Below are 72,089 nucleotides of genomic sequence, written 5' to 3' on the forward strand. Positions count from 1 at the left end.
CTGTACACTAACAGCAGTGAAGAAAAACATGATAGTGTGGTTCCCACTGAGAAATGTGGCACATGTGTTTCTAAGGTATTAATTGCTATAGTTTTTCAATATTGTCTAACAAGGTGTGAACTGCTGCAGCCTAAGGGACAAGGATGGATAACATTGCATTTATTGACAGTACTGTAGTGCTCCACTTTCCTCTTTGTTCATCTTATCGCACTCACTGTTGCCTGCCTTTCAGAGTTAGTGTGTGATTGGATGATTGCACATTTTATTTCTTCTTTTATCTCTTATGATATATTAAATGGCATTCATTCTCTTTTACGGACGACCTGTGAGTGGAACAAACTGCTAGAACGTTTGGTAAGCACAAATGGTCGAGAACAGTTTCTTTCTCTTGTTTGAGAGTGTCTTCCTTAGTAGGGGATTGTTTGTCTCGTCTGCTCGCAGTGCTTCTAATTCGGGCTTGATGTTCATGCCAAAGACAGAAGCACGATTGTAATTGCATCAAAATGTCTTAGTGCTGTGACATGTAATACCGTTCCAAATTGTAATAGTGTTTATGACATTGTATTGCAACACCTGATTTTGCAGTATGCATTTTATGCCCTTATGGTAGTGTTGTACACATTACACTACAAGTGTTACCCACTCTTATCTAGGCCCTGTAAGGGGCTGATAGCATGTTCAAATAGATAAATAAATATTAAATATGCACTAGCACTGTCAAGCCTTTCACACAGCTAGACCTCTCTAGCTATCATTAATCTTTCTCTCAACAGCATGCACATGTCTTCACATACTGATATAGTCTCCTTGTAATACATTTTTTTCGAAGATGCAAGTTGTGTGAACGATGGGTGAGCTATGCTGTGTACATAACATAACATGGCAGTCAGTGTGCAAGAGGGTGTTACCATAGGATAGTGGCCGTACATAACACAGCAATTAGTTTCTGACCGCAGACGCCCACTGTCAAAACACTGGCGGAAGGAAGCGCGGCAGCAGCAGCGAGCGAAGTGACCTTTGTGCTGTCTATTGCTTCAACGCAAACTGAACGACAAGAACACCACACGCCCAAAGATATGGGCTGCTTGCAGATCACTTTCACGATAAGGTGCGTGCGACCGTGCAAAGTACGCAGTTGGTGCCGAAGTAGAACACCCCCCCCCCCTCCCTCCCTGTGCGCACGTGATTGAGCCACGATTGTCGGTTCCCCAGGTGCGCGGTTGCGAAATACGCAGTTGCTGTCCGAGAACGCCGCCCCCCCCCCCATCCCCCACGGACTTTTGTGTGACAGAAGATGGCACGATTCCTGTCAGCTTCCCTTTCTGGTACACGTCAGATTGAGCCGCGATCATCGGCTCGCCTTGTGCTTTGATTCGCACATAAAGCATACGGCGCGTGGCGACGGTGTTATCTCCCTTGGACTTTATACGGACCATCATGGTGAAGCCAACAGCAAAAATTCGCCTGTAGTGTCCATATAACTGCTATCGTAATAAATAGATTTAGAGCCCTCGAAAAAAGATAATACAGCAGACGTGTCGCAAGCGGTCCTGCACATCTACACACGAAAAACGCTGCAAGAGGCCAAGCCTCGTTCGCTTGCCAGAAGTGCAGCACCTGAGCAAAGTGCTGCTGATGCAAACGACGACGTCGACGATGCCACGGAAGCCGAAACTGGGTGTTCTAATCAGTCACCATTTGATCAACTCTTCACCTCGGCTTCAAGCATATGCCTTCCATCTTCACTGAGGGTGGTGCATGGAATTGACATGGACGGGTTAAAGACTGCATGTCAAAAGCGACATGACTGTGCAAGTGTTTATTTTTGGTAAGCCTGTTGCATCCAGTGATGTGGGCATCAGTTCACTTGCTATATCGGTGTCCGAAGTTCAAAATACAGTACAAGCAGTGGAGAATTTAGAAATTTGCTAGGGCCAAGTTTGAAACATTTCTTAATGCCACCCCTCAACGCACTTACATTTATTATCAAAGGAAATGAAGACAACAGATGCCCACTGGTATTAACCAGCAGTGCCATTTGTCGGTCATACAGAGCTGACACTTTGAAGATACACGCTGGCCGGCGGATTGCAAGAGCTCGACAGAAGCAGTCACTTAAGTGCATCAGGCTCTGTGATGCCTTCTCAAAAATAGAAGCTTGATGCCTTGTGGAAAGTGAAAGCTGCATTGCAACGGTCACGCACACGACTGATGAAGCACAACCAACTGCTCTCAAAACAACTTCAGAACAGGAGACAAGAAATAAATAAAGCTGCTGGATGAAGTCAGATAAGCTTTGCGGGCTTGACATTCCAAAAATGAAGCTTATTCTCCTGCTGCTAGAGCAAGAAGGGCAAAGAACAGAAGGTACTCCGATGTCTGGCTGCTGCTGTGCCTCTTGATACATATTGGAAGCCCTGCTTCTTACTCCTTTCTGCAAAACAACGAGGTGTTACCTTTGCCATTTTCTTCCACGATAACGGAATACCTTAGCATGGTAGGCCTGAAATGTGCCTTTGACAAGAAGTTTTTCAAAGTTCTAAAGGTATTAAATCTCCAGCGAGGTGGCCTATCAGCGCAAAGAAATGCTCATCCTTGATGAAATTCAAGTCGGAAAAGAAATGTGTGTAAACTCAAAAAGGATGACTTGTTCATCATAGTGAGGAAATTGGTCACAAAAACGACTTGGCTGATCACGGACTGGTTTTTGCATTCGCATAATTTCGTGAGATTTACTTGCAGCCAATACTAACACCGGCTACAATTAGACACTGCTGGCATAAATCTGGCCTTTCCCCCTGTGCAGTGAAAGCGAGCAAGAGGAACAGCGTGACGAGGTTATCGACCCCGGGATGTAGACAGAGGTCTGTCACCAACTGGATGTTGACAGCAACACTTCGTTTGAAAATTATGTGCAGTCTGATAGTGAACTCGTTACTTGTGCAGAACTATCAGATCTGGAAATTGTTTCCAGTGTCTGTCCCGAAGAAGGAGAGTGCAACGAGGAAGATACGATGGCAAAGGCAAATTCAAATCCTGTAACTTAAGCCGAGGCTGTAGGATGCCTTGGAAAGTTGAGAGATTTCGTGTCTCAGCAACAAGCTGTGCCAGAGGAAGTGCTCAGAAACACTCTCTGGACAGCTTTGTTACATCTTGCGGTGTAAGAACAGCAGTACAAATTAAAATTGCAGATTTTTTTTTTTCAAAATGAGATAGGCAGCAATGTAACTCCATAGACCATTGTCTATGTTTGTGGACCATAGACCATAGTTTATGTAGCTCCATAAACCATAACTCCATAAATTGCATTTCACACTTCTGACTCAATGTCTGCTGTGCCCTATGCTGTTCCATATTCTAATGAATATTCAGTTCAGTGAACTTTCCGTTAAGTGAACTATTTCCTTGGGTCCCTTGAAATTCACTCAAGTGAGAGTTCACTGTAGCAGTGTTCTCTTCAAAAGGACCAACGAAAGGGACACTTTTAGCCCAGTTGCTGCTTCAGTGCATTGTGCGGTTAGAGCAGGCCGACATTATAATTGATGGTGATGTTTGCGATAACGCATCCACTAATAGGACGATGTGGAAGACAGTAGGAGTCAGTGGTGCTAAAGGGCATGTGATGAATTCTTCTGAACATCCATCAGATCCATCAAGAAGAGTATGTGCTAGCAGACATGCCACACCTTTTCAAGTGTATTCGGAATCGTTTGCATGACAAGAAACTCCTACAGAGGAAGAGCAAACTTATAAAGTGGTCATGCTATGATGCCCTGTACGTAGCAGACACGAAAAATGCTGGAAAGCTTCGAGTGCGTCCAAAGCTCTCGTACAATCATGTCAATCCCTCAAACATTCTCCACACGAGTTAAGCTGGCCACGCAAAGGGATTGCAGTTTTACGCACGTCGAGGAGTGCTGCGGCAGTACGATGTCGAGCCTACTGTGGAATTTGCCCTTCTGCTAGATGATCTATTTGATGCCCTCAACCGTGGCTTTCCGGCTGAGGGATTGACACCAGGGTGCAGGGATTTTTACGTCCTCATCAAGGCATTAAAATGGCCTGACGACTGAGAGGAAGAAGTGCTGCAGGGCGACATACACAAGGACCTTTCTCTAATGCAGTCTACAGCTGATGGATTGCAGGTGACACTGCAGGGGAATTGTCATTGTACCTTCTGGAACACTGTGGCTTTCAGTGTGTCCTCATAGCAAAAATGAATCAGGAACCCTTTAGGGTGCTTCTTCGGGATCATCAGACAAGCAGGTGGCCAAAATGAGCATCATACTTTCCCAGCTTTTTTACAACTGCACCACATGATGTTTCGCTCTATTCACTGCTCAAACCAACACTGTTTGGAAACCGTGCAGCACTAGAAAAGGGGCAGTCTGCCTTTCTTACTCTCGCCGACTTTAGGGAAAGTCCTCAGCTGAAGGAGAAACTCAATGGCTTAGTAAGCACTGGAACATGGGAATGTGACGAGGTATTCAAACACGATTATTCAAATGCGCCGCTATTGTTGATTGCATCATCTATTATGTGACAGTATTTGTAGCGAGCACGCAAGCTCTTGAAGGGAAAGCGGGCATTTGTAAAGCTCCCGAAGCAGACTTGGTGAACTGCAGAACAAGAGGTAAATTGACAAACACAAACATGCACCTCTATCTCCTCTTCAAGGCAGCTGGGGAACATTTCTGAAAGTTTGCAAGCGAGAGGGATGTTTGTGACAAGACAACAGATACTGTTCTAGAAAAGTTTGATTTCACATTTCGGTGTGCTTTCAACAGAGAGGATATGCTAGCCAAGCGGCTCCATTATTACATATGCCTCCACATGCACCAGTATTGTCGACAACTCAAGAATAAACAAGCCAAGAAAAGTCAGGATTTGTGAAAGATTTCTACGCTTGTGTGAAAGCTTTTTGACTCAACGAGCACATGGAGTTTTAAGTTTCATTTGCACAGCTTTATGCTTCAGCACAGAAGTGCAGCAGAAGGCATGCCCGGTACCCAATGCCATGCTAGCAGTTTCTATAGTTACGACAGTCACCATAAGAAGTATGGAGAAGAGGACGATCTGTCGAATTCTGCAGAAGTTCACAGTCGCTGTGTTTTCACAGGCATGAAAAACGGCAGTGGTGTCCAAGATCCTGTGCACCACATTGCCGCTTTCACATTCCTTTCCGCATCCTCTGTATGTTGTGGCTGGTGGCACAACCAGTCAAAGGTTGACGCCAACGAGCAAACACGGGCAGATCACCAATTACAGCGGCTATGATGCTCGGATAGATGCACTTTAACGATTTAAACTGCAACTGGTACAATTAAAGCCCCTCCATCGACGTAAAAGTAAACAACGCCAAGAAACACAGCGTCGCTTCTGCTTGGAACAGGAAGCTAAAGATATGCAAGTTCTGCCTGACGCCGGAAACTGTGAGGGGGAGTGGGAAAGGAGCGCGGAGGAGGAGGGCAGGTTGACGGTACTTAGCCTGGTCGGAGAAAACGTGTATGGAGGGGCTTTTGTTACATTAACTGTGAGACACAAGACGAGATGTCTAAGAGTTGGCACAATGGTCACATGGTATTGCATAATGAAGCTGCAACATGGCACATTTATGAAAACAAAAATGCAAGCAAACAAAAAAGATGGAATCCAGTAGTAATGGCCAAAAGGGCTGCTTATTAGTGATGCAAAGCTACCTGTAAATGCACTATAGATAATGTAGAAAGATTGTAGCACTAAATACTGACAGCATTTCAGTACTTTGCCACACATTTGCCATTTATAATGCTACTGGTAGTTGTTGGCCAGTAATAATTATAAAAGATATTACGAAATCTTGCTTTCAATAGCACTCAGGTCACGAATTTATGCAACAGATTTCTGGCAAATTAAATTATTTGTCAGTGCTGTTAATATCCTAAATACTACAGCAACCACTACATTATTGCTCAAAACTAACCAGTGATACATTGGACCAACAAAACTAGTTGACATTTTTATTGTTTACACATGTTGAAATGCAATAAAAATTTGTTGCGCAGTTATAGACATTTAATGGCTTCCCTTCCGCTCTAACCGAACCAGTAGATGTGCAACTTAGCCATATGTCAGCTAGCACACCTGCCAAGTTCGAAGAAACTAAATCCGGGAGATCATCCGACCGGGAGGGGGGGTCAGTTAGACAACACCCCCCCCCCCCCCCCCGACGTCTATACTTTCAAGGTCTGACAAAGAAACTTCATTACAACTTTATTTACAGATATACGAATGACCACATCAAGGTCTCACTTTTGCAAGTATTTCATTGTTGCTAATTTTGCCTTCAAAAATTCTTTAACATTTAATTAAATTTTCGGGTCTTACGGCCCACAACCACCATCTGATTATGAGGCATGCCGTAGTGGGGGACTCTGAATTTCAACCACCTGGGGTTCTTTATTGTGCACCCAATGGACAGCACACGGGCGTTCTTAACAATGCTTTGCGCAATTAACTTCCAAGTGGATTGGATTGGGTTCTTTTTGCCAATGTAGCCTGACAAAGCGCTGGACGCGGATAGAAACAGGACACAACTGCAATTTCCAGATTTTCCTGTCAACCGTACAACCGGAACAAATGGTCCAAATACGGGAGTCTCCTGGGTAATCCGGGAGACTTGGCAGGTAAGCAGCTAGACACTCTGATGGAAAAACACGGAATGTCAACATTCTTGCCTTTCAGTGTGCTCCTCCTTTCTAAATTATCTGCCCAGTGGCTGAGAACACTCACTATGCTGCCACTGATGCTGTAATTCACAAGTACTATTACTGCCACTTGAAAGTGGCATTGTGGAGTACCATCAGTAGTGTGCTACTGATGCTAGCGTTGATAGGAGGAGGAATGAACGTTTATTGCTAGAAACAGCGAGAAAGTGTTCTTTCTTCGCCCTAGGTGGGCGGCTCTCTCAGTCCAGAAAGCCGTTGGCTAATGCCGCAGCCCGGGCCCGGTCCACCAGACTTCGCTGATCCTCCAGGCTCTGTGCCGTTAACATTGCCTCCCACGTTTCTTTGGTGGCTTGTATCGTTTCTGAGGCATCGTCTTGACTGCTTTTCTCGCGGTGTGGGCACACCAACACCATGTGTTGTAGGGTGTCTGGTACATCACAATATCGGCATAGGTATGAGAATTTAGTGGGATGCATCCGGTGCATGATAATTCCCCGGACATATGTATTTGTTTGTAGTCTGCGGAGGGCGGTGGCTTCTTCCTTGCTTAATTTTGGATGTGGTAAAGGATATTCTCTTCTTTCGAGTCGGTAATGTTGCAGTATTACGGCGTAGTTGATGGGAATGTCCTCCACCCTCGTCGATTTCCAGATCCCGTGCGGCAGGAAATCCCGGCTGGTATGTTCTCGGGAGACAGCATGTGCTGCTTCGTTTCCTGCCAGGTGTTCGTGGCCTGGGGTCCATACGACGTAGGTTTCGGGTAGTTCTTGGCGTCTTGATAGCTCTTTTAGAATTTTCATGGCTGCGGCAGAGATTCGGCCTTTTTGTAAGTTTCTACATGCCGTTTGCGAGTCGCTCAAGATGATTGCGGTGTCCTTGCATGTGGCGATGCCGAGGATGATGGCCACTTCCTCCGCCGTTTCTGGATTTCTGGCCGGTATGGTGGCAGCGACTAGCTCATTCCCTTTGTTGTTGGTCACGGTAATTGCGTAGGCTCTTCTACCTGGGTATTTTGCCGCATCTGTGTATCTTGTGTTGGGGTTCCTTGAGTATTTCTTGCTTAGCGCTCGAACTCTTGCTTGTCTTCTGTCTTTGTGGTGTGTTGCATGCATGTTTCAAGGTATTAGAGCGACTGAAATAGAGTCACGGAGAAGTGGTGGCAATCGGGCTTTCACGTCTGAGTCTGCTATAAAGTTTTCGCTGTATGCGAGTTTGCGAAGTACTGCTCTTCCTGTTTGAGTCAGCTTAAGGCGTTCCAGCTGGCTGGCCCTGTGCGCTTCACTCATTTCTTCCCAGGTGTTATGGAGGCCAAGTTTGAGTAGTGTCGTGGTTGAGGTCGTACTGGGAAGTCCTAGTGCGCTCTTGATTGCCTTTCTGATGACGATGTTGAGTTTTTCAATTTCAGCTTTCTTGAGGAGTAGATACGGGGTGCCATATGTTATCCGGCTTATGAGGAGTGCTTGGATAGTTTGGACGGTTTCTTGCTCTTTAAGTCCTCTTCTTTGAGTGGTTATAAGCCTAATGAGATGAGTTACTTGTGTTAGGGTCTTCTGAAGCTTCGGAAGTGTAGCTGCGCCAGAACCATCTTTATGTAGGGTGAGGCCAAGGACGCGGAGGGAGTCAACTTGGGGTATATCGATTACATTGAGTGTGACGTTGGGATCTGGGTCGACGTAGGCTGGTGGTCTTCCCCGGGTCCTTGCCTTGAGTATAAGTAGCTCTGATTTTTCTGGGGCGCACTGGAGACCGCATCTTGATAGGTACTGTTCTATCAGATCGATTGCCTCTTGGAGGGTAGTTTGCTGTCGGCCGGTTGTCGACGCTTTTGTCCATAACGTTATATCGTCGGCGTATATTGCATGGCTTAAACCTTCGATGTCATCGAGTTGTTGCGGGAGCTTAATCATAGCGAGGTTGAATAGCAAAGGTGAAATGACTGACCCTTGTGGAGTGCCTTTGTTGGGCATTTCGAATTTGTCGCTTCGGATGTTGCCGATGCCCACCGTAGCCGTGCGATCCTTGAGAAAGTCCTGTACGTATTGGTAGGTCCGGATTCCGCAGTTTGTGTCTTGGAGATTCTGGAGGATTGCATCATGCTTCACATTATCGAAGGCTCCTTTTACATCTTACATCTGCCAGGTTGTATTGGCACAAGGAATGGCCTATGGCTTAAGGAGTAGGGATGCAAAACGATAAATAATAAAAAAAATACTATCAACGCTAGTATTTTTTTTATTATTTATCGTTTTGCATCCCTACTCCTTAAGCCATAGGCCATTCCTTGTGCCAATACAACCTGGCACCTTCCCCAATGAGCAGATGACAACACATCACTTCCTAATCACAAACTTTCTTTTTTGTGAAAGCTGTGGAAGCCCCTGGATTCACTGTTCAGGCACCATAAAAATTTGCATAAGGTGTTGCAGGAGCTTGGCCAAAGCACTATCATAATGGGCTATATCAATAACTAAAGTGACAAAGTCTTGAAAAACAAACAACAATGTCTCACATCTTTAACGTAGCAATAGTATATACGCAGACATCGGCATTCTTTGGAAACAGTTGCTCATCCAATTACACAGACAATGCCCTCCCATTACAGATCCAATAAAGAAGGTTTTGTGCACACTTACAGCTGCAAAGGATAAGGTAGTAACGCACCATTTCCTAGCAGTCATTCAGATCGTCCAACAACATTTTATCACGTAAAACATAGCGAAAGTCTATAAAGTCCTTTGGCAGTGTGAAGGTACAGTTGTTCATCGGTTTACAGAGAGACTTCGACTGGAAAACGTTGCAAGCACTGCTTGAAGTTGTCCTCTCGCTACGGATCCATTAACAAACGAAGAACGTGTTCATGTTCCAACATTGGCAAGGGTAACGTGGCGACGCACCAACCTCCAGCAGTCGTCATTCAGGTCATCCAGTTGAGGGTGGCTGTCCTTGCTCGGGTGGCACACGACACGCTCTCGGACAACGCCGACGAGGCGCGTGAAATCGTGCACGCTTTCGATGCTCCCCGAGCGAACGTCGAATGGTAAGAGTGGCATCCGCAACTGTGAGAGACTGCTGCTGTGCAAACTCTTCAAGGAGAGGAGGACAGCGTGCAACAAATTCCAAGGCTGCTGCGTAACGCCTGCGAGCATAGTGAGAGTTATCTTTACAAAATGCAACTGATAACATACCTTGTATAGCTATCTATGCAGAGATCTCACAGGCTGCAGTAGCTGCAGATTCTTATCCAATACATTTGTCCCAGTATTGAAACCACACTAGGTCAACCACACTCAGTGCACAAGCCAGAAAAAGATGAGCACGAGGTTTGTCTGAACGACAAGTGACTTGGCGCCTAAGCCTCCCGCAATCATTCCCCCGAAACACACAAGCAGCTATTTGATGTCTAAAAGATCTCTTGAACAGATATTTCAAAAGTGTAATAGCTGTCCTCGTCAAGACATTTTCTAGCCGTGGATGTCTACAGGTACTTCAGTAAGCTCTGCTAACGTTACGCTATAAGTTGGCTAATAAACATCTCGACAAGAACAACTTCAAGAATTATATTAGACGTTCCCAGAATTCTGTAATAATGGCTTCGGAAGCATTATGCAGGCTTTCATAAAACATCTTGACAAGAACAAGTTCAGAATTTTATTAGATGTTCCCAGAATTCTGTTATAATTAAATTATAACAGAATTCTGGGGACATCTAAGAAAATTCTTAATTCAGCTATAAAAGCCTGCAATTGTTTCCAAAGCCATAACGTATAATGGCTTCAGAAACAATATGCAGGCTTTTATAGCTGTCTTTAAAGCAGCATTTATAGATGGTCATCCTACAATGATGTGGTAAGCAAAATTAATAGCCACTTCTTCAGCATACCATGCATCCATATGCTAGCTTCATAGTACATATGTTACTATGTAGAACTGAAAAATAAATTGAAGCATTACATATTATTTATAATAACTTGCATAAAATTGTTTAACATATATCCAAAGCAAATGTGCATAACATGCAGAAAAAAATTACCTGACCTTGTGAGAAAGCGGCTTTATTGACTAATAAATTGAAGGACATGCAGAATGATTTTACAAATTTTTTTAATACAGTAGAAAAGGTGGCCACATAAAATAAGATGTAGCTGCAGTAACCACAGCAATTCAGGTCCCTTCTCTCTTGGATACCACTGGCTGCCTACAGAAGTTTGCTCTGTAATACAACAGTGAAGAAAAAGAGTAAGCCACACTTGATTTACAATAAAGATGTGCAATTCAGTATTTCAAATAGCAACATATGTGCCGTTGTTTTACCTCGGTCACATTTACTTTATAAATTTAAGCAATACTTTATCTCAAAATCTTATGCTGTACGATGACGTTCAGAATTGTGTTGCAGATATGATATGAAAAAGCTATAGTAGAGTGAAATTAAACTGGCAAATGGTTTGATCCACACACGACTTGCAGTAGGACATTAGCAGTTAGATAGTTTGCAAACAAATCTCTTACAAGAGTATGCTACGTTTATTTAAATAGTGGTGTTGGTGGGTTGTAGCAACAGGTGGGCTTAGCCTGACAATCAAGGCTGGCAACTGCTCCTTTCAAGTGTCTCTTACAATATCACTGCGGTATTGTACCACATGTCAATAAAACCATTCTCTTCCTAAAGGGGCCCTAAACACTTAACTAAGCATAGAATAGCCTCACTGTTAAAGGACATCTTCCCACGAATCTCATGCCGCAAAAAGTTTTCCAATCCCCCAACTATGAGTTACCACACCAATGCAAGACTATTTTCCTGCCTGCTAGCGTGCTGGAAACTACACAGAGGAGAAGCCAAGAGAGCACAGCCCCGGTATACTACGCAACGCAGCACGCCGCTGCCATCTTAAAGGCAACACGCAGCTAGAATTTCTGTAATCATTCAACCAATTATGTGAAACTCCAGCTTTACCTCCCAGATCCCAAAAGAACGTTCTGCTACATACCGTGCATGCAAATATATTCGAGTCTAAATTCGTGCCAGCACGGGCCCGCCAAAACAAAAGTAGCGTGCAAGTTGGCCGCGGCGGCCGCATTTCAATGGAGGCGAAATGCAAAAACGCCCGTGTGCTTGCGTTGTAGTGCACGTTAAAGTACCCCAGGTGGTCAAAATTATTCCGAAGCCCTCCACTAAGGCATGCATCATAATCAGAATTGGTTTTGGCACGTAAAACCCCAGAAAGAAGAAAACGGCGTGCAAGTTGTAGCAGGTAAACGTATACGTACCGTAAGGAACTGCACCGTATCTGCAGGCGCTGGTCAAGGCTTGAACGTGAGCAAAAGACTTGGGAAGAAAACCATGAGTACTGGTGAGCGAACGCTTGCGAGCATGAGCGCGGCCCTTTGAATCGCTCGCGGAAACGTCAGCGCGCCCCCCTGGTGTGGTCCAAGAGCAGATAGCAGTTCGCTCAAACGGAGGGCACGTTTGCGACCGCTCGCGTCCAGATCTGTCGGTGACGATAGCTGGTATCGCAATTCCGGCTTCTTCACCGCTTGTTCACACAAAGGGAAGGGAAGGCACGGCTCTGATAAGGATGCTGAACGGGCTCGCACGTGCGCACCCGGCCGTTATCTTTCTTTTTTTTTTCCCATAAACTTTGACTGTCGTAACAGACTCATCGAGTGAAAAAAATCGGAAAGCAATCAAATAACCCCGCAGGCTTTTTCTGCTTGTTCACACAAAGGGGGAAACCAGCGAAACGCTATGATGGGACGTTAACGGATTGCATATGGCTTGTTAAAGTCGCACGGAATGTAACGCTGCGCGCCGGGCACACGCATTTTAAATCTTTTTCACTTTCTCGCGCCCGCCCAAGCATGTCGCACATTTTCCGACAAAAACATCTAAAAAAGTTCCTGAGTTATATGCTCTCAAGACGTTCACCAAAGTATACTCCGGTGACGCCAGAGGTGGGCTGTTACCACAGCTGAAACAAAATAGCATATTTTATTAACTGTACTTCATGCTACATAATGTTTCCAAGAACATCTGTTCAACGTCTTCGCGTAGACCAAGACGTCTATAGCCGTTTGTAGCCGTTCCGAGAAGTTTTCAAGACATTTTGTGTTTCGTGGGTTGTGCACATCTACAATAGACTTGCCTCGCCATGACATAGTATTACACTTCTCATTTAAAGGCTATGCATTACAGGTGACTTTGGTGGATATATAAACAAAAGAGAAAAATTTTGGAAGGAAGGAATCTTTCAAAATTAAGCAAATGCCAGAGCTGTCAGACACTAAGAGTACATCTGGACAGTGCCACACAGAGCAGAGGTGAACACTACACTCTCTCCATCTGTTTACTCTTGATTTCACGTGTTCCATCCAGTTGCACTGGCAAACGCAAGTCAGTTCTAGAAACCAACGTGGCCATCTTTCCGGTTTAGTTAAAATGCTCGGCAGAGCTGAGAATGAGTAAAATTGCCAATTGATAGAGACCAAAAAAAAAAAGCATAATTTGCACGCTTTGTTTAGAAAGATAAGTACAGAGTGGCAGTCAATACATACTCTCTAAGCGCTTACAAATCTATAGATGTCAAACGTCTGTGGATGTGTGGCTTACATAAGGCGACCACATATGTCCCAATTTAGGTGAAGACCAACCAGCTTTTACCGAAATGGTGGCACTGTCCCACAGGTTACATGTGAGACGGTGTCTTGTTTTCCTTTCGCCTTTTCAAACTCCTGTTGTCCCAAAATGCCTGGCCTGTGCTGCTGAATAGGTTGTTCACTTTCTCGATAGTGGTGGCGACACCTTCAAGAACCCTCGAGATGCAGGCAGCAAAGGCCAGAAGTAAGGCAGCAGCAGCGGCTGTGCAACCTTACAATGGTACGATAAACCATTCACTTGCCCTCACATGATTCTGAGGCTCGCTCTTACAATGGTTCACAAAGCAAACCATTCACTCTTGGCCTTCTGCAATTGGTCAGAATGCTGTTTTAATAAACAAAAACATGATTCTGACCAATCACGTGAGGCCAAGCGAACAGTTGGCTTTCAGAACATAAAATAGGCACACAGAACAAAATTATGTTCAATGTGTGCCTGTTCCATAAGGAAGTGCCCAGCACAATACCACTGGTGTGAACAAGAGCAACGACCCGACAACATTTGGTCTCGCAGACGGAAGGCAAACACAGACTGTCTCAGCGAGGCGACTCGGCTGGCTTGCAAGTAGTAGATTTCAATTGCTTTTCACACCAATGACACAAAGAAAACCAACTTATTTAAGCCCACATTATTCGTGTTGTCAAAAGTAAGGGCACTATGACAAGTTGCGGCCAGATCGCAAGAGCCGTCGGCCGCGACTGCGACGGCTAGTGAGCTAGGCCTACTGTCTTATCCAGCTGTATTGCAATGCGGGTGAAATGCAAAAATGTGCATTGGGTGCATGTTATAGGGACACTAAAGGCAAATACTAAGTCGACGTGGACTGTTTAAATACCTTTCCAGAAACCTCGAAACGCTTGTCTCGTGCAAAGAAAAGACGACTTAGTTTACGAGAAAATTGGATCTGAAGGGTCCAAATACCTTTATTGCACTTCAAATCACCCGCCACGCCAACCGAGGAGTCGTGACGTTGCATACGCCATTACCGCCCTTTGCCGCCGTTGGTGAGTGAAACGGCGCCCGACAGATGGCGGTACGGTGCGCAGCTGCAGCTGATTTTGGTAAAACGGCGTAGACAGTTTGGGCATTCCGCAATGTCGCATGGAAGTGAAATTCTCTGCTACTTGCAGTTAGTGCGAGGTTCGTGAGCCAGAAAAACAAGCGCAACACTACACGATAACAGAAAAACTGCAACGCAAAAGTGCGGGTGGCGCAGAGTAGAGCGAACATGAAACCTTTTGACCGCCCGCGTCGTTGTCAACGGTGTAATGTCAGTTCTTTTTTGTAAAAGTGTAATAGAACTGGTGAAGCAGTATTTTCTTTCTTCTTAAAATACAGTACAATGATGTTATTATAACGAGTGGTTCAGTACTAGTGACAGAATTTAAATCAGGAGTGCCTTCATCATCGGGCAAGTACTTGAATGTCCCGGGGGAGTCTTACTCCATTACTTATTACTCCATCTTACTCCTTACTTCAATTTCTCTATTACTAAGGCTCTGCTCGCGATAATATTGACGCTTTAGAGATACTCGAGCACTAATACATTACTTTAGCTCGACTTAGTATTTAGTGCCTTTAGTGTCCCTTTAAGAACCCCAGGTGGTCAAAATTAACCTGGAGTCCCCCACTATGGTGTGCCTCATCATCAGATCGTGGTTTTTGCACATAATACCCCAGAATTTAATTAAACCTCAGTGCATTGTTGCTACTGTGCTCTTTTTGTTGTACTGTGCTCAACCGAAGGAAAGAGATTGCACACTCCCAGGATGCTCAACCAGTAGTGGCAAAAATGAAATGTGTTAAAACGCTCACAGGTAGCTTGTGTGAACATAGAACCATGGAGAGCAAACTTCCTACGTAAGCGATTCGAGCTTTAACCATTGGCAGCGAGGGGTTACATCAGTGGGCGAGAGAAATGGGGACAGAAGACAGCGCAAAATTTCAGTTGAGGGCATGCACATTCTTCTATTTTTTTTTTTTCATTTCTCGGCTGAATAACTTCAGACTGTGTACCCCTATAACTGCCATACTTGCTTCATTTATCTCTCCAACCATCAATCTTCACATTCCACGATCAAAAAAACACTGGCTTGAAAAGCGTCTAAAAAGTTCTAAAAAAAGCAGAAATAAATGCACTTCACCAGCATAACATTGAATCAGTTTCTTTAGTCGCCAACCATTTGGAGCTTTACGGTGAACTCTCAAATCCAAGCAATTATTATGCAACTGGCTAGAGTACTCCGTAGGGCTCACACCCTCTACAGCCAATATTTTTGGGTACAGTAGTACACTTAAACCTGCTCATAACGAACCTCCATATAACGAATTCCTGGATATTACGAAGTTTTTCTATTCCCCGCCGTTACCCATAGAAGCACATATATTTCAGACCTCTACGTAACGAAGTGGCAGCGGGAGACCCCCCCCCCTCGAAATAACTAATTTTCTCCGCCGACAACCTAGAGATTTCGCCCAAATTTTGTCATTTTTACGCGAGCAGCAACCGGAAGCACCTTCTCCACCGCGATGGAATGCGAAGCGGCGGAGGCGCGCTTGGCGCGCTCGAATTCACGGCGACTGCGAGGCAAAAGTGAGCGCACGTGTGCGTGCGTGCACGAAGCGGGCCTGCATCCCTCGACCCGGCGATCTTGCCGCCACGGGCATGACCTTTCCCCCTCCCTTCATTCAAACCTGATCCCGCCGCTTGCTGGAGCTGGCCTAGCCCGCCAAGCCGGCACTCTCCTTTTTCAGTAATGTTGCCGAAAAATGTTTTCCCCAAAAAATTGGTCCGAGAATTGCCTGCGCGTTGAATCGAGTATGACCATAAATTTGCGCTACCATATCGCCATCAGCATTTTAATATGGCCGCCTCCTACGCACTTCGAACCTAGCTCCCGTAGCTTCGACCATGTGCTGTAGTACGTGTGCTTAGGCATTAGTCTACCAATTTAGTTAAATAGCGAATATTTACAAGTTTATACGACCGATGAAACCTATACTTACTTCGTATAGCTGTCTGCTAATTTGCTGTTGCAATCAATGCTTCACCTTTCAGGTGAAACTGTGACTTTTTTGTTCATCGCAGCTTTAGTGTATTCGGAGTAAATCTTGAGCGATAGTTGTATTTCTGTATGAAAGCATGAGGTGCGCGGAACTGTAAATGATTTTTTTCCCACTCTTTTGGTCACGAAAAACGGGTGCGCGTTACAATCGAGGGCGCATTAGAATCGAGTAAATACGGTAAGCGTTTTTTTTCTTCAAATTTTCGTGCCAAACCTGCATATAACAAAATCCTTTTTTAACGAAGTTTTTCGGGAATTTGTCAATTTCGTTATATCCAGGTTTAACTGTACTTGCTTTCTATAATATAGAATGTACAGAAGAAATGACACCTTAGTCAGCTGGACTGCTTATGTTTCTCATCATACTTGTGAACCCTGCCAAAAATTCATAAGCATGATCACTGTTTCAAATAGTATTCAGGTTTGGATACTTTGCATTGTACACTGCAAGTACAGTCAAACGCCTCTGCAATGAACGCTACTACAATGACATACCTGCACAACAAAGAATTCTGTGTGTCCTAGCTAAATTGCTATCATTTATGTGTATTGTGAAAGCCTCTGGAGAGAAGACCACTACAGTAAATTTCCCTGTACAATGAATAAATTTAGGCATTCCCAATGTCTAATTTGAAGCTTTGCAGCTGCCACGGAGCTGCGGACAGTGCTAGAACTAGCAATGTGTTTAATGAGCTTGCTTATATCCCAGCGAGTACTTTAGTCCTGCTGCCCCGCTCAAGAAATTGCTCAATGAAGGATTATGGAGGCCCCAGTGCTTCGTTATAAAATCACCTGGCTGTACATTGCTAGAACGGTAACTGTGCACTTCCACTACATCTGCAACTGTTGCTAAAAATCAAGAAATGAAATGTAGGGCTGGATCAAAACAAAAGGTAAAAACGTGCTCACCTGTCCAGTCTGTGCCCAGAGACAAATTCTGCAGCCCGTGTGACCAGGCCAGAGTTTCGACGTGTTGTTTCCCATACATGGAAGCAGTCTGCCGTAGACTCCATTGCCAAGGAACCGGCTAGAGTAACACTGACAAGAGCGAACTCATTTGAGATGTCCTTGCATAACTCCGAAAGGAAGGCAGTCATGTGGCTTGTGTGTTCGGCTCGGAAGTGCACCCTTCGTATCTTCTCACCAGACTTAATCACCCGAGCAAGTTTCTCCAATTCATGTGGTATAACCTCGATGTCTTGGATTCCCCGAGCAATATGATCTGGTTCTTCATCTTCATCAAAACCAATGCGGTATTGGAGATTTACTTCCAACTCCCTCAGGGTCACATTTTTAGATAGCGACTCGACAAGCACTTTCCACGATCTATTTGTGTCGTCGGCCATGTCGCCAGATTGCGTGCACAACTGCAAACTCAACTTTCGAATAGATGGTGCCGCTTTGATGTATTCTGCAACGGCTAAACAGAGAGAAATGTCACCCGTTCTGACTCCAATACATACAGATGTAATGTGATTAGATGTCTGCAGCTGGCACAACTGCTGCTTTAGCTGATCATCAAAAGAAAACAAAGCGACACTTGTGAGTGCGGCAGATTCGATTATATTTGCAGCAGTGAAAAAAATGTCAGTCTTGAGAGAGACTTTCTTTTCTGCACCACTTTTTCTGAGAACCTTGCACAAACCTTGCAGCTTTTGCCGATCTGTGCCTTGATTAATAGTAAGCTTCTTCAAACACGGCCTTCTTGATGCAGTCCAAATGAATTCATCCCACTGACACGCACTCCAAATGTCCATAGGAAGCTCGAGTTCTTCGAGTGTGTCGTTGCTTGAGAGTGATGCATGCCAGCAATAAAGTGCACACTTTTGCAGATCTTCCGACGAGTAATACTTCAGACTGAAGCTCTGCATAACTCGATTTTCGGTGAAAACTCTCGCTGCCAGCTGGGCCCTCTCCTCGTCAAATTTAATGTTCCCGAGATCCAGCTTTGTCACAGATTTGCTGGCGAGGATGCCTTCTGCCATCCAGCAGGTGCAGGTTTGCCTTTCATCACTGCCTGCTACAATGCTGAGGTTGTTTAATGAACTGCTGGTCTTCAGGTACTCTGCAAACTCGTGCCTGCTAGCTTCACATATTGAAGCATGTACAGACAGCTCTCTCAGTGTTGAATTTGCTTTCAGACCTGCGGCAAAAGCGATGGCCATGTTGTCGTCCTCCATACAGAAGTCAGAAATCTTGAGTGTCGTTAAGTACGGACACACTCGCAAGAGCATCGCTGCGGTGGTTGGAATTTCTCTTTGATCGTGCCCTGGTGCCAAGCATTCCAATGATTCCAGGTTTCTCAGGGTGCACAAGCTGCCATAGAGGGCCTTTGTGACTTCAGACTTATTGAAGTTGATTTTCAGTGACTTGATGGAAGGGCTATGTTGGAGCCCATTGGCGAGCGCTGCACCGCGCTCTGATAACAATAATGGATGAATAGAGAGATAACGTATGCAAAAATGTTTCTTGAGAAGCCAGTGCAAAATACCAACTGCTTCATCGTACTGTTCTGGCAACACACTTTCCTGGAACAACCATTTATCTGGCACATCAACAAGAGCCAGATGTCCCCTCTGCCCCCACATTTCTCGCAGTTCCATTCTTACACGAAAGAGAAACGAATTGATGAGCGAGAGACGGTCAGCTATCCAACATGCATGTTGCTCGGTCGCTGTACAGGGCTGTTGGGAAGGTGCGCTTGAGCGGGGACTGGTTGCTCTAGTCAATCGATCTGTGGTGGGCAATGACGCTGTTTCGTACATATTGCTGTCATGCAATTCGTCACTGGTTTCATCTCCGTGCTCCCTGCGTAAAGGACAGACAGGGAGAGAACACATGGCACTTGCAGTCAAGACAGCCCCACGCAATCAGCACTTCACGCATGTGTAGCCCAAAAGACCCTAACAAAGTAGCACATGTCTAACTTGTCTGGACTTACTGGACTACTACACTGACTGGAGCGCTTTCATCTTCAATTTGACAATACAGCACACACTGCTCACACCATGCTCCTTGATTTCACATTTCGCGCGAGAGCCAGTTCAGCACGAGTTCACAGTTCTCATGCACTCACTGCTTTGTAAATGCAGGTGACATGCAAGCTACGCTCACTGAACATTGGTGCGGGCACGACAGTCAGTCATGGAATAAGAAAGTGAGTAACAGGGTTTGACGCCTGCGTGGTCGTCGCGACACGTTGGTAAATGCTAGTAACACATTAAATTGCTTGTTTCCTGAAGAAACTAACAAACGAGAACAAGGATCCACGGGAACACTTTCATATAGTACAACCACGATAGAGATTATTGCGATAGTGAATAGAAATAATCTTCACATTTGTACATGCACATCTGCCGAAAAAGCTTAAACCAGCTCGCAGCTGTGATCTGTGGCTGCACTATTCTTGATTTCCAAAGGCTACGAAGTGCACAGGTGCTGCTATGCCCTCTCATTGCACATACTCTCACCACACCACACATAGGTAGCACACTGAATAATTATTCAAGAAAGTGGCACCAAATCGAAGAGACTTAAAGCTTGATCCTGTCACGACTCCAAGAGATGCCATTGACGATTTACATTGCTGAGTGCAACTATGGTCACCCCGAAGCAAACATGGAACTGGAGATAGGGGCAGTGCTGTCTTTCAAGGCTTGGTTCAGCTTTATCATTGATGAGCCATTAAAGTTCCTCATAATTAACCATGAAATGGTTAAGTTATGTGCTTTCCACCTAATTGTAAATTAGGTGCCAATCGATGGTAATGCAATTGTAAAATTAGGTGGAAGTAAATATGCTTACAGTACTTTACCATGCTGCGAGTGAGGAGAAACTCAAAGGAAATTTTCTTGCCCTGTGCATGCACGGACAGAATAAAGTCCCACAATCAGTTACTGTAGAGGAACATCTTGTGTTACTAAATCCAGAAAGGCATAAATGTAAAAGCAAATAAAACAATGATGAGTAATTATGTGAGCAGCCACGTGACAGTACTACCAGGAAAGTTGTGACTCGATTAAAAACAATAAAATTAAGTTGAAGAAAAAGATATAAACATAACAATGAAGAAAGCTAAAAATGAAAAAAAAATTGCACACAAGAAGTGATAACAGGACATTGTATGAAAAACCTTGATAGTATAGAGGGCAAGCTCCACCACTACTTGCTGTGGTAGCGTAGTGGCTTTAGCATAGCCCTGTTAAGCCTGAGGGCGTGGGATCGGAAACGAAAATGAATGTTTTTAATCATGCCATGCGAGCGTTAGCCATGCTGTGAACCACAGTGCAGCTATGATAAACACTAAGACATCGAAGGATTCACAGAAATATTGCGTTGTTGCTAAGGGCCATCACATGTCCACATGTGTGACTAAGTTCCTATAGCTGCATAGCAAAAGTATTTTCGAACATTGCCAGAAGCTTTTGCTAAACGACGATTGCTTACGTCATGTCATATACTGCCACCTAAAGTACCCAATGCAGTGTAAATACGTGTAATATCACACTTTCACAACAAAAAACAAAAAACTGAGCAGATACACAATAAGATAGGACTGAACTGTGCGTATTATCAGCTCTTTATTTTTTCCCCTTTAGTCGCTAATAATTTCTGGCAAGAAGTTGTGCTAGCAATATCAAATACAAACACTTCCGAGTATAAGATGTATCACGTATCTTTTTTTGCATACAATACAGTTTTCAGAGATTACCTGTGAAAGCATAATTTCGACTCTTCAGCCATCTCTATGTCCGTGCAGTGCTCAAAAGATGATTAAGATAAGAAATGAACATGACATGTGCTGACTTGCAACTATCTTTTTTTACTTAGAAACACTCATATATATATATATATATATATATATATATATATCGATGCAACGGCCCCGACTATTCTACACACTGATGCCAGTGGGCATGGAATTGGCGCTGTCCTGCTGCAGCGGAATCAGAAGTCCGAAGAGCAAGTCGTGGCTTATGCAAGTCGTGCTCTTTCTCCTGCTGAGCGCAACTACACGATTACAGAACAGGAATGTCTCGCCATCGTGTGGTCAATACAAAAATTTCGTTCCTATCTCGACGGCCGCCATTTCACAGTTGTGACCGACCATCATGCTCTCTGTTGGTTGTCGTCCCTGAAAAACTTGTCTCGACGCCTCGGCCGTTGGGTACTGCGCTTACAGGAATATGACTTCACTGTCACGTATAGATCCGGCAAACAACAACAAGATGCCGACGCTTTGTCGCGCTGCCCGCTGTCCCCAAACGCCCATGCTTCACCTTCGGTCTGCACGTCACCATCTAGCCACACGTCTCAGCACTCGCCCAGTAGCCCGGGACAGTCAGTTGTCTCAGTTGACTTTCTCCCGTCTACTGACCTCGTCTCACTCCAACGTACTGACCCATACTGCCGTACGCTGATGAACCGACTTACTGGCTTGGCACGACCCCCCAACAGTCGCTTAAGACGACAACTTTCGTGTTTTAAGCTTCAAGGTGGAGCGTTATTTCGATCAATCAACCATCCTTCCGGTAACCGATGGGTACCAGTCATACCTCGCTCACTTCGACTCCAAAGTAGTAGAAGCATTTCACGACGACACGACGGCTGGCCACTTGGGCTTTCATAAGACCTACGACCGCATCAAAATGCGTTGTTTCTGGCCGGGCCTTTCCACCTCTGTCGCCAAATACGTTGGATCCTGCGTGTCATGCCAGCACAGAAAACGCTCGAGATCCCTTCCTGCCGGTCCTCTGCAGCCTCTACCATGCCCGTCCATCCCCTTCGAAATTGTGGGCATAGACTTGTACGGGCCCCTCCCACTCACGCCCACTGGTCACCGCTGGATCGTTACCGCAGTGGATCATCTAACGGGGTACGCTGAGACAGCTGCTCTTCGCTCTGGTGCTGCCTCCGAAGTCGCCGAGTTTTTCGTGCACAGTATCATTTTGCGTCACGGCGCACCTCGTGTCCTCCTGAGTGGCCGTGGCAAGACGTTCCTATCGCATGTCCTACATGAAGTCCTCCAGGCCTCGGACACCATCCATAAGACCACATCATCGTACCATCCGCAAACAAATGGTATTACGGAGCGTTTTCATCGAACTTTGACATGATGTCAATGTATGTTTGACCCGATCACACCAACTGGAACACCATCCTACCTTTTGTGATGTTTGCGTATAATACCGCCGTCCAACGTACAACCAAATACAGTCCCTTCTTCCTTGTGTACGGTCGTGCGCCGTCTTTCGTCTTGGACACTACACTCCTTTCAGCACCTACTGCTCCATCCGCGTCTCTTCCTGAAGAATTTGCCGCTCGCATCTTCCGGTGCCATGAACTTGCCCGCGCCAACACCGCTACCATTCAGGACAAAAGGAAAATTCGCTATGATGCGACGCGTTGCGTTGCTTCGTTCCGCCCAGGCGACGAAGTTCTTTTGTGGACACCTGTTCGCGCACCGGGGCTCTGTGAAAAATTTCTCCACAGATATCTTGGCCCCTACACCGTTTTGCAACGAACTTCGGCCGTTAACTACCACGTCACTCCTGTCACCTCAGCTACTGACCGCCGCCGCCGCACTACAGAAATCGTTCACGTATCTCGCCTGAAACCCTACATGCGCCGTACCTACCCTTTCTAGCTTGCGGTCTTGCTGACCGCTTTCCTGAAGGGGGGGGAGTTAGTGTGAGCGCATTTTGCGCATATCGTCGTCATCATCTGTACAAACGACTCATCATCTTGTGTGAGCGCTATTTGTGCATATCGTCGTCGTCATCTGTACATACGACTCTTCATCATCTTTTGTCTCGTGCGGTGCTTCGTCTCTGACTCGGGCGACTGCTCGGAAATAAAGGCATCGCATCGGTCAACATCTGACAAGATATATATGCGTATAACAACATTAGCAGAATAGGGTATGTTTACAAAGACTTTGTACATGAATGCGCAGCTAGCGTATCGCATCTAACATTTTTTGCATGTGCTAGTAAGATACGTTTACTACACATCAGCCTCTTCAGGTTATCTGAAGATAAAGACATTATTACATCCACAATAATGGCAATATACAGGTAGCCAATTAATCCTTTCACTGCCGGGTTTCTTTCTGACTGCTCCTCACCCCCTGCCGGGTAATTTTTTCATGTTGGTTCAGTGGAAATTTCATGCTAGTAATGCACAATGATACTCCACAGGACATGTAAAGATATTTCGTCAGAATTCATCAGTAGTTCTTGAATTTCTTCGTCCATCAAAGCGCGGACGCACGTGGCGCGCTGACTCGTCATGGCTGCTGCGCTCTGCCGAGACGAAGCGACGCTGGTGTAAACACGTGCGCTCCATCTGTTGTCTAAAATTTAATTTACAAGTTCTATATGTTTAGGTGACCTCTCCATAGATGGTAGGACATGTACGCAATTTTTTTTTTTTTGCATGAGTTGTCTTGGAAGTGGCAGGGAGTGAGTTTAAAGAGCAACACGGGTATACTCGGGAGTAGCAGGGGGTGCGCGTGGGTGGTTTCACGAGTTATCTCGGTAGTGGCAGTTAAAGGGTTAATGTATTGGGTAGTAACCCTTTAAATTATTCAATTTATGAAATTGACAGCAGTGATGCGATGCTTGCTTAGCAGAAATAGCAAAACTAGCGCCACTTGTGTAATATTTATCTCCAAAGCATGGTGCAAAATTGCTACAGCCTATGGGGGCGTAGCCTAGAAGCGGCAGAAACTATGCTGCAGCCACAACGAACGACCACCGCATACGGCAGCATGCAACAAACCGACATTGTGGTGCTGGATGTGCTGCCATGACAACGACAGCCAAGCCTAGCTGCCGATCCAGCCCTTCCTCCCCTGTGGATGCACACCTGGAAGTGCGACTATCGACAAGAGATGGCACTAGCAGCACATTTTACAAAGGGTGTGCAAAGCAGGCACAAAATAAGTTTAGCACGGGGAGCAAGTGAGTTCTAATTACGCAAGTACGATTCTGATGCACACACATGCACGCTCACTGTAAACAAGTGCGCATACACAAGAAGAAATTTATTGCTCTAAGCCATGCTGCTAATGGTTTCAGAAAATATACATTTACAGAACAGCAGAGGAGGAAGAATAGAGGGATGGACAGGGATAAAAGAAATGAAAATTGATAAAAGGAGATACGCGAGGAAAAAACGGCAGGTCACAGGGGTGGGACTGCCTAAAGTCATTTTGAAGCAATTTTTGGAGCAAGAAAAATTGAATTTGGAGCAGATAAAATTTCATTTACAAGCAGTTTGGTGCAGGCCAATCTGAAGTTTGTGGAATATGGTAGCGCACGTCCAAACTACGAAGAAACACAGAATAAACCAACACAAAGCGAGTCGTAGAAGCGTGCTTTGTAGCTATAGCGTACCAGAAAATGGAATGTTTTCCTGTAAAGCCAAAAACATCCGTGGCACTATCTACATATTCGTGCACCTGACGCTCATCATGATAGCGGAAAATGTTCTCAAAATATGCAATCCAATCGACGCGATAACCTAATTTCTGTATCACCATATGTCACCGCAGACCCAGAGAGCCGCGATAAACCCTGGGCTGATATAACCTAAAACTATTCCAATCTGTTTTAACAGCGGAGCTGCTTAAACTTTTGGCTAGGCCGCGTAGTGCGAACAAGAACTGTGGGCCGATCGTAGAGGTAGTACAGAAAGGGTCCAAGCACAATGGCACATACCCTTGTGAACTAAGCTCGAGGATGGTCTGTTGAGTGTACGCCGCAGAACCTCCGCCTAGGCGATGACGTCACCATGCGTCGCCTAGCAACGCTTCGCCCCTGCTGCATAAGCCATGGTGTCATCGCGCGGGCCGCATCGCTTCGCCTTATGTTGAATTCCAATGGTGGAGTCGGAGCAAGTTTTTCTGCTCATTTCGGAGCAAGTTTGTTCCAATGACAGAGTGAGGGCGGGAGTAAAGTGTTCCAATAAGAGACTCGGAGTGGATTCAGAGCGGGAGTCACTTCATGGAGCAGGAAAAGATGCTCCGCCAAAATCGGCGTAGTGCACCAGAACTCTGCGTGACGCATTTCCTTTGCCACGTTGTCTGCTGGGGGGCGCTGCTGGTCGTGATTTGTGGTAATGGCGGACGACATGAACGGCTCAGCTAGTTCAGCAAAGCGTGCGGCATTGCTTCCGCTACTCGATGGCGACAGCTACGAGTCGGAAAGCTCAAGTTCCGACACGAGTGATTTCTCGGATAGTGAATGCGACTGCCGCTTACCAGCAGGAATTGGACAGGATGTTCCGCATTCCCGCGAAGAAGCCCAAAGTAGTCGGCTAGACACCTACCATGTTTGTCCACATCCTGTGTGCTCACCATAGCAGACAAAAGCTGATGCACGCTTGGCGAGATATCTCATCCATTCCGCACTTTTAAGCTGCAGGTGAATGGCGCTGAACAGACAGTGGCCGGTGCGGCGCTGCTGGGAGCAAACAGCGGAAGGGAATGGTAACACACAAGGTGTCCTGGGTAACTCGGTACCCAAAGGATAGAACTTCCGTTTCCGCCTTGCTCCGGCAGTGCAGGTTGTGTTCCACTCGCAGATTTGGAGGCGTTGCTCTATACCAGAGTCGAGTGCTCGCTCGCGGAGTCCGTTGGCTGCTCCGGCTCCGCCATGGGAATTCAACATTAGCTTTGCCAAGCCCTGACGCCACCGCGCTGTGCGGAGTGGTTGCCGTGGCTGCGCAGACAGAGAGCTAAGCCGTGACGTCACTGCGCCTACACGCGATGTATTGCTCCGCGTCGTGGCAACAGCAAAGACCCGTCATCTCCGCGCCGAGCACATCGCTGCGAAGATGGGGCGGCCGAAGAAGGGCGTTACTCCCGAAAAAGAGGAAGCACGGTGCGAAAGCCGCCGCGTTGCTACTCGAGAGCGAGTGAGACAACTTCGGTCCAATTTCGAGTATCGCGCCGCCGAAGCGGCAGCGAAACGTCGGTGATTCGTAGATCCGGAGTTAAAACCCGCGAAACCGAGCAAAAGCATTTGAGCGTGGGGTCGCCACCTAGGTGGGGTCGCCATCTTCACTGTTTGCCCATTCTTCGCACCACTAGTGTGAAGCCGCCCCCAATTTTTTTTAAAGCGATAGCAATTATATGGACATTCCAGGTGCATTTCTGCCGTCGTCGCCGTGACGCTCCGTATGAAGTCCAGGGGAGATAACATCGTCGCCGTGCGCCGTGTACTGTATATGCGAGTGAAAGCACACAAGGGTGAGCCGACGATGGCGGCTCTATCTCGCATGCGCAAGGGAGGAATGCGGGGAGGAAGCGCGCCATCTTCCGTCGCGCACAAGGCACCGGAGGAAGGGGGGTTCTATTCCAGCGGCTACTGCATATGGCGCTGCCGCGCGGGCCTTATCTTGAAAGCGATCTGACATGGAGACAGAGTGTGAGTGCTGATAGTTTCGTGTGCGCTGCGTTTTCGCCGCTTAGTTCACGTTGAAGCGAGAGGCAGCACGAAGGTCAATTCGTTAGCTGCTGCTGGTGCGCTTCCTCACTCAATGTTTTACAGCGAGTTTCCGCAGGTCATCGAGGGAGATGTGTTCGTTTGGTTGTGCGCGCGTGACACCATGCTTGCTAATATACCGTATTTACTCGCGTAATTAACGCACTCGCATAATGAACGCACCCCCTCAACTTTAGTCCTCAAAATTTCGATTTTCTTTTCTCCTGCGTAATAAACGCACCCTGAACTTCCTGCCGTGAAGTAGGAGAGAGACAGTACGATTCGGCGTCCGATATGGCGTCCGGTGGGTACGATTGTGCCGGACGCCGTATTGGATGTCGAATCATACCGTGTCTCCTACTTTTATTCCGATAGCAATCATGGACACTCCAAACGCATTTTTGCCGTTGGCGAAGACGATCGTGGCTCCATCTCCTGCGTTCGAGGGGGAAAGCGAGGAGGACACACCCCGTATTTCGACGCGCATATGGCGCTGGTAGGAGGGAGCGAGGTGGCGCAGCAACTGCACATTGCGCGGCCATGCATGCCCTATCTTGAAAGCAATCTGCGTTGGGGGCTGAGTCTAGGTGCGACGGTGGCTAATACCATTGTGCATGCTCCCTTATTGCCGCTCAGTTTGCACTGAAACGATACACGGCACAAACGTCACTTCACTCGCTGTTGCTGCCGCGCTTCCTCACACCAGCGTTTCAACTGTGTGAGTGGCCGCGGTCACGAGTGTGATTGGTTCATGTTTGCCTGTGCGCGCTGACACCATGCTGGTTAAATTACTTCGCAAGTTTGTACGGATGATAAAACAATTATCCTTACTTTGTGTAGCTGTCTACGCATTTGCTATCACAATCGATGGTTTGTCTTTTGGGCGAAACTGCGACCTTTTTAGAGGTGGCCGCGAAAAAAATATTGCTAATAATTTTACCCTGCATAATAAACGCACGCATCTTTGCGCATATTTTTCGTAAAAAAAAAAGTGCATTCATTATGCAAGTAAATACGGTAGTTAGTATGCGAATGTTTACAAGTTCATACGGCCGATAAAACTACTAGTATCCTTAATTCGTATAGCTGTCTACAAATTGCTATCGCAATCAATCTTCGCCTTTCGGGCAATACTGCGCCTTTTTATTCCAAATCCGCCATTAGCCCTTCTTGATAGGTCAAAATGGCTGAGGCTTCGCCCATATGGGCATAAAAACATAATAGTTTTACATTATATGGGCCCTGGGGACACAGACGTCGGCCCGCTGAACCTACTGCAGCGTGAGCCTCCATATTATCTAGTTCGCTCGCAGCGCCGTCAGCATACTTTTCGTTCTTTTGTGCCTCAGCCAGTTTGTATGGGCGTTCTGTGCCTCAGCTAGGGAGCGCTGGCCGCCGTGCCGCTCGGCCCACTCAACCGTATTCTAGTACATTCTAAATACAGCCGCCCTGGCCGTTCCGACAGCAACGACAACAGCGGTGGTGCGCGCGCCGGCCGCTGCGCCGAAAAGTCAAGTGCGAAAATTACGAGGCACCTTCGCGTGTTGTGCTGCACTTTTTCGGAGAACAATCTGCTCGCTCTTCGCGGCCACTGCCGGAGCGCACATGCTGAAGCCGTTCTGGCGCAGCGTGGTGCAATTTCAGTCAATTTTCTATGTTTGGCGCAGTATGGCGCAGAAATGTGCGTTTGTATCAAAACAGCGCAATTGGTGCAGGTGTCCCACCCCGGAAGGTGCAGTAAATTTACAGTGAGATCACATAGCACTTATACCGATTTCATTACATGAGTTACCCGCATTGTGTCAACTCGGGAAGAGAGAGCGAGGTTAGCCTGTGTGCCAACTGGCTACCCTGTGCTTTAAAAAGGGGCTAAAGCATGGAGCAAGGAAATAGGAGAGAGCATCGCGCAACATGATTGAAGCCACGGGCATCAGCTCAGCATGTGACAGTCACATCAGATCACATGGTACTTCTTCAGAGCATGCGGATGATACTCATTCGCGTGCATGTCTAGAGACACTCCAGCACTGAACATTTTCTACTCACCGAAGGACTCATCCACTGTTGCTTGCTCTCGCATTCTCTCATACATTGACCTGCACTCACTCACGTCCATTCAGACACATTCACACTTCAACTAACACTAATTGCCACTAAGGTTCACATTCACGTGTACACAAGCTTATCGGCACTCACCAACATTCACACTCGCATTGACAGTCTTACCAGCCCTCATTCATGTTAAGACTCAGATAAACTGAGCCTCCCTGGCACTCCACTTACATTTACAATAACTGGCACTCACCGATTGGCACTCAAAGCCACATCTACTCACACTCACCAGTACTCACTCCCACTCATACTTGAGTATACTCAAACCCATATATAGGTACTCATTTCCATTCATACTCATACTAGCCGGAAATTGCATTCATTATCACGTTTACTCACACGTACTGGTTTTCACTCCAATTTGTACTCCAACCAACGGGTCCCCACATTCACATTCGCACTCACATCTTACTCTCGACAACGGTCACTTCATACTCACATCTACTCACACTAATATATACAGGTACTCGCACGCGTTCATGCACCCACTCATGTTCATAGTCACGTCTACTCCCTCGGAACTGGTGTTCACTTCCACTTGCACCAACACACACTCATTCACGTTCACACTCGCAGGTACTCACTAGCATTCATACTCAGTCGCGAGCATTCACTCACGTTCATATTCGCATCCACTCACACTGATGCCTTTGAGATGAGTGAGTACTCATGATTTAGTATGCCGACCTATCTACGGTTGCCGAGACACATCTTGGAGGAATCTTCCCTACACTCAAAGTGGTGTTGGGTGGGCAGAAACAGACAGCAGCAGCTGTAAAGATGGTGGCATCGGAGTCCTATGCAGGGGCAGGTAACGCGATATGGGAAATAGCACCGATCACGTCAGCCGACATGCAGTCGGATATTGTGGAACTGAGGCTAAGGAGGCTGTCCAAGGCCGTTTAGGTTGGTCCAGCTTTTCTGCACAGGATGCCTCAAGCAAGCAACCCTTCGAAAACCGCTTGTTCCATATGCATCGCAACAGGTGGGCGAACAGAGTATTCAACTACTTGTGGGAAACATGTCTTTGCATGCAGTGCACTCGAAGCCTACGCCAAGGCGGTGCAACAAAGCACTTGCCCATACAGAGACTGTCCCTCTACCGCAAATACAAGAGCTCCATTAAGGCTGCCCGCCTATATGACAATAGCAACGGTTGCTCCCTGCTATTCTAAGGCCAGGGCAGGTGCGCTACGCAATGATTGTTTGACAAAACAGAGGCGTGTGGGCTGTGTTGTTCTTGCGGGGACATGGATGAAACAATCGAACATCTTGTGCTCCACTGTGACGAGCTTGGCAAGAGCCATTCTGAGGCGTTAGAAGTAGCGCTTGGGTATGAAGAAAAAGGGTGAGGTGCAGCAGTGTCCAAACTAAGCAATGCCTTGAATAAAGGAGGGCATCAACACTGCAGAGCAGGCAGTTCCCAACAGCATCAGTGAAAGACGGCGAGTGTCTGCTATGTGTGTATGCATCCAGGGTGCAAAGTCAGCCGCTGCAGCTGGAACACCTTTGTAGTTTGCTTTATGTTCAGCGATTTCTTCTTGCTTCTATTTTTCACCACCTTTATTGCCCAGCTGTCATAATAATGGCAACCCATTACAAAGAGAAAGGTGCCACTTCACCTGGGCGTGCACCTTGAAGTGACATTAAAATTTATCATAATTAACAATACTAGCATTAATTATACATCATGTTGCAGCCTTTACAGTTTCATTTCGTGATTATCAGATGGACCTACTAATTAAAACAAAATTCATAAACAAAAATTTGGTGCTCGAATGACCCACTGAGTGAAATGCAGCTCCACTAACGGAAACCTGGGGAGATGCAAAGCATGCAGTGATGCACCGCTAATGGGGTCATACTGCCTTAAGCAATGGCTCATAACCACGTAAATGCGGCCTCCCCATTATGACAACAAAAAAGAAGTGAAATTCTACACTGGAATGATGAGCAGCAACGCAGCCAGCTGTGGAAGACGACGACGACAAACACGGAAGCAGTGGCACGAGCGCGTGCCGAGCACAAGCCGCTTGCTTATCGTGACTACGACAACGATTACGACAGGAGATACTGACAGCCCGATCACATAAGGTGGCACCTAAATTTTGGCTTCTAGTGGTTCAACGGAGTTGTACCTGCAGCGAAAAACTTCGTCAAATCGCGAATTTCGTTCATTCAAGGTTCTTAAGTTTCAGCAGTAAAAATAATTTCATAATTTCCCAGAACATTCCTGGTGGATAGTATCTTGTCAGTAATCAATTATGAACAACTTGCAAGAAGGTGGGGCCATAATAGCATGCTTATGAGCGCACGCGATGCAGATCACACCAAGGGCAATGCATCGGTGTGGCCCACAGCACCACAAATCTAGGACACCATGGCTGACGGCACTTATTGCCTGCCGGCATCATCAGATGGCCCACTCAAATAAAAAGTGCAAGATTATATAGATATTCGCTCCGAGAAAGAAAACGAAATGCCAGTTTCGCTAGAAAGGTGGAGCATTGATGGTGACACCAAAGAGACAACTGCACAAAGTAAGAACCTAAGTTTTATCGGTGTCACACACGCTCAGGCAAAGATCACTCAAACAAAAACACTCGCTGTCGCACGCAAGCGAATGCTTCTGGCCAGAGGGAAAGCACCGAGTACCTTCAAGACCTTTGCCTGGGCAGTCCATTTTCCGTTAAGTACGAACTTCGACAGTGCTCAGCATGCCCAACGGTCAGAGTTCTTACAGACCGACCTTGGAATTCCTGCAGATGAACAAATATTATGTGCTGCTTGGGAGAAAGGCGACTCATTAAAGAGTCTGCTCCAAGTGCATTTCTGGAGCACCTTCAAAAGTGCCTTTGGTTGAATTTTCGTCTTTGTTTGAAAGCCTTCCCTAAACTTAAATGTTATCAAAATTGAAGATGGTGATCCTAACTGCTTAAAGGCAACAAGTTCTTTAATCTGGTGATCAAAAATTACTAGTGCATGGCTCATCTTGTGCTTATGTGATTTGCAACACTTGGCCAGCTGAGACCTAGTTATGTCAACCTAAAAAGAATGACTGCTTTGCGTGAGCACTGTACGAGTTCTATAACTGCAGATCAACGGAGAAGAGCTTTGCTGCCTACACACGTCCACTGAAGCAAATCCACTCTTAACTACTTCAATAATGTGTTGTGCTTGAAAAGCACCAATTACAAACATGAATCCTCCCTTGGATCCGTCTCAAATGGGTCTGCTAGCACTACTGATGATCATGTTTGGCCCTTTAATCATGCCAAACCTCTTCTTTCTGGGGTTTTCCATGCCAAAACCAGTTCCGATTATGAGGCACGCCATAGTGGAGGGCTCTGGATTAATTTTGACCACCTGGGGTTCTTTAACGTGCACTAAAATGCAAGCACACGGGCGTTTTTGCATTTCGCCTCCATCGAAATGCTGCCGCCGGGGCCGGGATTCGATCCCGCGACCTCGTGCTCAGCAGCGCAACGCCTTAGCTGACTGAGCCACCCCGGCGGGTAATCATGCCAGACCTCAATGAAGGAATATCAGCAGAAGATAAAGGTGAAACCATCAGTACTTTTTGTCGCACGCAAGAGAAGACTGCCCTTTTGCTATGGCCGCCTGTGGCTGATGAGCTCAAGTGCTTGGAAGCACCGAAGGTTGTGGAAGGAATCAATGCATCCAAGTGGGTGCGCCCCATTGTGGTTCACAAGAAAGACAGCAGCATTCGTGATTGCATTGCTCCTGTCTTTGCACTGACCTGAGAGAGCCGAAAATAGCAGTACAGGTAGACAACCTTCCACTGCCACATGTGGAAGGCTTGCTACAATGCCTGAAAAGCGTCCACCGTTTTTCAAGTTCAGACTCGGAACCGGCGTACCATCATGTACTGCTTCCTAGACAGCAGCGACATCCCAGAATTCATCACACATGAAAGCTTATACCATTTCATGCTAGTGTATTTTGGTCTGGCTTCAGCCCTAGCTGCATTTCAACAAATGATATCTTTTGAGGCTGCAAAGGTGCCCCACACCATATCAATAACAACATCTTTGGGAGGACTGAGCAGGAGCAAACGGAGAACCTCGAGAATCTTTGATTGCATCACAAAAGCTAGGCTCAAGCTGAATGAGAAGTGCGTATTCAACTCAGTGAGTTTCCGTTTCTTGGGCATCGTGTCAGCGCTGAAGGCATAGATAGCCCCCCTTCAAGCCTAGATGTGATCATCGATGCAAATACACCCTATATTTGGGCTGTTATTTAGGCCTTGTGTATTACTCTGGGTTCATTCCATGTGTCACTAAGGAAGTAGACATGTGTTACCTTCTCCTCAGGAACACTGCTTTTGTTTGGGATGCAAATTCTGATAGAACTTCTTCACAAGTGAATAAGCATCTGTAGCACCATACAATCAGCCATAACATGCCAAGGATGAAGAATGCCATGTGCACAATCGCACATGCAATTGAGTCCGCTAGCGCACTTGCCCAGAGCAGTCATATCCACCTGCAGCTTCCCGGAACCATCAGCACCATGGCTCCCCAGCTCCAATAAACCGTGGCAATGGCGGCTTCCTCCCCTAAGCCATAATTGGTGATGTGGATGTGATTTAAACACACCTCCACACATCTATGCTCCCATGGATCTTGTGCATGTTTTACCCTCACCTTCAAATTGTTGTAGCCACTCAAGCTACCACTTGTGGACAGAATACAATGTTGCAGCAAGTTGAGAGATCTTGCACGCACACCTCTACATTTGTACCACAGCCACTGACCACAGCTGAGCAAAAGTACTCAGCTGGCAAGCATGAAGCATTGACATAGCTCTGCACAAGTGAGAAATGGCATGTTTACCTGTAGGGGAACAACCCTTCTGTCTGAAAATGAATCAGCAGGCCCTGGAGACACTGCTGCCTACTCAAAGTAATAAATACCATCCACTCTGTATCGCAACGTGGACAGCATGTCTCTTGTGCTGTAACTTCGAAATGCAGATGCTGTACCTTGAAAAACAAGGTGGCAGATGCCTTGTCTTGGTTGCTTGCACTACACAAGGAAGGTGGGCTACAGTTTGAAGAGGAACTCGTGGCCTTGCTGACATCAGTGCATCTGAATGACCTCAAACTTGCAAATGCCAAAGACATTATGGTTAGGAAAGTTGTGAAGTATGTTTGGATATCAAGGCCAGTCCGAAGCAAGTTGTCAACCGACCTGACTTCATATCACAAAGTTCAATACGAGTCGACAGTAGCTGAAGGGTTTCTCATACATGCATAATGCATAAATATACCCACAAAGCTCAACAGCTTGCCCATCTGCGCATAAAGAAACCAGCAAAGGGCCGGCAGCTGAAGCTACAATCTTCAACAATGCAGTGTTAAATACCCACCCAGTGAACTGTTTGGTTTTGGACCCTAACACACCGACGAGGACTTGGTGAAAAACTCTTTCAGTGCTATTTCGGTCTGTAGAAAATACTTTTACATCTCGGTGCACCGGAGGCATTGCCCGATGGTGTTATGCAATCACATCAGCGCTGTGCACGACCTGAAGTTGTCCATTTAGTGCGCCTTAAGCCATTCTATGCGCACTAATCAACTGCGAGAACTAATTCTTGTTTTGTTAGTTTCCTTTATTCGGTGTACTTTTTTATTTCAGGTTCTGTTTGCAGCATCGGGACAATATTCTTTAAGAGCAAGGCATTGACACATGTGCGTGTTTATCTTTTTTTCCGGTGGCCACTTTTCGCCAGGTAACAAATGTTAAAAGCTTTAAAGAACTTAAATTCTGGGGTTTTATGTGCTAAAACCACAACCTGATTATGAGGAACGTAGCAGTGGGGGACTCCGGATTAATTTTCATCCCCCGAGATTCTTTAACGTGCACCCACTGCACGGTACACAGGTGTTTTGGATTTGACCCCGTAACCGATTGGCAGCACACCTTAGCCACTAAGCCACCATGGCGGGTCAAATGTTATCACTCTGCACAAGACGTGCCTTTCATGTATCGGAACTTTCTCTAATGTTGTCACAGATTCTATCGGTTGTCTATGTTAGCCCGTTATACCTAGTGGCACGGGGTGGGGTAATTTGGCTTACTTTTGTTCTTTTTAACCCCACCATATTCTACGTTGTCCACAAACCTTGTTTAATCAGATTTCATGCGCGACACGAGTAGTGTTTTACATTCTGGAAAGCATGCAAGCACATGCAATTACACTGGCATCTGTGACAAATCGTGTATAACTAGCCGACACGCTTGAGCCATGGATCAGATTTTAACAATCACCGAATGTGTTCACCGCTGGTGTTGCGTTTTGAGTACAACTTTCTGGGCACAAGTTCACCCAATAAAAAGTTAGTTTTGTGACTCGCAATTTTTGCTACTGTCCGGCTCTTCATTGTCACTACAATGTGACAATACTTCCACAAACCAGCGAAATGAACCATGTACAATGACTCTGGCGATGTGAAGGTGAACAGAACAATAAATTTATTCCGGTAGCTACTGCTCTGCACGTGGTTTTCAAACACAGGCTGCTCAAACACCCGCACAATGTTGACATACGCTTGTAGCAATTCGTTGCATTCTTGCTTGACATTTGAGCCATGAAGTACAGCTTTTCAAAGAACTTCAGGGGCCATATTCTGAAACGTTCCCCCCCCCCTCCCCCCCCCCCCTCCTAGGCGAAATTTCTTTTTTCGCTTTCAGGGTGCGCGCTGATTGGCTGGTTGAGCAAAATTGAATGTCGTCGGGCTCAACCACCCAATCAGCACACGCAGTAGCGTACCCAGGATCTCTGCCAGGGGGGGGTTGACAGTTTGCCAATACCATCTATATAGCACTAATTTCAATTTCTTCACGGGAAATTGTCAAAAAATGTGCTTTTTGTGAGTGTGCAGACGATTGCGCGTCTTCCATCTTAGTTGCAGTACTCAAATGCGCAAGGAAAGAAAAGGAGTTAAACAAAAGAGGGGGTTAAGTCGGCCTCGGGGGGGGGGGGGGGTTACAACCCCCGAACCCCCCCACCCCCCCCCCGTCGGTGCGCCACTGAGCACACGTCTGAAAGCGAAAAAAGAAATGTCGCCTAGGGGAACGTTTCAGAATACGGCCCCATTACAATACAGAAATTAAAATATCCGGACATTAAAATATTCTAATATTATAACACAACAACCAGGTAGCTTAACCGGTCACCTCGGTTATCGAGTACTAGGACAACCAGTTTTGCCGAAAAAGTGGCTTGATGTTGCTGCATTGGAAGATAAGGTGTGCGACGTTTTCTGCCTGGTATGGCGCACGCAAATGCAACGAAATAACACGGAGCTAAAACACTGCAACGGCGTCACAGAAAATGTCTGAGCTTATCTTAGATAAACTCGAATATGTTTAAAAGAAAATTGGGGATACAGTAACACGTGGTAACACGGCGATGACACAATGACGACCACATAAACTCCCACAATTTATCAGTGCCGCTAGTCGTTATATCGGACAAAAGAACACGCTGGCTTTAACACCAAATAACACTGTTAATGCTCTAAATGTCGGCGTGCGGCTGTCACATGAGCCTCGGATACATTGATAGCCGTCAGGAGAAAACTAGCCGCACTACAATGACTACCCGTACAAACATTAAACACTTCGCCGTTACAAGAAAATACCAAAATCATACGGCCCCTGTGTTTCGGTCATGCGGAGTAATCCCGGCAGAATCAAATTATCATGTCGCGATTGCTGCATGTTATGAAATTGCGCGCGACACTTGCCCTATGACCTATAACCTTCGTCGACAGGTGACTACGAAGGTGTTCAAGCGAATAAATGCAGAGCGAACGGTAGAAGTTGTCAGCAGCCGCTAGACCGGGCTTGTGTGCTCCCGTCGCTTCCAACCAGCAGCGCCGGTCTCATTCAAAAGCCACACGTATTTGACAAAGAACGAGAGCCACTACTGCCACGACGATAAGTAGAAACGTTAAGTCAACTTACATTTCATGAAGTCTCGTTGCAATGCCTACACTTCACACGTAGGTTCAATGAGGCGCTGGTAACATAGAATAAAGAAGCAACTTCACCAGCTGATAATGCTGGTAGGTTGCAGGTAGTTGCAGGAAAGAAAAGGTAACCACGTTTTTGAACACCCGCCAATGTAGCGCGGCGAGAAGTTGGAGTGGCGGCCTCTTGCGATTGATGTCAAAACCACGACCTACTGGACGTGCGTCAAACCATGGTAATAAGAAATATTTGAACATTTTCCTATCGCCAGAAATAATGAAGCTCCAAATATTTTTCTTACTTAGCTGACACTCTGGAAAGTAGCTTCTCGTTCGTTGTTATCTTTACTTCCCTTTCTTTCTCACCAAAATATCTGATGTAAAGGAGCGTAAAGGCAATGATAATTAAGCTTGTTTCAAAGTCGCCACGTGTGACGCTAACATAATATGTATTCCACATTGTTGGCAAACGTAAATCGCCAAAGAATATACGAAAGCCTTGCCAACGGCCGTACTAAAGTGCACTAGAATCAAGTACACTCTAGCCGTACTGAACTGTAGCAGACGACGACTGCACAAACACCCAGCCCTTTTTGTCGGTAAATTTGTAGTAGGTCTATTTATTGCTGTTTTATTCGATGTCAATAACATTTATAACAACTATTTTATTGGTTTCTAAACATAAATGCACTACAATGATTTGGAAATTTAAAATTTTTTTTAGTTTCGTCCAAAGGACGAAGCATTGACGGCATTGATAACGACAGCAACATTTATGATTGCGCTATGGAGGCTAGTTGCACATGAACTCCTCAGATCGTGCATGCTTCAGCTAGAGTGTACTAGAATACTTGGGTAGTGGAAAGAGCGGCGGGCAGCGCGTGAGGCACTTGATGTTAACGCTACCAGGTGGCGCCAGCGGCTCCTAACCGAGTAAAGCCCCTTGATGTTAGAAAGTAGCGACACTCTCCCCCCCGCGCGCGCTTTCCTCCTCAATTCTCCTCGGATTTCTCCCCCTCACCGGGCCGGCGCGGCGCTGAACCCTCCAGTGGCTCGCTGCAGCCGCATTAGAATCAATGCGCGCGCTTGTTTATTCGGCCCTTTCAAGCGTTGTATGGGAATTTATCCCTTGTGAAACTGTCATGACAAAAGTACGTTTCCGATAGAACGTCGTGACATTTTTTTTTTGAGGACGCTTCGATAAATAGAAGCAGAAGCGCTCCGAAAAAATGAGTACCAAGCAGTGGCTGAGCTGTTTACCTCTACGTCGCCACTTGGATAGTCCGTAACGCGGAGGTGTATTGGGTGCATGCAATATAAGCAGCGTAGAGTATAAACTAGAATTTGGTTCACAATATTCGCTCTTAAAATGCTCAGAGAAGGTAACCAAGAAGAAATGTGATAGTTTACTTAAAGTGAATTCGCCAAAATGAGTGGGCCAAAAGCCTTTGTACCAATGCCACTGTGCAAAATATGTGCTGTGTTTGCGAAACAGCCAACATAGAACTTTACACACGCGCCTGTATTCCGACACTATGAAACGACGAGAAATTACATTCCATCACCTCTGGGAGTAACCTAAGTCTCTCTCTCAAAAAAAACAACAACAACAACAAAAGGCTGATTGCTTACACGGAAACTGCTAAGACTGGCACTTGATAATTAACTTACAGACTTCAAGATGGCAAGTTAATCAGAATTGAGGGAGATTATCAGAAGCGCGTGGCTTGTACTTAATGAGCATGCGCGAATAATACATAATACCACTTATCTACATATATATTGCGGTTCATGCCTTCGCAACATAAAGTACGTAAAGAAAAAGAAATGCTCGCAGTATTGAAACTTTGCAAGGATACAATAAGCACGCAATAAGAGTAAAATAGTTCCTTGGCTTCACAAGTATCAGGCGCAAGGATCACACGCACACACACACACACACACACGCACACGCACACACATACACGCACACACACACGCACATACACAAACACGCACACACACACGCACACAACTACAAAATATGAGTTACAGGCATTAACTCACAAATTACATACATTTGAAAACTAACGCACGCGCGAAAACACAAAAAGCTTTGTCACGGGTCGAAGAGTCAACAAAAATTTGAGCCGACTCACTTTAAGAAAAAAAAAACTATATGCACAGTTATCGGTGCTCTGTATTGAACTGAACGAAGAGTCCGGCTATGCGAAGAGCATTAAAATCTTCATGCAACTTCATCCGCAAATATGAGGAAAGCTGCAACATTCGTCTCGCAAAGAACGGCGTGCTTAGAAGGGGCGAAATCCCTTCTCCAGATGTTATGGAGCCACTGCTTCCGACGCACGACATTCCGTTCACCTCGGGGGATATAGAATAAGGCTTGCCCTTTCTCTGACCTGCTGCTGCATTGAAACGCGCAGCAGCAAGGCATTTTCACTGAAAACGAAGCTCAGATTCCTACGAAAGGATGGAAAAACTTGGGAAACACACGTTCGGAGCGGCAGGGCGACCACTACTTGGACTGCTCATGGCGAGCGGGAGAAACCAAAGGCGCGCGAAAGCAAGTTCCGCGCAGTTTTCGTGACGTCAGTGTCACCTGACCGGGTAGTCTCGCGCGCCGCAGCCATTCAGCGTGGCGGATGCGCTGCCTCCGCGAAAGCGGGGGAGAAAAAGAGGAGGTTGACCGCGCCGGCGAGGGTGTGGCGGCGTAGATCAAAGCGTGTCGCTACTTTCTAACATCAAGGGGCTTTACTAACCGAGCACCAGCAAGCGCTCGAAAGCGGTCAGGCAGCCGCAAGCACGGAAGTTTTCTTTTATTATTACTGCAGTTATGCATAGTACTCGCGCTGCAAATGTCATTGATAGCTTATGAGCGAATTAATCAAAGCAATATGACTTCAGCAGGGCTACGCTTTCGTCAGATTACCTCCGCTGAGGAGACGGCGCCAAGGCACGAAGTGCGTGAAGCTTCGCGCTTACAGTAAGAAGTTGTCTTAGGAGATCTTCCGTGGAACGGTGACGTCTGCGTCAATTTACTGGCGTGTTAATACGAACAGCCCCTGTGAGATGCATATATCACGTCACGAGGGCACGCTCCGGGCACTTCGTACCCCCGCCAGTTCTCTTATCACAGGCACGCGCCTTTGCGGCACTAACAGGCAGCAATTCCAGGTGTTCTGCGCGTTTCTTTTTTCATATTTTGGAGTAAATTTTAAATTAAATCGCGATATCATTATGAGGCACGCCGTAGTGCGGACTCCGGGTTAATTTAGACCACCTGGGGTTCCTTAACGTGCACTCAATGAACGGTACAAGGGTGCTTTTGCATTTCGCCCCCATCGAAATGCGGCCGCCGCGGCCGGTATTCGATCCCGCAACCGCGGGCTTAGCAGCGCAGCACGAAAGCCCCTACGCCACCACGGCGGAGTAATGTTTTGTCCCTGGAGTGGCAATCCTCTCCTCTTTTGTTACGGTTTTCTCTTGTTCCTCAAACACAAGACGAAGCTATCGTTTCATTTAATATTGAAGCATATAAAATGCAAAATTGAAGGGGAAAAAACATTTTTTACAGACCAACTGTTTATTTAAATCCGTTGGTTCAAGACATGTGCACCAGGTATAATCACAACACAATTTGTTCAAAGCTGGTGTGCGTAAACTGTTCACACGAAAGTTTAAAGGAATGGAGTAAGGTTCCCTGAAAACCAAGCAAGCACGCTCATGTGCAGCGGCTTAGCTTTAGGTAGTTAGCAGTTTCCTATTTCTGCCACCCAGCGCCAGAAAAAAAAAAAAAGCCCTTACAATGAAATGCAGACGGGTAGTCGCAAACCGCCGACGTTTCCGAGTGTGGCCTATTTGTCTTTGCGGTGCAAATTCCTATTCCACTGATTTCGTTGGGCTTCGTCTTTCGGGGCTTCAAACGACGACAAGGTCCGTTCATTTAGCTCACGAAATCCGTGTACCGGCTCTTGCAACCTCATCTAATCTCCCAATTGTTGGCTCATACCCACTACGGGGGATTGGCCAAGAATCCGGTGATTTCAACTATGTTTATTAGAATTTAAACAATAACTAAATTTGTATAGCAGAAATGAGAAAAATACCATAAAGAATTTTAAGATAAAGTAATTTTGACATAAAAAAAGGTAAATAATAGGAATAATTCATAATTCTAGAAATCCAGCAAGGTACTCTTTTTGTGCCTCTTATGAAATTGTAAACTCCAAGAAAAGCATCCTTGTGGCTGTGTCCCAGTGAAGTCACCCCAAAAAGAGAGAATTGTTGGTGAGGTTAGTCTTTCGAAATGGAATTTCTAAGTGCTTTATCAGTCTTAAAATTCGGTGGCACAACAGAATAACTTCTTGCTGGGCGAGTTGGTGTTTACAGTAGCGCTCGTCTTTCCTTTCCTCTCGTCTTTCGCTGTTGTCTTTTATTTCGAGTTTTGCGCTAATAAGTATCATGTTCGGTGGCACAAGAGGAAAAAAATAAGTGATAATGAATTCAGGTGCATTACAAAAAGAACATAGAGGTGACACAGCGAGACCAGACCTGTGTAAGTAAAAAATTTAGAGGCGGTATATGGCATCTCAATTTTGTAAAGCAAACTGACACCGATTATTGTTCTACGGTAAAAGATAGTGGAAATCAGAAGAAGGCGTTAAAATAGATTTTGCGATAGCGCAAGAAAATCTAACGTGTCGGAAACGCGGTAAAAGACGTAGAAACTGCATCCGCAACCTCACTGACAGCCGCTACTGCGGCCGCGATCTCCTCGGTTTTTTGACGCCAGCGCCACGCGCGGCGGTTACAGAAGTGGCAACAGCTCTCCCATAGGCCGCGCCGCGCGCTCTTTCCACTACCCAAGGTATTCTAGTACACTGTACTTCAGCAACGTTTTTGGATTTGTAATCGGATGGTGTTTTAATTTTTCGCAGGTGCGGCCTAGTGGCGCGACGCAGTACGCAGCTCCTATTGGGTAAAAGGAACAGCGCCTTTACAGCTACGGGTGTCTCACAAAGCTCGCGGGGTGTGGTACGGCGCCAAGTGAAAGTAGAAAATGTGCTATCACACGGGCTCTTTCGACCGCGCTCGAGCCCGATCCTGATTCGAAATTATCGACAGCGATTGGCTTCCTCGCACATGTGCAAAGGAGCTAGTCACGACCGACAAATTTGATCCGGATCGGGCTCGGTCGCGATCGATTGTGGCCGTGCGACACCGGTATTCGATAACGTTAGCTTGACTGCTCGTTCCACTTGCATCAGCGCATGCACACGGCAGCTCAACAGGGTCGCTAGTGTGGGGAAAATTCTCATGCCAGCAGCGGAAGGCAGAACTGGCTCCGCCACCGAGGCGACTGAGCGCAGTGATGATGATGCGTCGACTTTGCGTAGTCGTTGTTGCAGCCAAAATGCACTCCGCGTTTACAGAGTCCCTCTGACCCTCCGTGCACGAGCCTTATACATGCCTTAGATCAGGACAGCACGACAACTGCGGCTACGGCGATATTGTGCTTCCAGCGTCCGTATAATTGCTATGGTCAAGGTGCAGATAAGAGGCCCTTGTGATATGAAAACTAGGAAAAGTTGTAATAGTAATTAAGAATGACACTAACGTTACTCCCGGTAGCTAGTTCATCCATGCAGATGGACTATGATTACAATGTTTACGTTTCAAAAGTTGAAAATACATAAGCAATGCTCAACTTACCTTCCCACTGCCAGGGCTCATGGAGAGGTTGACATTGATTGCTGTTTTCAGAACATGAAAATAGGAGAAAGCGGATCTGATTTTATCAAACTATTGATAGAGCTACATAGACAGAACTTCTACGCATGATGGTTGCTATCCATACAAGTGTAGTTAAATTTATGCAGTCCGTGCTGCTGTGTATTCAGACCCATATAAACCATAAATTGTCAATGTGACTCCCATGTACAGACTATAGAGCTGCATAACAGTCCTGGGTATTATTAAAGGGGCTCTCAAACACTTTTCAAACCACCATTTCTTGGTCGTGTGTTGTGTAGATTAACGGTGGGAGGGATAAATGCTACAAGAACGACAGCGATAGGGGTGTGCAGTCCAAAGTTGTTCAGCCGAAAATTTTTGAACTACAAGAAAAAAAAAATTTATGCCTAAACAAATGAGTTGTGGCGCAAGGAAAGAAGAAGGAAAACCAAGGGGAGACAGGATAGGGCGCCAGTCCTGTCTGCCCTTGGTTTTCCTTCTTCTTTCCTTGTGCCACAACTCATTTGTTTAGCTATGCACCAACTCGCCCAACGCACTACCTTGCTAAATTAATGCCTTAAATGGAATTTTGTACGGTCTCCAGTTCTCATTTCTCTCACCCACTGAAACCCTCTGCTGCCAATAGCGCTCCAAGTGCCTACGTAACAGTAGTTGACATTCCATGGTAGCCTGTTCTATGTTCATGGACTCCAGTGTGCTAATTGCATCGCACCGTTAGCATGGTAACAAACCAGATGGAGCTGCATCACACCGTTGTGTTTAAACCTTTGGAGGGGAGGCCACTGGAAGTAATGAGCCCTCGCGATGATGAGGCACTGCTGCCTCTACCAATCAAGCATCCCAGCACTGTGCAAGTTCTGTTTTCTTTCATAGCCTGCGCAGGCAGTTCAGCACAGCAATGCAAGCGAAAAGGGTGTGCCGACAATGCACCAAGGTCAGAAACTTGCACTGCCTGAGGCCGTATTCTGAATCGAACCACTTCGGCGATAGTCACATTCAGTAAATCAAACTCCTGCGCTACCAGAATTCAGACAATCGGTGACAGTCAAAACAAAAACAGTGTGTGGGGGGGGGGGGGGGGGGGTGTATTATGACAGGTGAACTTTACTTCAAGAGCTGCATTGCATTGCGGGCAAGTGATAGCAGCGTCAACGGCTCCTTTTATAATTGGCGCTGAAAAAGAGGATTTATTGTGAATGATAGACTAAAATATTTTCTCGCCACACATATGTAAAATTGATTAGGAATTTTATTTTCATTGAATGAATGAAACTGTCTCGCATAAATTTTAAAAGGAACACTTTTTCTTTCTCAATGTTTGTTCCCTCCTCACATAGTCGCGCTTCAATCGCTGCTCTCATAACCACCCTTGGTGATGTTGGTGACAATTGGTATTGAAACGCTTTTTGCCCGAACCTTCGCGACCTATTTCAATTCCCCTTGGAAGAGCAGCCAGCGCCCCTACTGTGTTTTGTAGTTGCAGTGTTCTTTTTTTACAGCCACGCATGTTTTTGCTAAAATAAACAGTACACCAAACAAAAATGAAATCTTAATTTATCACATTTTTGCTGCAGGGCAGTGCCTATCTCTGACTTAGTTTTTTACCAATCACGGACGAGCGAGTCTTGACATTGTTTCTGGCGCATATGCTTCCAGGGAACACCACTGGTCAATGATGCGGTTGGCAGCACTGTAGTGATTTGTTTACATGATTAAAATATTGAATATTTCGTTATCGGTGCTTTGACCTATGCTGTAAGCATCTTTAACCGCCAGTCTACGCAACCTGCAACAGACAGACGGTGGCTTGAAAAGTGTTCGAGGGCCTCTTTAGCACGCTTTTCTAGAACTTATTGCATTACAATCAAATACATTTCACTTGCATGATTATATACTGTGCCCCCAGCAATGTGGTTTTATCGCAGGTAAATACCCAAGCATTGCCATTTCAACCCTTTATCAAATAATCAATGCCTCCCCTAAAACAGGATATTGTAGTGCGAATCTTTCCAGACTTGAGAAAGGCATTTGATATGGTTTGCCATTTCATATTCTTAGAAAAACTAAAATCTTGCGCTATTGTTAGAAACTCGCTCGTAGTCATGAGGGTAGGCAAGTTGTACTCAGTCAATATCATTCAACATTCACTGATGTAAAACTGGCTTGTCATAATGGTTTTTAAAATGTGTGCCGTGAAGGCTCTAGCCCCATTTGCTTTTTTACCTACATCAATAATCCTGCTCTTCCCCTTTAATCATAATGTATGATGACACAGCCTAGTATCCACTGGCAGCACACTCTCAGAATTGCAGGACACAATACTTTCACTACTTGCGGGATCTAATTGGTTTTCCGAAATTCAATTGGTGCTGAACATTGATAAAACAGAATACACGATTCCTACTTAAAAATGACTACATAGTTTAACTCTGAGCAACCATTTGCTGGAGCGAGTTCACACTTTTAATTAATAACATAAGGGTTGCTTTGGAGTGTCACTTACATTCGAGAGAACAATTCTGGTGTTTGCACAAAAAAGTTGTTTTAGTTGTTACACCTTGATCTGAGCCTGGCGCTATTTTCCACGCGATATACTTTTGTCTCTGTATTTGTATTTGTATTTCTGTCACCTGACTGTCTTGCAACATGGGTACATGTCCTTTTTGACAGACTTACTATAATTGCAGAAACAAGCTCTAAGAACAAGGTTTCTTTTTGTCGGCCATCATTGAAGTGACATCCTGTTTAACAAGTTTCGTGTGCTTTTGTTTATCACATTATAAAAGTAGAGGATCGCTTGTGTAGTACAGAGGTATTTGACACTAACTCCCTTCCCTAATAACGTATTTACATTTCCACGTCTACATGACAGACAAGCAACTTATAGTACTATAACTCTTCAGAGTTGCAAAATGTCTATGGGGAATGACTGATGCATGCAGTTTCTTGGTACATAACCTTGGATTTTGTTCTAATGGTAATAAATGTTACTAGAAACATTGGGCTTGCTTGCAAGTGCTTGTATCCCTGTTATCAAACACCATAAATAATTTTTGTCATGACCATTGACCAATCTGATGCTTTTCAATCAATTTCTCCTGTTAAATGAGCATGCATTGCTCACTTTGAAATACATTTCTTCGGTTAGCTCAGTCTGGGTTTTTGTTAGTGGCTGCAGAACGCACTCTTTCTCGGGCCCTGTTGCACTGTGCGGAGCGCGTGTGTCCACAGATCGGAGGGGTGGCTGTGGCTCGCAAACTTTGTACACCGCTACAGTGGCAATTGTCCTTTCAAATATTTTCACCGTTGCACTAGGATCACTCTTGCATGTTTCTGCTATCTATCGCATGTTTATGGATATTTTTTTTTCATTTTTCACTATCTTCACAACTGCATGCCTCTTTTCCAGCAATAAGGGTGTTCCGTTCGCCAGTGTGCTTTCACCAGGATGGCTCTACGCTCTGTTGTATCTCTTTCATCTGTTGCTCTCTGTTTAATCTTTTGCTCTCTTTGCTTTATCTCATCTGGTTAAGTTCAAATAAACAAAAGCGCCCCTTCCTTGAACATGGCTGTGTGATTGCTTTGAGATGGATGCTCGCACGGAGCCTTCAAATGTTGAATGTAGTATCAGCTCTTCAATACGAGCAAAGCTTGGACTCAAGAATACAGTAGATAAGCTTGTTGTCTGACGAAGAGGCAACTTCGACCGCGTTGCATTCTGACCTTGACACCGCGAAAAAGAAGTACTGCGAACAATGTTGTTTCAGAGTCTGCTGCCCACTTTGTTCCTTTTGTCAGATAGGAATGTGAGCACCATACCGAGAGTGATTTGCCATTATCCATGTCATTTTTTCCCTTGTGCATGACCAGAAATAAACTGTTGTGTTTGTTTTATAATATCTGATAAAAAAACTGAAAGGGTTAATAAGCTTGCGGCTGTCCTACAGTGACCTTCTTGTATTGGACCAAATACTACCTTGACAGGCTTTTGGTGCAAATGTTTTTTGATGCATCTGTATTTGATGTTGTACAATATAATATTGATTGGTTGATGGATTTGATTGATTAGCTTATTGATAATTGCATTTTTGCTCTTGAAGGTAAAGTGATGTACTCAGATAGGCTGCCTTGTTTTCTTTGTGTAGAATCGAGGCACTGGGTGGCTGCCCAGCAACTGCCAAGGGTGAGAAGTCACAGCAGGAGATGCCATGTCATCTCTGCAGCTACGAAGCTGGAACACTGTCGAATAGTACACATCTGGGCCCACACAGGCGGGCTGCCATTTCAATGCCACTTATGCCCTCGGAGCTTCTCACGAATGTCCATCCTGAACTTGCACCTGTACTTCATTAGTGACCATACTGCTGCATTGTCTGCTCAAAGCTATTTGCATGGAACCCTTATCCGACGAGGCAAGTGATCAGACGACACCGGGATACTGTGTTGAAGTAGGCTACTATGCTTGTAGGCACGCATGGTCGACTAAACTAATTTTGAATTACCAAGTTCTAGCATGTTAAATCCACATTGAAGGTAGGAGGGACATTTTTGTAAGAAGTTCAGGGCACATTACAGCTGCAATGTTCACGTGATATTCCTTCATGTGAACACACAACAAACTGGAAGGGCTCAACCAACATCTACACATTAGAAATACTTGTGTATGCAGTAAAATAATGAACCATAAATAATTATAAATGTTTGGCCTCTCACAGGGACATGATGGTGCTCTCCTGGTATACCACTGGCTTTTTTGAGCATTCTTGAGAGTTGAGAGATGTTTATGTATGCACATGAAATGCTAATTGTAAATTGTTTCTCTAAGGTGTTGGTGCTTTGCCTGGTAGGGAATCCAATGTGTTATGGTCCAATCAGGATGTTTCTCTTTTTTAGCTTAAGGTTATTTTCACGTTCTCAAGAACATAAACACTGTCAATGCACTGATGTGAAGACCTATTTTTAATGTCATTGGAATTATTATTATTTTTTTGCACATATAGTCGGTTGGATGTTAATGCTTGCTGGTGGTTGTGGCTTGGGCTAATTGGTTCGTGGTGCGAAAGTGGGGGAACAGCGCAAAATTGACGGAACACAAAACGAAGAAAGGACGAACACGGCGCTGACTTACAACTGATTTTATTTTGTGGCATGTGACCTTGACAGTCAATAAATATAAGAAGGAAAATAAGGCTAACATACCATGATACACGTATCCCTATTTCTCGACAATCTACATCATCAACTTGCGCCACAAGCACGTGCTGTGTTATCTGTGAGTAAAAAAAATCAGTACTTTTTGGGACAGGATCAGAGAAGGCACACTAACACAATTTTCATTTAGGCGTGCTATTTCTGCAATTTGAATTATTTCTCTCGTTCCTTTTTCTCTGTTTTTTGCTATAACGTTTGTTCCTGAAAAGAGGGGAGCACAACCACAATCTCTGCAGTGGAGACCTAGGTGTCTGCTAATCGCTTTATGTACGTTGTAGTTATGCTCTTTTAATCTTTCATTTATGCATCTTCCTGTTTGTCCTACATATTTCCTTCCACAGGACAGTGGGACCGAATAGACAACACCTTCACTACAGTTTGTAAAGCGGTTTTCATGCCTTATGGAGCAGGACTGTGGCTTCCTCGCGGTTTTGTTTACTTTCAAACACATTGCAGAAAGTTTTTTGGGAGCAGAAAATACAACATTTATGTGGGCATGTTTTCCTGTCTTTTTCAAATTACCTCATTCCGATCTTTTTCAGACTACCTCATCGTGATAAAGAGTGCCCATCAATCTGGTCCTTTGTTCCAGTCATTTTGGAACATGTGAAAGCTATGAAAGCTTTGCTCTTAATGAAAGTGACCTTGCACATCTCGAGTCACTTTCACTTTAGCTTGACTGAAGCAGTGCTCTATCCACACTTCATTCTTGGATAAAGCTCATACTGTAATGAAGAGACAGCTGGCCATTTCTCGAAATGCCTGCACTTCCACAACTTCCTCATCTTTCTTCCTTTAATTCCCAGGGTTTCCTGTTTGCATTTGGCAATGGCCGCACATCATGCAGGTTTCTTGACGTAATAGTTCAGCAGAAACCCGCTAGGTGGAGAGAAGTAATTAAAGGGAAAATGAGACATCCACCCCCATCCTAGCAATTGCTACAAAGGGCTTCCGCTGAACTATTACATCATACACTTGCCTTTGCTTCGAGTTGTTCCTGCCATCTGCTAGCCGCCTGGTTAACTCAGATGGTAGAGCGGCTGCCCCGGAAAGGCGGTGGTCCCGGGTTCGAGTCCCGGACTGAGGACGAATTTTTCTTCAACTGCGAGGCTTTCTTTCGAGGAACCCGTATGGGTTTCTTTTGTAGCAATTGCTACGATGGGGTGGATGTCTCATTTTCCCTTTAATGCAGGTTTCTTGCTCAGAGATCTTTTTGTTAGTGCATCCTAGTTACTAGTCAAAGTTGTGGTTATTATGAAGTGTTGGAATTTCACATTTTCACTTTGAAATGTAATTCTAAATGATTTTAATGTAAAATTACCTTCCATATACTTTTCTCGAATAGACAACATTGTTTGGCTTTTTAGCCAGTTGAAGGTTGGCCGTATTGATGCAGTGGTGAAAGCCGTCAGCCCTAAAGCAGCCTAGGGCATAGGTAAGAACTCGCAGGCGGCATTGGTGACTAATCATCACTAATGGTGATAATCGTCACTAAGAAACAGACTTCTAGTGCTTCCGAAGGATATGAGAACTCGATACAGCTTTGATAGCCGCAGGTCATTGATGTATCAGTTACTCAAATTGACATATATTGCGAAATATATATGTATATATATTCACCACCTTCCCTCCACCATGTGCATTTACACAAACTGGTTTCCGTATTCCCGGGCAAAATGCAGACGAATCTCTGATGATACAAATTTCATTTGACAACTTTTTCACATACTAAATTTACAGCACATGTGGATCCGATAAAAAACAACAATGCAAAGCAGCTAATGCACTTGCTTTTTTTCTTTTCTCAGGTTGGTCACAACACGTATAAATAAATGGAACTCTTGCTTTGGCATTTGACTGATGGCACCTCCCCCAAACTTTCCACGGTGTGCGCAGTCATGCGTCTCGTTCGAACTTTGTAAATTTTTCTGCATCGGAATTGTTGTTTGGGACGTGATTACATGTGATCTTTGTGTCCATCCCTATCGGGAAGCAGTGTCCAGTGTTGTCTTCGACGTGGTCATTACTTTTTTTCTGTAATTGGGTGGGCATTGTAAAATTTTCTGCATCAGAATTGTTGTTTGGAATGTGATTACATGTGATCTCTTCCTGTTGGACTCATGCATTTGTTGCCTCTAGGTTCTAGTATTATATCTTTTTTTTTTTCACGTAACTGTTTTCATGTTCTGCTTCATTGTCATTGAATCCAGACATTCCTTTATAGTAAATAAGTGTTTAATCTCATTAAAAATTCCGTTCGCTATGTCTGTTTCAGTGCATAACTGCTTATTCAGTGCTTTTGCAGTATTAATTGATATCTTTGTTTGCTACTAATAGCATGTAATCTTCTTGCGGTATCATTAGCATATAATTGTGTTGGTTGCCCTAAGAGAAGTTGAGTGATTGCAAGTGGAAGTTCATTTATTACAAGCATTATTATTATTAATGTAACTGCTCTAAAAAAAGCTGATTTACTGAAAACTTGGCTGTGGTTCTGCTAAATATCTTAACTGTGTCTTTTATTCCTTTCTACACTTAGTCTTCTTTGGTGTCTTTAAAAAAAGGCATCCCCCTCTTCCTTGAGCCTCAATGCTCAAGCATTAATTGGGAATTAGACACATTTTTTTATTCTGCTTTCTCTTGTACAGCATCACATAAATACTTTGACATTTTGTTTTTATTTATGGGACTCGTCGTGGTTGCTCACTGGTTATGGTGTTGTGCTGCTGAGCACGAGGTTGCGGGATCGAATCCCGGCCACGGCGGCCGCATTTCGATGGGGGCAAAATGCAGAAAACACCCGTGTACGTAGATTTAGGTGCACGTTAAACAACCCCAGGTGGTCCAAATTATTATGGAGCCTCCCACAATGGCGTGCCTCTTATCAGGTCATGTCTTGGCACGTAAAACCCCATAATTAAATGTTGTTTTATATGACAAATTTATATCAAAAGATATTAAATATTGTGACGGGGCGTCAAATAGACGAAAAAGGGATAGTATTTATCTACAGGGATTGTTGGCAGAGATGGCCAAGATGGCTGAACACGCGCAGTGCTTTTCGGCGATCGTCGTCTTCTTCCTTAATGCAAGGAGGCGGCCCGTAACATCTAACCGCCCCGGCGGGCTGAGCGCCGTCTCGGCGCAGACTAATTACACGAGGAGGTGACGGAAAAGTACGGCTTCAGTCGGGATACGTGCACGACAGTAGCGCACCCAGGATCTCTGCCAGGGGGGGGGGTTGACAGTTTGCCAATACCACCTAAACAGCACTAATTTCGATTTCTTCACGGGAAATTGTCAAAGAAATGCGCTTTTTGCGAGTGTGCAGACGATTGCGCGTCTTACATCTTAGTTGCAGTACTCAAATGCGTAAGGAAAGAAAAGGGGTTAAACAAAAGCGGGGGTTAAGTCGGCCTCAGGGGGGGGTTACAACCCCCGAATCCCCCCCCGTCGGTGCGCCACTGGTGCACGACGTCACGAGATGGCAGGGTAGATGGTGAAGAATTGTTCAGTGGGGCGATTTCATAATTCACGTCACTAAGTTGCCGTAAAACCTTGTAAGGTCCGGTGTAACGCGATAAAAGCTTTTCGGAGAGACCGACGCGACGAGAAGGAGTCCAGAGAAGCAGAAGAGATCCCGGAGAAAAGCAGAGGTGCCGGTGGCTGCGGTCGTAGCGGTCCTTTTGGCATAATTGTGAGTCAGATAGTCGCTCATGAGCTATCTGACGTGCCAGATGGGCTCGCGCGGCAGCATCGCGGGCATACTCCGTGGTATGTTGTAGAACAGCAGGTAGGAGCGTGTCAAAAGGCAATGCAGGGTGGTGGCCATACAGGAGGTAAAACGGCGAAAAACCGGCGGTGTCGTGACGGGAGGAGTTGTACGCGAACGTGACGTATGGCAAAGCGCTGTCCCAGTCCCGATGATCGTCAGACACGTACATCGACAGCATATCGGTTAAGGTGCGGTTCATCCTTTCGGTGAGGTCGCGGGGGCATTACACAATTCAAAAGGCATAACCTTGAATTGGTAAAGTCCATCCGGTGTGACGAACGCAGTCTTTTCACGGTCCATGGCATCAACGGTAATCTGCCAGTATCCGGAGCGTAGGTCGATGGAGGAAAAGTACGTGGCGCCGTGGAGGCAGTCCAAGGCGTCATCGATTCGGGGCAGAGGGTAGACGTCCTTGCGTGTGATGTTGTTCAAGTGTCGGTAGTCAACACAAAAGCGCCAGCTGCCGTCTTTTTTTTTTACTAGCACCACAGGGGACGCCCACGGACTGGAAGAAGGTTCGATAACGCCTTTTGTGAGCATTTTGTCAACTTCGCCTTGGATCACACGACGTTCGGCGAGGGAGACACGATAGGGACGGCGACGGATAGGGCTCGCGTTCCCCGTGTCGATGCGATGTTGGACAACAGACGTTTGGCTCAGAGAACGATCGTCGAAGTCGAAAATGTCGTGGTAAGACTCCAGGAGGCGGCGAAGGTCAGTAGCTTGATCAGGAGGAAGGTCATCAGGGATCATTCTGACAAAGACATCGCGAGGCGAACTGGTTGTGGTGCAAAGGAAGGACGAACTGGAGGAACGGGTGGGATCCAACGCACAAATCTCGCAGTCTTCGGCAGCAGTGATGGCGGCGAGTGACATGCCTGCCGGAATCAGTTGAGGAGAGGCGCTGAAGTTTAAAATAGGAATGGCGATGCGGTTGCCGGTGACGGTCACGAGGGTGTTAGGCATGGCGACGTTCTTAATTGGCGAGCAGAACGTCCGTTACCGGGGATAGCACGTAATCGCCATCAGCGACAGGAGGGCTCGAGACCATGGCGATATATATGGCGGCTTGCGGGGGCATGCGCACATAGTCGAGAGAGCAGAGACGTGTTGAAGGGGTGGTTGGGGCATCGGCTAGGTGAGGTAGTTCAAGCTGCAGGAGGCCAGTTGCACAGTCAATTAGGGCAGAATGAGTCGCGAGAAAGTCCAGACCAAGAACAACGTCGTACGTACATTGTTCAAGAACGGCAAATAAAACAGTAGTTGGGTGACTGGCGATTGTGACGCGGGCGGTGCACATGCCAAGGATGGTGGGAGTTCCTCCATCGGCCACTCTTACAACGTGGGAAACAGCAGGTGTGACCACCTTCTTTAGGCGACGGCGAAGACCAGAGCTCATGACGGAAATACAAGCCCCGGTGTCGACAAGTGCAGAAATCGTCACGCCATCAACGTCAACGTCCAACACACAGCGTCGAGTCGGCAGAGTAACTAGAGGGTTTTCGGGCAGAGTCGTAGATGCAGCGTTACCTCCGGGCAGCTGCATCGTTTAGTTTTCCGGAGTGAAGGAGCCACGGTTGCTCGGCGACGGGGCGCGGCGAGGTGGCGGGGAGCGGGAGGACGGACGGCGGTACGGTTGCGAACGCGACTGGTGACCTCTAGGTGATGGCGAGCGGCTGGACCATGTCGTGGCAGCGTCAGGATTGTAGGGTGTGCTGCAGATAGTGGCTCAAAAGGGCTGCGATCAAGGCGGCGAGTATGGCCAAAGGATGGAGTACGTTGCGGGAACGACCAGCGGTTGTGACAGTAGCGAGCAACGTGCCCGACACGGCGGCAGTGAAAGCAGATAGGCCGATCGTCTTCAGTTCGCCAATCAGCAGGGTTTCGCGATCGTGGAGCGAACCGCGGATATCGAGGGAACGATGTCGGGGCCCCGGAAGCGGATGTAGGGCTGACAACGGCGCAAGCAGCGTGAACCCCGAGATTCGCGAGTTCGTTTCGCACGATGGCTTGGACTAGCGAAACCGCTGGTGTGCTCGAGTCGCCGGCGTTAGAGTTGGTAAAGAGGCTAGCGGGAGCCATTGCCTCGATTTCACGACGGACAATCCTCGTCAATTCGGCCGACGGCGGTGAAAGGTTGGATGGCGGCCGCTCTTCACACGAAGACGTTGCAGCGGTGTTGGGAAGCCGGGCGAATGGTCGTTCAATACGGCGGCTCTGCTCGAAGCGCTGACACTCCTCGATCATGGCATCGACGGTAGCACAATTTCTGCACATGAGCAGATTGAATGCGTCGTCCGCTATCCCTTTCAGGACGTGGCCAACCTTGTCAGACTCTGATATGTTACTGTCAGCTTTACGGCGCAGCGCCAGCACATCCTGTATGTAAGACAAATACGATTCCGTGGACGTCTGGGCGCGAGTTGACAGCTGTTGCTTCGCAATGATTTTTCGACTGGAGGCGTTACCGAACAGGTCACGGAGCTTTTGTTTGAATGTATCCCAGCTTCCGAAGTCGGCGTCGTGATTGTCATACCACAACTTCGCCGTTCCACTAAGATAAAACACCACATTGGCCAGCATGACTGTCAGGTCCCAGTGGTTGGAATCGCTCACCCGTTCGTATAGCGTGAGCCATTCCTCAACGTCGATACCATCGGTGCCGTTGAACATTCCAGGGTCTCGGGGTTGGACGACTACAATCGGTGTCCGCGGCGCAGAAGCAGATTCCGGTTGGTGTGCCATGGTGGTCGCACCACAGCGCCGACCGCTTCGGAGCTCCGTCGTCTGGCGAGAATACCCAGCACCTCCACCAATGTGTGACGGGGCGTCAAATAGACGAAAAAGGGATAGTATTTATCTACAGGGATTGTTGGCAGAGATGGCCAAGATGTCTGAACACGCGCAGCGCTTTCCGGCGATCGTCGTCTTCTTCCTTAATGCAAGGAGGCGGCCCGTAACAATATTATGGGGTTTTACGTGCCAAGACATGACCTATATATATATATATATATATATATATATATATATATATATATATATATATGCTTTTTATGCTAAGTGATTTCTTTTTTGCATTATCTGTTCTGTATTCATGTTGCAACTGCTTATGTTGGTGCATAAAGGCCACCCCAATGTGGCTTTTCCAAACTTTATTGTTCTTGCTATTGGTTTCTTGCGTAATCTGTGTGGTTTCTTCTTTGTGAGTGCATGCATATGTGTGGCTGTCTGCTGATCATCAGGAACGAATGTACTACAAACCACTGATTTGTGCACTGCTTGGGTTGAGCTGAGGTATCTCCTGCTGTGCTAAACATTATATCTGGTTCAGCCACTTAGCAGTTAGCCTCGTCGTTTTCTTCATTCTGCTCTTTTAAGGTAATTCAAATCTTCTGTGCTCCTCAAAAGAAAGTATGAAACAATAGTATAACTCACATAATGAAAATGAACAAGAGCAGTGCTGCACCGATATCTTACCACATTATGCAGATTTACATTACCATTGAAAATTGCTGTGTATTTTAGACGTGAAACAGAGATGTGTACAATGTGCTGTTGCAGTAAATGTGTCTGTAAGAGGTGCAGATGCTCCCCGCAGAAACACTGTTTTACAGAGAATAGCTGAGGGGACAAATACCTGCAATAAAACCACAAAATACCTGTGATATGCAGCACGCTTGACCAAAAGCAACCGCTCTCGGTTCAAAACTATTGTGCAAGTGTTCTCTTCATAACCTGTGGTGCAGTACTTTGCTGCATCCTGTTTTTTTTTAAAGGATTTGCTCTTGTGTAGTCAATGGAAAGGGGAGACCTGATGTGTATGTGTTTGTTCTGCCAGAAAATGAGTTTTTTTACTCAGGGGTCTATGCTTATGCAGCAGACTGCGTGTTTTGGCATTGCACGTCAGATTTATGGGATAGAATACTTCTGAGTCTAAGAAAAAATTCTCCTGGTTTAAGAATTGTGACATTTCAAAGAATTTTTATACAGCTAAGAGTACCACAATTTTTTTTGCAATGTATTATGTGTGTAATTCTTAAGTGAAGAATATCAGGAATGTCTTCAATACATTGTACCGATTCTGGAAGGAAAAAGTTGGAATATGTTAATATGAATCATATGTAACAGTCTACCACAACACACAATATGGTAAATCCTAGCTCTAGACAATACACTGCCTCTTTATTTGGTCACTGAGCTTGGCATCTCTGAGCATTATTTTAGTACCTGTATTGTGACAATATTACTGAAGATTTGGGCTGTTACACTTGGCAGCAGCAGCAGCTTGCACTAATACTGCACTCTACGTTTTCTCACCTTATGATTTATTACAAATTAGTAAATTTTCCCTTAGCATTAATATGTGTGTATTTCATAAACTCGGTCATCGAGCAATCACATGTAAATATATATTGCAAAAATCATAAATGGTCAACCAGTCTGGTCCGTTAAATGGGATCTAAATTCACCGTGAATGATTCTCAAATGAAGAAAAAGCTCATCTTTAGCAATACTATCCATGTTCTATCATATCTTTGGCATTTCATAATTACAGTCTTGTTTTTTCACATGAAAAACATTAGGTAATCGTCTTGCTTTCTTTATGCAGTATCGATGCGGTCCCACTGTCCAGCAACTGTGGATGGTGAGAAGTTGCATCAGGGACGCCGCCACCACTGTAGCTTCTGTGACTATAAGACTGATAAACTGTCTAGTCTGAAAGATCACATTAGGGTCCATACAGGCGAGCGGCCATTTGAATGCAATTTGTGCCCCCAGAGATTCTCCCAAAGGTCCGCACTGAAGGAACACCTGCGCGTCCACACAGGCGAGCGGCCATTCCAATGCCCGTCATGTGGTCAGCGCTTCAAACAAAAAGTTAATCTGAAGCAACACCTACGCATCCACACAGGCGAGAGGCCGTTTCAGTGCCACTTGTGCCCTCAGCGCTTCACACAGAAGGTTGTTCTGAAGCAGCACCTGCGCACCCACACAGGCGAGCGGCCGTTTCAGTGCCCCTTATGCCCTCAGACCTTTGCACGTAGAAGCTACCTTAATACGCACCTGAGCCACCATAAGCATGAGTGACTGTATCAGTGCAAATTCCGCCCTCCCAGCTTTGATGTTATGGCACGTTCAGCTGGCCATTTTAGAGACCTCTGACTGACAGTGCTAAGTCATGTAAGACAACTTTATACCCTTGGTCTAGTAATGGTAACACAGCTTGGGCATTTTTATGCATGCCGTAAATTTTAGTTACTATTGATACAGGAGGGGCTGTGACCTAGTCAAGCTGTTCTGACAAACAGCTTTTTGTCACAGTCCTTCTTTCTATCTTTTAGAGTGAAAATAAACTTGATTGATTGATTGATTATGCATACACATAAAAAACACGAGTGTAATTATACAATATATACAATGGTATGAAGCAGCTTAGCCAACCACCAGCTTGTGCAGCATTTCTCCACCACCTCGCCGCCTTCGCTCTTCAGGCACCAGCGTCAAGTTCATGCGAAAGCGCCGTGTAACACTATCTTAATTACTTTGTGTAGCATTCCCATACAGCTCTCTTAACTCACCAATCAAACATGCTGTAAGTTGCAAGCTCAAGGAAAACTTGCATATCCACACAGTTGCGTGCCGGCACTTCTGCACTATCTGATCAAAATCCTTTGTGCAAGCTCACTTGAACATACACATGAAGACATAGCACCATTATACCACCGAGTAGGTCACCAGCCGTGTAGGTGTACTTTATTTTTTTAAATAGAGCCTGAAATGTAAATTCGCATATGTGTGCAGTATGCTGCATCGTATTCTGGTGCACCAAGAAGAATAAGTTTTTTTTTTGCTCTAGTATAACTGCCAAGTGAATTCGCATAATGCTCTAGCACAACCTAACAAGTTCTTCCACCATGCCAAGACATAGCTGAAGCTGCCTATGTTGAATGCTGCTGGGATGTAGTTTTTGTAATGTGTTTGCTGCACAACACAGTGGCCACGACCACGTGATATTCCTTTATGTGATGCCACAAGTGTGTGCGCTTACATAAGATTTGGTATGTGCACTCTTCGTCATAAGGAATTACACCAATAAGAGCAAGAGTGTTACTGATTTCTGAAGAATTACAGATTGGTGTCTAGAGTCTATTGGCACAAGGAACAGGTCTGGCCCAAGAGCGTCAAGCAAGTGGTTATGTGCATCCAATGGAGAAGAATGGTAGGTGCTGGAAAAATGTTAAGAGTAAGGAGCAGAGCTTTCGGTTCCTCTCTGGTGCCTTGATTGATGCCAGTAAAACAAAATTCCAGTAAGACTCCTCGTATTAAGCCGCCATCATTCATAGGGTCACTTTGTTTCTTTTGACCAGGTGCTGGACACTTGATTTTTGCCAGGGAAGTTCACATTTGACAACATTTAGGCTCCCTTCTTTCTGCACCTAGATTATGTCGCTGGTAGATGGAGAATTTTGTATTTGCAGCTGCATATGTCTTGTTACTTTTTGTTAGTAACTGCACATTTGTTAATTATCAAACACCTAAGGGACTTGTGCCTTTAGTAGTGTTGCTTGGCGCTGTTACACTGTATACCCAGGGACCGTGGAGGTGGCATGAGCCTAGCAGTCATGAGCTTGACCAGCAGGGAGGGGCCTACGTAGAGATGCGAGATGATCGACGTAACGAGTAATGGATAAATTTTAATTACATAGCTATGGAGCGGTCAGCTCTTCAAGCTTCCCGACGGAGAGAGACACACCCTCTGGTTTGTGCTGCAGGCTGAAGTCCGTTGGCGTCTTTTATAGCGTCTTCATAACGCCCTCGCTCAGGAGAAGGAAAGAACAAATGCTCTCCATGCTTGCGGCCGCCACTCGATGCATGAAAGTAAGTTCAACAGATTTTCCAACTGCCACTGGTGCAACAGAGGGAAAGACACTGACGTGCACACTCGCACACACTGACACTGCCAGCGTCTTCTTCACCGAGGAGGAGGAGATGGAGCCAATGTGCACATGAAGCCTAACTGTCTCGCTCACTGAAAGGAGACAGCAATGGCGAGCCCACGCAGACATCAGGGCGTCGTGCGCCATGGGGAAGGAGGTGAGAATGCGCGTACAGGCTGTCTTTTCTCCGTTGCGTCCTCCTAGACATTTTTCAATGGTTGTGGGCAGCTTGGTGTAGTTGAAACGTCCGAGCTTTCGCCATGGTGGTGTGACACAAATTGTTCATCTCGCAGGCCAGTCATAACAGTGCACAATAGGATGTGATCTTTTTCTCTTAGACTCATCCTTTTGTCACTTCTGGTTGAAGTATATGTACGAGCACTTGGATCTTTTTTCGTTATTATGATCTTTCAACTTTTTTAATGTCTTCTTGCATGTAAGTATGAATGATGGTAGCTCACATATGTGGATGCTTGATTGCTTCTTCACAGCAATCAGGCGTTTACGCCTTTGTTATAAAATCAATTGTGTAATTCTGTTTCAGCACACTCAATAAATTATTGTGTTTTGTGAATGCATTTTTAATTCTTGTTATTTCAGTGCCTGCACAAATACCGCGTTATCTATCATATCATAATTGCATTTTATATTGCTGAATGTTCTGAGAAGTTTGAGTGACATCATTAACAAGTTCATTTATTATTGCCATTTAACGCAGTTCTCGTGGCAGATTATCAATTGACAGATTTTTACTTTTATCAGCAATTTAACAATGCAAGTGTTGTGGTCCATGTGCTTTTTTTATTTGTACTGTGGCTCAACTGTGGTTACAGCAGTACTGCAGTCACCGGTATGTTATTTATTTGTTATATATTTTTTGTTGACTTTTGAGAGCCTTGAATATTCTTGGGAGAATAAAGCCATGTTCTAAAGGATTGAATGTCCTGGAAGTTTTATGCGTCCTAAATATAGCTAGATTGTCAATCAACTATATCTCCTGAGGGGGTGCCTTGAGTAGTGAAGGTGTTGGTGTTTGGCATCACCATGAACCCCGCAAGCTCCCATTATGGCAGTCGGGGCCTTGGTCTACCCTCGGCCAATGGGTGCTTTGCCTGCTGGCTAGGCAGATAGCTCTGAGACCTTGCTGAGACTGTGGGTAAACCTCTGCCAACTTTGTTACAGAACCTTCAAACTCGTACGTGTTGTATGGATCAGTGCGCAAAACATGTAGCGGCATCTGTATTTGCGATACATCATACGAAGTGTCTTAAAATATAAGTTTCCTCTATGGCAGAATCCACAAAAGCACCCAGAGTGACTGGGTGCCTTTCTATACTAACTCATGTTTATAATAACCAAATACAATTGTGAAAATTCAATGCTCTTTGGTACTAGTATTAATAATTAATAAAGTTGTCCTAATTCACTTTTTTAATTACAGTTGTTAGGTAAAATGTTCCAACTGCAGAATGGAAGTCAAGCAGGTGCAATAGCGTATCTTTTCCTAGAAACTTTGTCCTTAGAACCACTTTCGAAAAATGCAGACTGAAAACTTGAACCTTTCCTCTCCAGCATCACAATAATCAGTATTGTCACCAAATAAATAGTGTGATTAAATGCATTGCAGTTCCAGATAACAGTTTTACACGCAGCATTTTACACAGTGCAGAAACACATATGGGATCTCAGTGCACATCGCTGCAGCTTTTGAGTACTTTTATTGCATTTCAGTAGCGCTTATCTAGTCATTGCTGAAGAGCCTCAGTTTCACCCGAAAGCGAGGCATTCAAAGCGAGAGAAAGGTGTAGCATTGCTCCGAAGAAGTTTCGGTACACTTGTGTGATGAATATGCCAGCGGCATCGCCGGGTCGCGCTTATCGATTGTGGACAAGATGGTACTGAAGGAAAACTATCGACATTGGTCACCGTCCAAAGAGAAGGTTACACAAAAATTATCTTGACGTTCGAGTCACGGGTTATTTGCTGCTTTTTACGATAATCATTATACAAAACATATCAACAATTTCCCACCAACCATAAGATAGATTGCGAATAGAGTTAAAGTTGCCAGTCCTCACTAAACTATAGTTGCTAATAGCATTCTAGTCGCCAATCCTGTCTAGACTATGGATACGCTGCTAAATTATTTTAATTTCGCGACGAAACTGCAGTGCCATCACGTCAAGATGACATCACGAATTTCAGTGTTTTTGTTTTAATGCGAAATCATTACTGACCCTTTTCGTTGAGCAGTTTATTCTAGAGAAACGAGATGGCGCTTTTGGCAGTGCGCCATACGTCGCCTCAGCGACCGCGCGCGAATATGAAACCATTACTGCTTCTACCATGCTTCTGTGCGATCAGCTGTTGGAAATGCAACTGAGTTTTCACTAACGCACTGTGCCCCAGTTGTGCTGGATTGAAGACGTGTGCAGTAGTTGGCTGCGAAAGTAGTGACCGGCATATTAAGAATTTAATGAATATGGGTGGCCAAGTTCGCAGACCCCAGCTGCTTAAACTGTCCATGCGTGTTTCCGGCACTTCGAGATGTACAGCTTTCCTCGAGGATATAGAAATTGGATCATCCGCCAGTGTTGTGTTGCTGACCTTCAAAGAAAGGGCTTCAGCCCCGGTACACCGGCAAGAGTGAGTACTAGAGCACTGCACAGGCTCGGGCTTACACGAAAGCCCGGGTCGGGTAGGGCAGTTTTTTCATGGGCTCGGGCCGGTCTCGGGCACGGCATGTGCTTTTTGACCCGGGCCCGGGCCGGGTATTTTGACGCAGGCCCGGGCCGAGTTCGGACTTTCTGGTGGCGTGCATATAACATGCAACGAGTTATCCTCGCACGTCTCTACTCTCAAAAGCCTGTTGTTCCGGCGCTGCTGGAAGCTGGCATTGCTACTCCTGTGTACTTCCTTTGTCTTCCATCGTATTTTGCACTGTTTGAACGGAATGTAAAAGTATAGAAAGACTGAAGTCGCCTCAAACCAAAGGATGCCATTGTATTTATTACCTAAATCAATGCCATTAATGCTTTCAGCGCGGTGCGAGCGCGTTCGAGACTTGCTGATTCTTGATAGGCGAATTGGTAAAACGATGACTGGTAAGATAAGATAATTCGTCATGCGGCTGAACTATGCCACTGCGTCCATCCATGATTGCGCACATGTTCTCAACTGGCCGCCTAGCAGCAGCACATTACGCTGCAGCATGGAGGAACGAGAAGCTTTCTTTCTTTTACTCCATCCATGCGCTACGCTCACGACGGGTCGTGGCTGTGCTTCGGCTAGAATGTACTAGCTAGAATACGGTTAAGTGGGACGAGTGGCTGGGGCGGCGCATGAGTTGCAGTGAGGCGCCCGACGTGGAAAAATACTGTGGCGACGCTGCGACAGAAGATGATTGGGCCGCATCAAGGTCGCGCCATAGGAAACTGCCGGTGATATTACTCGGCAGGGTCATTCGTACTACTTCGCGCGCTGGTATTTGCATTCAGACCGCTCAAATTGTGTTCATAATGGCATATTACATGTATTTATGCCTTAGGAATAAATTCCTTTCATTCTCTTGTTTATTCATTATTTTTTTAATGCTGCTCAGTGACCTTTTTCGGGGCCGGGTTCGGGCCGATATTGAGCCGGGCTAGGGCCGGGCTAGGGCCTAAGGTAAAGAGATGGAGGGCCGCGCCGGGCGGGCAACGTGGATTATTTCCGGGCCCGGGTCTCGCCATAAAACTTTTAGGGGCGAAGCTCCTTAGGGTGTGGGTCGTTCCCTCCTCTGTAGCAGTAGTAGTTGTATGTAGCCACATCTAGTTTATGAATTGCTCAATAGATGGCGTTGTGTGTCCGTACGTGAAAGAGACGCCGCATGTAGTTTTATGAAGTGTTCACTAGAAGTCCGTAGCTCTGGTTGGCATGGAGACCGCTATTCAGTAGCGCACCCAGAATCTCTGCCAGGGAGGGGTTGACAGTTTTCCAATACCATCTAAACAGCACTAATTTCGATTTCTTCACGGGAAATTGTCAAAAAATGCGGTTTTTGCGAGTGTGCAGACGATTGCGCGTCTTACATCTTAGTTGCAGTACTAAAATGCGTAAGGAAAGAAAAGGGGTTAAACAAAAGGGCGGGGGGGTTAAGTCGGCCTCAGGGGGGGGGGGGGTTACAACCCCTGAATCCCCCCCCCCCCCCCCGTCGGTGCGCCACTGCCGCTATTTATGTATGTATACGCATATATGTAGAGTATAAGCGAAAGCAGACTTCCGTTTCCACTTCCGCTTCCGTTTCCACTTCCGGTTCCGAAAGCCAGCTTCCGGAGAACGCTTCCGACGTTTTTCTCTCTCGTCCGTAGCTAGGTGCGCTGCGGTGCACAAGGGCGTTCGTTCCCGACGCGCGTTCTCTTTCGTTCCCGACGCGCGCTCTCTTTCTTTCTTGTCCGTATATAGCTAGGGGCGCCGCATTGCACAAGGGCTTTCGTTGCCGACGCGCGCTCTCTTTATCTCTCGTCCGTAGCTGCGGTTTACCCGAATGATCCCCCGGAGCTTCGCCCCACTCATCATCATTCACCCCGTGGATATGCTGTGATTTTTTTTTTTTGTAGGGCTCGGGCGGGCAGCCCAACGTAAAAAAGGGTCCGGGGCGGGCAGAAAAAATTGGCCCGTGCAGTGCTCTAGTGAGTACCACTTGTGAAACAATGATAAAGGAAGTATACCACCACTTCCTATCATAGTGTATATATATGTATATATATATGTGTGTGTGTGTGTGTGTGTGTGTGTATAGGTTTCACGCACAGTATCTACATACATCTACCCCAACTGCACTGTACCAACTGGCACGGAAACTTGCGCCCACTCTTTCACCAACGTGTCAAGAATAGGTAAATGGGCGCACACGTACTTGAATATATGCGCACTATATATGCACAATAAATGAGGGTACTACACTAATATTGCACGAATTGTCGAAGCTGAATGTTTCATGACGGTCCACAAGAGTGAGCGAATTACTAACGATAATACGCATTTGCTAAAAGGTATTACAATGTGCAGAACAGTTACGTTTCAAGCCTTGTGCACAGCAAGAACAAACCTAACGGAACTCGATCAGCACACCCACAAACGATTAGGCAGAAATATTCAGACGGTGACCGCACCGAGGAACTTTACTGAGTCATAAACATGACAAGGCGCTGCTTCAAAATATTCGCCAAATAAAGAACGAAGAGCAAAACACGGTAATTCTGATTCAATTTGCGAGCGAAAGTTTGGGTAGCTTGGAATACATGTTTAGCTCCAATTTTAGAGCAAGCACCATATACGCTGCTCGTGCCGTTTGGACATAGCCTAATCAGCTCCAAAGACACTTTTTCATGTTCTTTGAAGCTGTGGCCAAAGCATCGTGTCGTCCATCTAGTCGCCGTCTGCGATATCTCCTGAAATGGAGGTTTGCTAAGCCGCACCGGCGTCATACACATACATTGTAAACACGGAGGCAGTTGAGGCAAGCAATGGACGCGTCACCACATGATCAAGCATGGCAGCGCCCACAGGATGATCGCGAAAAGGTTCAATAAGCCCCATTACGCGGAAATCTGTCGGCATGACCGAAAGATGGTACCAAAATGGCCGACGGCGCAAGTAGTAAAAAGCACGCCACGAAATGCTCCTATTGACGTCAAATTTCTCAGGCAGGTACCTTTAAAGACACGGACGAGACGTTCATTTCAGAGGGCGTATTCTGCGACGATCACTTTTGGCGATGGTATCGCCCCGAGGCGCGCGCTGATTGGCTGGTTAAGCCACGTGCACGCGAAGGCGATAGGGAGTGTATCGCCGAGGCGGTTGTCACAGAATACATCACCAGTATTCGCCGACATTTGTGTACAGGCGCAAGTACAAGCGGGTGCGAGAGAGAAAATCTGGGGGCTTTGGCTCCTTGAATATCTGACTTTGCCTAGGTACTACGGAGAAGTTTCTTTGCTCATTTCGTATGCGGTTGCATAGGCGTGCCGGCATTGCGGTGTGAGACACCACGTCCCGCCCCAATCTGGGGCACAGCTTTAATCTGGGGATGGACACTGCGACGATCACTTTTCGTGAGACTATCACCTTCGGTTGACGTAATGCTCAACCAGCCAATCAGCGCACGATTGAGGCCGAGGCGATATTATCATGGAGGAAGGAAAAAATTGGAGGACGCTTAAGCTTCGCCTTTAAGAGTGGAACACGATAGCGTTATCGGGACTCGTTTGCATCGTATTTTTCTTTCAGTAGGCTTCACCACTATCCAGAACATGGGAAAGACAGCAACATGGGAAAGACCATGCAAGCTTACACCGACCCTTTAAAGTCGGCTTCACTTTTAAACAGAAATGCATTGCTGGGCAGACGTTTTACCAGGAGAAATATAAGTCGTCTTATATTAAAATGTGAAGGCCCTGGAACCTTTTTAAATTGATTTTATTGTTTGTTATTGCCTCGACGTGCGCGTGTCCAAAACGCATTAGGCAGGCAAAGTCCCAATTTGACCTGCTGAGGATCCGAGGGCCATCTCGATAAGATTTTCGCAAGTAGCCTACCCGAGAGCGCCGCTGTTGGTATGGTAGAAATGCTGGCAAAAGGGGTTTGTGTTTGAGTTTCCTCGTAGCAGAATAATGTTTTCTCGTACATTAAAACAGTCCAATGCCACCTTAATTGTCTGTAGGTTATGGTTAAGTCGTACTTTACCATTTTTCTGACGGATTTCACTGTGAGAAATTCAATTTTTGTTCACTAACACCTTTCGCCACCCGGAGGGCCTGCACGGTCGGGGTGTTCTGGAATGATTTTCTGCGACGCGGGGCCCTTAACGCTGTCGCGTTAGGTACTAGAAAATTAGGAGGGAGCGTTAGGTGATTCCGCTAGCCTCGGCACATGGAGGAAGAAAAAAACTTTTTTACCTTCCTCCATGGATAGTATCGTCGCAGAATACGGCCCCTAATTTTCTCCACTGATGCCCAGGTCAGTGATTTTAGGTGCGTTCGATTCACCTGCACCACTGGAAACCTGTTCTCGGCGGTTCACGAATAATGCAGCTCGATTTCTTTGGTGCAGGCACCGTGCGACACTCGCAACGAATGCCAAGATGCAGACATGGTGCAGACACATATTATGTCCTATTAGTAGGACATAAAGAAATGAAGCTGCCACTTCTTGTGTACCGAAAATTTGAGCTGGGTAGGTTGCTTATGTGCTATGCAACCAATTACTAAATACTCGCTTTCTCCAAATTCTTCAGCGTTATACACTACATTAGTTGCTGGGCCATTAGTTGGTTTCCTCGGTATCCTCAGTAAACTATACATTTAATCGTGATTATGCCGTCATTATCATGTCATCATCACACAGACGCTATCATGCATCCGTTTCCATACGTCGTCATACAGTCCTCATCTCTTTGTCCTCATGCCGTCGTCGATATGTTGTCGCCATACCATCGTCATAATTTAAGAATCGACATCTCATTGTTGTCACGCCGTCGTTGTTGTATACGCCTTTGTCGTTCAGTCGATATCCTTCCTTCTTCGTCATTTCATCGTCACTGCGTCAGTGCCATACAGTTGTTGCCATGCCTCCGTGCTCATTAGCGAGCTTGGCAAGCGAGTGCCCTAGCAAGGTGGGACGATATCTGAGTATCAGGAGCAACGAAAGTCTCTGAATAGACCTTCTTCCAGTTCAGCAATGCGGATGCTCGTGCCGTCGCCCCAGCTGCATTTAAAGATGCGCCGCCATTACCGCAGGGAAGGTGTGCGAAGCGAGCGCGTGATCCCTTGTATGATCGGCGCCCATTTTCTGACCTAGGCGGACTGAACGAAAAATTTGTACTCTACCTTAATTAACTGTTTCCTAACTAACTTCGCCTTAAGTAACACTAAAGGTCGCGCGTTCGACTCACACCAAAGGTCGAGGGTTCAATTCCCATAAAGGTCGTGAGTTCTACTCTACCTTAATTAACTTAGCCTTAATCAACACGAATGGTCGTGGGTTCGAATCTCACCAAAGGTCGCGGCTTCGAGTGGCGTGATGAAGTCCATCTGAATTAAATGCGCCTTAATTGACTTTGCCCTAATTGAGTCATCAACTGCCTCGATTGGCTGACTCGGACCTTTTGGACGTGGTCACGCCAACGCCAGATTTTCCGCCTCATGAGCCATATAGTGCTTTCGCATTAGTAATTTTGTAGGTGTCCTGGTCGATAGAGCACTGAACGGACCGATTTTTTCAGCCCGGGACCGGGCCGGGCCCGTTTTTACGTTGGGCGGCCCGAACGAGCCCGATCAAAACTTTTATGGCGAGACCCGGGCCCGGCCCGGGCCCGGAAATAATCTACGTTACCCGCCCGGCCCGGCCCGCCACCCCTTTACCTTAGGCCCGAGCCCGGCCCGAGCCCGACTCGAAACTGGCCCGAACCTGGCCCGAGACCGAAAAACAATGTTTTTCAGAGTTGAGACGCCCGAGAATAACTCCCTGCACGTCACATGCACACCACCAGAAAGCCCGAGCCCGGCCCGGGCCCGCGTCAAAAAACCCGAGCCCGGCCCGGGCCCGGGTCAAAAAGCACACGCCGTGCCCGAGCCCGGCCCGAGCCCGTGAAAAAACTGTTCTAGCCGGCCCGGGCCGGGCCCGGGCTTTCGGGTAAGCCCGAGCCCGTGCAGTGCTCTACTGGGCGACAATATTGGTTAAGGAAACACTTCAGAAGTTCGTGGGAAAGACTGCAAGCAGTTTTGTCTATGAAAACGACTCCGTGAACTGTCGCTCGAGCGATAGGATCAGCGTTTGTGACGAGTCTCATGCCGAACAATTGGTGTACTGTCGATTGCACAAACCGGCGTGGAATGCTGAACGCATTGTGGTGGTGCGGCGCGCACGGTCAATTTGCAAAAAAAAAATGCAAATGCCACGAACTGTGGGAATTGGTGTAAGCGAAGCTTTCTGTGTTGTTTGCTTTGGCTGACGATAATTAGCGGTGATGTTGACGGCGCATGTTTCATTCCTTGAACGTTTAGTCCAATACGAGAGTTGTTAGTTGATGTTAAACGTTACCTTGCATGCGCCACTGCTGTTTGCGTAGTACACAGAACACACAGGGAGACGTGTTTGCTTGAGGCGCTGTTATGCGCCGTTGTTCATAATCTCTGAGAGGGTTGATCATTGTCATTGCCTCACATGGTACATCGCATCGTGGCAGAAGCGTTAAACTTTTATTTGAATTATGGGGCTGTACGTGCCAATACAATCATCGAATTATCAGGCACGCTGTAGTGGCGGACTCCGCATTAATTTTGACACACTGTTGTTCTTTAACGTGCACCTAAATCTAAGCGCACTGGTGTTTTTGTATATCGCTCCCGTCAAAATGCGGCTGCCACGGTATAGGGATCGAACCGCGACCTCGAGCAACGCCACATCCGCAAAGCTACCGCAGTGGGCACAGAAGTGTTGATTTGACTTGCGACCACTTCCGTAGGGTCGCGTAAACCCTACGGCGCTTTAACGCGGCTTTGCGTCTGCACGCCCTGTGTCAGTTGTCCGCTTGACAAATTTGCATGGTGTTTCTCAGAAATAGCAGAAATGTATCGTACCGTGCCTTCAGTTCGTACCGTACCTTCAGTAGCGTTTCCTCGCCTTATCACGTCGTCTCTTCACTCTCCTGCTCTCCATCCCTGTATGAGAACGGCGAGCGGTGGCGGTTCTACCCATTCTCTGCCTCCTCTCCCTACCTTCTCTCTACCATTCTATATACCTTCCCTCTGGACTTGCACGTTGATACAAAGGTAAGCACTGTAGTTACTGCAATGCTTTTGCGGGAGATAACGGGTAATTAAAGCTGTCAAGGGGCTGATGTGGCGATGCCCAGGAAGCTCCAGAGGGCATTGTGCACCTGCGACGCTGCGATTTTCATGTTTGGCGATCGACGCCAAACGAGTTTCTCGCGTTACCTTTCCTGTCAGCCACGCTCGTTCCATGTATATACGCGCTTTAAACCACCCTCCTACGAGGCGTGCAAGACAGTCACAGCAGCAGCAACAGCAGCAGTGCAAAAGTAGAAGGAAGAGGCGAAGAAAGCTTCGCTTTAAAAGCACAGTGTTTACAGTAAGAGAAACCTTCAGCTAGGGGGCTCCTATTTAAATACATGGGAAAGAAGAAATAGATATTGTCGGCAGCTACTACACCGCGCGTTTCTTTTTTTTAACACGAAAGTGTTTTATTCCGGGGTCCACCAAGACTTCAGTGACGTATTTCCGTCACGGAAATACGTCATAGAACATAATACAAAGAAAGAAACCAGAAGAAAAAGTTCCACAAACATGCAAAATTTGGAAATCGAACCCACGACCTCTCGGTCCGCGACGATAGATCGCCGAGCGTTTAACCCATTGCGCCACAAACGCAATTGCAGAGAGCTACACAGACGCGCCTTATATATCTAACACTCCTCCGTGTACCCGCGCTCTTGCTCGGGGCGGTGCCGCCGCCTACGAGCAGAAAAGAGAAGTACTGCATTATGACACTAACGCGCACCGACAGTGAACGCTTCGGTAGTCTCAGCACTACGACTATAGTGCCTAGAATATACTTACTAGTGTGCCGACCGCCGGGCGTTTCTAATGGGAGACGCTGGCACCGCCGGTGATGCCTTCCGCCGGAGGCCACCAGACGGCGACACTGTTTGGGACCGTGCTAACCGAGCGGCGCATCGCGCGTCGCTTGCGCTTCGGATGCACTTTGGATGCGCGTTCGTAAGCGCAGTCGGTTGCGGCGCGTTGTAGCTTTCGAGCAAGTAGCATGTGGTGCCTCCGCATGTCATTGAAGACACGTTTCACTTTCGTGTTCTATACCGATTCCTATATAAGAGGGATCAACCACATTTTTTTTACTTCGCCTATTCTGTAGCAATGCGCACGTCTTATGAATTTCACATCCGGCCACTCAGCAATAACAAGCTAGTCCTTATTTTCCTTCCATTTCTTGAACTTCTGAAAAGTGAGCAAAACGCAGCAAAACAAAAATGTACCTGAAGCTTCGGCAAGTTTCCACATAGCTATGCATAATCTACCCACAGCGCGCATGCCAAATCACTACTACTTAAACCCAACTGCATGCACAGCAAGTATGCCACAGCATAAGTACAAATAAGTTAAGGTAGTTGCGAACCTTTCAGCTATGATGAAGCAGGATTGCTGGATGGAAATATTTGCAAGAAACTTCTCAGCCATGTGCCACTGTGTAACCGTTCTAAGGGAACCCACTCTTGGCAGCCCACAGTGGCTTTTCTGATATGCTGGAGCGAAGGTTAAGTTGTGTATGGCTCAACAAAGCAATTATTAATTAGTTAATGACAATACCAACTACTACTTAGAGTGGAATTATGTTTGGGCTTTGAGGGCTTTTGAAGTTATCGAAGACCACACGAAAGTAAAGCGTAGGGTTCACGCGCACTTGGTAAGTAAAACTTGGCTTGCATAACTGAAAATCTTTTTTTAAAGGTACAACATATTTTAGTAAATGTACGCTGCCACGCAAAATATTTTCTTGCAGGGCCACGGAAGAATTATTTAAAATAAAAATCTTAAATTTGTCCCTCGGATTGTTATTCAGCAGAGCTTGTCTATGTTTGTGTCTCGCAATATATAAAAGCTTTGGATTCTGAATTCAGTTTTGGGGTTTTACGTGCTAAAACGACGATTTGATTATGAGGCATGCCTTGTGGGGGACTCCGGATTAATTTTGACTACAAGGGGATCTTTAACGTGCCCCCCAATGCACGGGACACGGGCGTTTTTGCATTTTGCCCCGATAGAAATGTGGCCGTCCCGGCCGGGAAAATACAAAAGCTGAAGTATTATTTGTTCTCATATTTAGTACGAACTGAATAAAATGTATGACCCCTGATTATCACTTCATATTGCTAGAATCTTTAAAAATGAATAATCGAAAACTTAAGCCAATGACAAAAACATTTGCTCAAAAACATTCTGCATAATATCGATCGCGTGACGTGGTGCGAGCGCATCGTGCGAGTGCGTCGTGCGAATTCGACAGTCTCTAATGCACCGTCAGGCCGGACTAAAATGCGAAAATAATGAATCACCAGGCGTAATAAATAAAATGCACGACGTGTAGTTTAGTGCATGGCTGCATGGCGAGTGGTATACATTCTGAATCACTGAAGCTTAATGTCCGATATGAAGTCGTCAATCATACATTTAGATGAGTACTTTAGTTCGCGTTGCATTCCTGCACGGTATTTTCATATCTGAAGATTCACGACGAATGTGCTCGGTAGTTCACAATCTGCTGGGAACTTCCTCAGGACGGTCAGAAGTGCAGGGCATATCGAGCTGAACAATTCCCGCGGAGCAGTCAATGAATGCTGAAGGCGCTCATAGAAAATCGAGACCCAAAATGTCGTCGCGGGGACTTTCTTCAAGAACAGTCAAAAGAACAGAGGTCAGAAGGCCAGCGACATTGACACGAACGGCGGACATTCCTATGACGGCCAGCGTTCTTTCGTCGGCGACCCGCACACCACAGGACGCAGCAGGTGTGAGGACTTCAGTCAGGCGTCTACGAAGGTAGCCATTCACGACAGAGATGTGCGCGCCGGTATCAATCAAAGCCGTTACAAGGACACCATCCACATACATCTGAAGTAAGTTTCTATCCGTCGGCAGGGTCAGCAGGAGAATTTCAGTCCGGGTCGATGTAGCAGCGTCACCCTTCGGAGCTGCACCCGTCAGTTTTCCGACGAGCGCCGGTACATGGGCAACGGAGAACAGCGAAGAGTAGCTGGGCGAGGCAGGGGGCGTCGAGGAGAAGGCGAACAGCTCTGCCGTGTAGGTGGCGAGGCCTCAGTATGGTGGTATGGCTCTGTGGGTTCTTCCGGCGGTGGGCGACTACCTGGTACGCGACGGTAAGGTTGGGACGCCGATCTAAATGAGGGCGTTCAAGTGTTGCGGCAGTGACGGGAAATATGGCCAACACGTCAGCACTTGAAACAAATAGGCCTTTCAGCTGGTGTTCGCCATTCCATTGGGTTACGAAAGAGCCGTAAGGAGTGCTGGTTCCGCGGAGCCGGGACGATAGTAAGGGCGTCGGATCGGTTCACGGAGCAATCGGAGGGAACATCAAGGTTCGTCAGCTCTTCGCGAACGACGGACTCGACGAGGGAAACCGTCGGTCCAAAGTCATTAGGGATTGTTAAACCTTAGACCATATGTTCGCTTAGCGCAAATAATGAAGGAGGGACGGGGTCAAGGGGAGCGCCAAAGTTTTGACTGTTTATTAATTTCTTTTTTAACCAAATATATATGCTGTTATGACTGGCATTTAGCACAGTTGTGC

General features: G+C 46.1%; 1 protein-coding gene across 1 annotated transcript; it reads right to left on the bottom strand.

Moving 5' to 3' along the window:
- Positions 1–8,934: 8,934 nt before the first annotated feature.
- Positions 8,935–37,127, bottom strand: LOC119450609 (uncharacterized). The gene is made up of 3 exons (XM_037714113.2): positions 37,024–37,127; positions 17,337–19,235; positions 8,935–9,843 (listed from the first exon to the last, which is right to left on the bottom strand). Coding segments are annotated over exons 1-3 (2,118 nt in total). The 5' UTR covers positions 37,026–37,127; the 3' UTR covers positions 8,935–9,626.
- Between the last annotated feature and the right edge of the window lie 34,962 nt (positions 37,128–72,089).

The sequence above is a fragment of the Dermacentor silvarum genome, chromosome 4 (genome assembly GCF_013339745.2).
Source record: "Dermacentor silvarum isolate Dsil-2018 chromosome 4, BIME_Dsil_1.4, whole genome shotgun sequence".
Taxonomy (NCBI): Eukaryota; Metazoa; Arthropoda; class Arachnida; order Ixodida; family Ixodidae; genus Dermacentor; species Dermacentor silvarum.

Bases quoted from the DNA above. Each gene is read 5' to 3' on its own strand.
- LOC119450609 (XM_037714113.2), bottom strand. The intron at 9,844-17,336 runs GTGAGCACGTTT...CTATGCTCGCAG, and splicing joins TCTGGGCACAGACTGGACAG to GCGTTACGCAGCAGCCTTGG.